Genomic DNA, 72,089 nt, shown 5'->3' with positions numbered 1-72,089 from the left:
ATGTTCTCCAACCGACCTGGAAGGACGATGTTAGCGGTCCACGAGGTGGACACCGGGAATCATGCCCCACTACGGTGAATGCCGTATCAGATCTCCGACGAGGTGCAGCAGGTTATGGGCCAGGAAATCGATGAGATGTTACAGCTGGGGGTAATTCAACGGTCAAAGAGCGCATGGGCCTCGCCTGTAGTTCTCGTGCAAAAGAAGGATCGGACCACCCGGTTATACGTGGACTACAGGAGGCTAAACGCCATCACAGCCTCTGATGCTCACCCAATACCGCGCATCAAGGAGATGCTTGAGCGGTTAGCTGGCGCAAAATATCTGACCATAATGGATCTGAGTTGAGGATACTGGCAGATTTCCCTGAGCCCCGAGGCGCAGGAGTAGTCCACCTTTATCACACCCTTCGGAGCAGTGGTTCTGTCCTCAACCAGGGCAGATTAGGTGGCAGATGCACTGTTGGCTATCTTTTCACGTGTAGGAATTCCCAGGGAAATGCTTACTGATCAAGGGACCCAATTCATGTCTCGCCTAATGGAGGCTTCTGTAAGAGAATGCAGGTGAAGCGTCTGGTATCGAGTGCTTATCACCCACAGACCAATGGCTTGTGTGAATGCTTCAATGGTACCCTCAAACAGATGCTACGCATGCTAGTTGAGACCCAAGGACGCGACTGGGAGCGGTACCTCCCACACCTGCTATTCGATTACCGAGAGGTTCCGCAGGCCTCGACGGGATTCTCCCTCTTCGAACTCCTGTATGGCAGGCAAGTCCGGGGGCCCATTGGGTTGGTAAGGGAATCCTGGGAAGAGGAGCCGAACCCTTCTTAAGTGTCCATAGTGGAGTATATCATGCGCTTCCATAACAAGATGCAGACCTTGATGCAGTTGGTGCATGACAACATGAAGTAGGCTCAGGCTGATCAGAAGCACTGGTATGACCAGAACGCCCAGGAGCGGACCTACCACATGGGTCAAAAGATGTGGGTGCTGGTCCACGTACCAAAGGATAAGCTTCAGGCAGCCTGGGAAAGCCTATACATTGTCTACCAACAGCTCAACCCGGTCACCTACATGGTCACGCTTGACCCCACTCGGGGTCGGCGAAAGGCCTATCACATCAACATGATGAAGGGTCATCACAAACGTGAACCTTTATGTCCTACCGCTCTGCAGCCTGCTCGAAGGCGGGGAGGAAGACCCCCTCCTGGACATGCTGGCCCAAACCAAGGCCGGTGGGTCCATTGAGGATGTGGAGGTAAGCGCCTCGCTAACCGAACCCCAGCGGTGGCAGTTGTGGACTAAGCTGGAACCTTTCCGGCCGTGTTCTCCAACCGATCTGGAAGGACTGAGCTAGCGGTCCACGAGGTGGACATCGGGAATCATGCCCCACTATGGCGAACTCCCTATCGGGTCTCCGACGAGGTGCAGGTTATGCACCAGAAGATCGATGAGATGTTACAGCTGGGGGTGATTCAACGGTCAAAGGGCGCGTTGGCCTCACCTCTAGTTCTCGTGCCCAAGAAGGATTGGACCACCCGGTTCTGAGTGGACTACAGGGGGCTCAATGCCATCACAGCCTCTGACGCGCACCCAATGCCGTGCATCGAAGAGCTGCTTGAGAATTAATACCTGACCATAATGGATCTGAGTCGAGGATACTGGCAGATTCCCCTGAAACCCGATGTGCCTTTATCACACCCTTCGGACTGTACGAGTCCAGAGTCATGCCCTCCGACATGAAGAATGCCCCTGCCACTTTCCAGCTGATGGTCAACCACCTGCTTCAGGGACTGGAGAAGTACGCGGTGGCGTACCTGGATGACATTGCCATCTTCAGTTCCTCCTGGGAGGAACACCTGCAGCATCTCCAGGAGGTGCTCAGGCGAATTCCCCATTCACCATTCTGACCATTAAGCCGGGAAAGTGCCAGATGGGCATGAGAGAGGTCTTCTACCTGGGGCATCGGGTAGGTGGGAAGTCCATAAAGCCAGAACCTGGGAAAGTTGACGCGTCCTGGCCCACCCCCAAGACCAAGAAACAGGTGACGTCCTTCCTGGGCACTGCAGGGTACTATAGGCGCTTCGTACAGAACTACAGTAGCCTGGCAAAACTCTTGACAGACCTCACCAGGAAGAAGCTACCCCACATAATTGACTGGACTGATGGCTGTGAGGGGGCCTTCCAGGATTCAAAGACATCCCTGTGCAACGCTCCTGTGTTGAAAGCAGTCGACAGCAGTCGACCGTTCTTGGTGCAGACCGACGCCAGCGAGTTTGGCGTTGGGGCTGTGCTCAGCTAGGTCTACGTTTGCAGCCCTACCTGTAGGGGCGCACTTTCACTGTGGTGACGGACCACCACCCTCTGCGCTGGTTACAAGCCATGTGTGGAACCAACGTAAGATTGCTACGCTGGAGCCTTGCCCTCCAGCAGTACGACTTTACCATCAAACCCAAAATGGGCAGAGAGCATGGCAATGCAGATGGGTTGTCCCGCCAGGGTGAACCTGCTGAGGTGTGATTGGAGGATACCGAGAGGTTCTGCCTCCATAGCGCAGTCCAAAAGGGAGAGGTGTCACGATAATGTAAAAATGTCATATTGTGAGTTTATTTTCAGAAGGTTACATGGCTTTCCAGACACAAGCTGCAGATTTGACCCACCTTTCTCCCCCTCTGCATTCACTCATCAAAAGACAAAGCCCTATGGCAGACACTCTGTGCAACTTGATTCCGATGTGTGAGCAGTTTATGGCTTTTAGCTGCAGCAGACAAATTGCCCTAAAACTACTCATTCCCTCCTTCTAACCAATACCAGCCCAAACTGCATGAGATCCTTTGTTCTATTAATGTGATATATACGGGCACCGATCCTGGCTAGAGATATAAGAATTATATATTATGGATGTCCATCGATAGATCTATCACTCACTGAAAGTGCTAGCAGCTAAATGCAACGAGTGCAAAGCATGGATTTCTTCATAAGCGATTCAGGTAATTACATCATGTGTACACTTAAAAAAAATCTCCATGATGTGGGACGCATTCTGATCATCGTGTCTTTGTTATACGAGGTTCATACAGCGAGACATGCGTAAAAATAGTTGTCATATTCTAAGTAAAGGAGAGGTCTCAGCCTCTAAGTGATGTCACCACAGGGGAGTGCCTGGGTTTTGGGCTAGCAATAACTTAGTGAGACAGCATTCTTTCTGTGTCTTTTTCCGGGGTCCAACTGCTCTACAGAAGTGACCTGCATCTTGATGTATCTACTGAGCACATGGGAAAACTGGAGATGGAATGATTTGAACGACCTGTGTTCTTTTCAATTTTAATCCCATTTTATTTGTAATCTGTATTGTACATATGATTTGTCTCCTTTACAATTTCTTTTTACACTTTGTAAACACTGCTACCTTTTTTGGGAGTAAAATATAAAATTACTAGCTTGTTTCTCCATGCTCTAAACAAACTGTTACGTCCTCTGAAGTGAATTACGCTACTGATTTGGGTTGGATCCGGACTCGTTTATCCTGGAAAAATCGGAGCTGGTGGCAGCATACTTTGTTCTGTGTGTTTGGGAGGCTTTGTAGCAACGGCGGCGTTGATAATTATTGTTCCCGCCTGTGTGGGAGTAGTTATATTGCCCTCGCTGCAGCAGTACATAGCAGGCAGCCCTTCGGGTGACTAATTATCCTAGGTGTAGTACCTAGACTGACCTGAGGGTAAGGGGTGGGGCGGCAGAGAGCTGCAAGTTCCAAACCGGAACTGTGAAGTGGGATATAGATAAATCCCCTTCAGAAGGAACCAGGGGCAACCAAAACAACCCCAGTTCGTGACAAATTGATGTGAGTGGTGAGGGTGATAAAGGTATCTTCCCCCTAAACTGTGACATATTGGTGGGATCACTGACATAGCCGGTGGGATTCCTGACATATTGATGGCAGTTAAATCAACGCAGAGAAAAACCAGTATAAAGTGCCAATATCAAAAGCTTTTATTAAATAATTAATAAAGATAAAATTTGTACAAATTTGTGCTAAGAAGCAGGGACATCCACTATAAATGTATACACCAATTAGGATCCAACACAATGCCTGCATAAATATTGTATTATTATATTATACTCAGTGTAGGGGCATAACGCCCTAAAAAAAATTAATGACCCCTGGACGAAGCTTTCCTCAGCGAAACGCGCGTCGGGTGTGGGGGGTCCCTGGCTGGTGGTTTATATTGGGTAAATACGTTCCTTCTATTTGCTATATTCTAATGATGTCATTATATCCTCTGATGCTTCGGCTTACAATGATCCTGTACCCTTATAAATGTTTACTATTTGCTTATATTTATTCATAGCTGGCATTTTGCACATTATTTCTATATAAATTACTATTTTATGATATTTACGCCCTGGCTTTGGGTTCACAATCATTGACAGCTGTGGCATCAGGAGAATCATTAATGTTTCACACATAAGTTTTTGAAGATGTGGTTATTGTTATTATGATGATATTGATCCTGTGATATTGACTGTTACCACTTTTCCAGCCATACCTGGTGGTTTTTTCCTGCATTTTTTTTTTGGTTCCCCTCGGTTTTATGTATGGTATTTACTTATAATTGGCTTTATTGTTGTTATAAATAACATTTATATATTTTATTTTATCGCTTAGTGCTTTTTCTTTGGTGTATTTATTGAGGAGACAGTGACACATTGAGGAGATGGTGTTATATTGAGGAGATGGTGTTATATTGAGGAGACGGTGATATATTGAGGAGATGGTGTTATATTGAGGAGACGGTGATATATTGAGGAGATGGTGTTATATTGAGGAGACGGTGATATATTGAGGAGATGGTGTTATATTGAGACGGTGACACATTGAGGAGATGGTGTTATATTGAGGAGATGGTGTTATATTGAGGAGACGGTGATATATTGAGGAGATGGTGTTATATTGAGGAGACGGTGATATATTGAGGAGATGGTGTTATATTGAGGAGACGGTGATATATTGAGGAGATGGTGTTATATTGAGACGGTGACACATTGAGGAGATGGTGTTATATTGAGGAGATGGTGTTATATTGAGGAGACGGTGATATATTGAGGAGATGGTGTTATATTGAGGAGATGGTGTTATATTGAGGAGACGGTGATATATTGAGGAGATGGTGTTATATTGAGGAGATGGTGTTATATTGAGGAGACGGTGATATATTGAGGAGATGGTGTTATATTGAGGAGACGGTGATATATTGAGGAGATGGTGTTGTATTGAGGAGACGGTGATATATTGAGGAGATGGTGTTATATTGAGGAGACGGTGATATATTGAGGAGACGGTGATATATTGAGGAGATGGTGTTATATTGAGGAGACGGTGATATATTGAGGAGACGGTGATATATTGAGGAGATGGTGTTATATTGAGGAGACGGTGATATATTGAGATGGTGTTATATTGAGGAGACGGTGACACATTGAGGAGATGGTGATATATTGAGGAGATGGTGTTATATTGAGGAGATGGTGATATATTGAGGAGATGGTGTTATATTGAGGAGACGGTGTTATATTGAGGAGACGGTGATATATTGAGGAGACGGTGATATATTGAGGAGACGGTGATATATTGAGGAGACGGTGATATATTGAGGAGATGGTGTTATATTGAGGAGACGGTGACACATTGAGGAGATGGTGATATATTGAGGAGATGGTGTTATATTGAGGAGACGGTGACACATTGAGGAGATGGTGATATATTGAGGAGATGGTGTTATATTGAGGAGATGGTGATATATTGAGGAGATGGTGTTATATTGAGGAGACGGTGTTATATTGAGGAGACGGTGATATATTGAGGAGACGGTGATATATTGAGGAGACGGTGATATATTGAGGAGACGGTGATATATTGAGGAGATGGTGTTATATTGAGGAGACGGTGACACATTGAGGAGATGGTGATATATTGAGGAGACGGTGATATATTGAGGAGATGGTGATATATTGAGGAGATGGTGTTATATTGAGGAGACGGTGATATATTGAGGAGACGGCGATATATTGAGGAGATGGTGTTATATTGAGGAGACGGTGATATATTGAGGAGATGGTGTTATATTGAGGAGACGGTGACACATTGAGGAGATGGTGATATATTGAGGAGATGGTGTTATATTGAGGAGACGGTGATATATTGAGGAGATGGTGTTATATTGAGGAGACGGTGTTATATTGAGGAGACGGTGATATATTGAGGAGATGGTGATATATTGAGGAGATGGTGTTATATTGAGGAGATGGTGTTATATTGAGGAGATGGTGTTATATTGAGGAGATGGTGTTATATTGAGGAGACGGTGATATATTGAGGAGACGGTGATATACTGAGGAGACGGTGATATATTGAGGAGACGGTGATATATTGAGGAGATGGTGTTATATTGAGGAGATGGTGTTATATTGAGGAGATGGTGTTATATTGAGGAGAAGGTGTTATATTGAGGAGACGGTGATATATTGAGGAGCCGGTGATATATTGAGGAGACGGTGATATATTGAGGAGATGGTGTTATATTGAGGAGACGGTGTTATATTGAGGAGATGGTGTTATATTGAGGAGACGGTGATATATTGAGGAGACGGTGATATATTGAGGAGACGGTGATATATTGAGGAGATGGTGATATATTGAGGAGACGGTGTTATATTGAGGAGACGGTGATATATTGAGGAGACGGTGATATATTGAGGAGATGGTGATATATTGAGGAGATGGTGTTATATTGAGGAGACGGTGATATATTGAGGAGACGGTGATATATTGAGGAGACGGTGATATATTGAGGAGACGGTGATATATTGAGGAGATGGTGTTATATTGAGGAGATGGTGTTATATTGAGGAGATGGTGTTATATTGAGGAGATGGTGTTATATTGAGGAGACGGTGATATATTGAGGAGACGGTGATATATTGAGGAGACGGTGATATATTGAGGAGATGGTGTTATATTGAGGAGACGGTGATATATTGAGGAGACGGTGATATATTGAGGAGATGGTGATATATTGAGGAGATGGTGTTATATTGAGGAGATGGTGTTATATTGAGGAGACGGTGATATATTGAGGAGACGGTGATATATTGAGGAGACGGTGATATATTGAGGAGATGGTGTTATATTGAGGAGACGGTGATATATTGAGGAGATGGTGTTATATTGAGGAGATGGTGTTATATTGAGGAGATGGTGTTATATTGAGGAGATGGTGATATATTGAGGAGACGGTGATATATTGAGGAGACGGTGATATTTCGAGGAGATGGTGATATATTGAGGAGATGGTGTTATATTGAGGAGATGGTGTTATATTGAGGAGATGGTGTTATATTGAGGAGACGGTGATATATTGAGGAGATGGTGTTATATTGAGGAGATGGTGTTATATTGAGGAGATGGTGATATATTGAGGAGACGGTGATATATTGAGGAGATGGTGTTATATTGAGGAGATGGTGTTATATTGAGGAGACGGTGATATATTGAGGAGATGGTGATATATTGAGGAGAAGGTGATATATTGAGGAGACGGTGATATATTGAGGAGATGGTGTTATATTGAGGAGACGGTGACACATTGTGGAGATGGTGTTATATTGAGGAGACGGTGATATATTGAGGAGATGGTGATATATTGAGGAGACGGTGATATATTGAGGAGATGGTGATATATTGAGGAGACGGTGATATATTGAGGAGATGGTGATATATTGAGGAGACGGTGATATATTGAGGAGATGGTGATATATTGAGGAGACGGTGATATATTGAGGAGATGGTGTTATATTGAGGAGACAGTGATATATTGAGGAGATGGTGTTATATTGAGGAGACGGTGATATATTGAGGAGATGGTGTTATATTGAGGAGACAGTGATATATTGAGGAGACGGTGTTATATTGAGGAGACGGTGATATATTGAGGAGATGGTGTTATGTTGAGGAGACGGTGATATATTGAGGAGATGGTGTTATATTGAGGAGACGGTGATATATTGAGGAGATGGTGATATATTGAGGAGATGGTGATATATTGAGGAGACGGTGTTATATTGAGGAGACGGTGATATATTGAGGAGACGGTGTTATATTGAGGAGATGGTGATATATTGAGGAGACGGTGATATATTGAGGAGATGGTGATATATTGAGGAGATGGTGATATATTGAGGAGATGGTGTTATATTGAGGAGATGGTGATATATTGAGGAGACGGTGATATATTGAGGAGATGGTGTTATATTGAGGAGATGGTGATATATTGAGGAGACGGTGATATATTGAGGAGATGGTGTTATGTTGAGGAGACGGTGATATATTGAGGAGATGGTGATATATTGAGGAGATGGTGATATATTGAGGAGATGGTGTTATATTGAGGAGACGGTGATATATTGAGGAGACGGTGATATATTGAGGAGATGGTGTTATATTGAGGAGATGGTGTTATGTTGAGGAGACGGTGATATATTGAGGAGATGGTGATATATTGAGGAGATGGTGATATATTGAGGAGATGGTGATATATTGAGGAGATGGTGATATATTGAGGAGATGGTGATATATTGAGGAGATGGTGTTATATTGAGGAGACGGTGATATATTGAGGAGATGGTGATATATTGAGGAGACGGTGATATATTGAGGAGATGGTGATATATTGAGGAGATGGTGTTATATTGAGGAGACGGTGATATATTGAGGAGATGGTGATATATTGAGGAGATGGTGATATATTGAGGAGACGGTGATATATTGAGGAGATGGTGATATATTGAGGAGACGGTGATATATTGAGGAGATGGTGATATATTGAGGAGACGGTGTTATATTGAGGAGACGGTGATATATTGAGGAGATGGTGTTATGTTGAGGAGACGGTGATATATTGAGGAGATGGTGATATATTGAGGAGATGGTGATATATTGAGGAGACGGTGTTATATTGAGGAGACGGTGATATATTGAGGAGACGGTGATATATTGAGGAGATGGTGATATATTGAGGAGATGGTGTTATATTGAGGAGATGGTGTTATATTGAGGAGATGGTGATATATTGAGGAGACGGTGTTATATTGAGGAGACGGTGATATATTGAGGAGACGGTGATATATTGAGGAGATGGTGATATATTGAGGAGATGGTGATATATTGAGGAGATGGTGATATATTGAGGAGATGGTGATATATTGAGGAGACGGTGTTATATTGAGGAGACGGTGATATATTGAGGAGACGGTGATATATTGAGGAGATGGTGATATATTGAGGAGATGGTGATATATTGAGGAGATGGTGATATATTGAGGAGATGGTGATATATTGAGGAGATGGTGATATATTGAGGAGATGGTGTTATATTGAGGAGACGGTGATATATTGAGGAGATGGTGATATATTGAGGAGACGGTGATATATTGAGGAGATGGTGATATATTGAGGAGATGGTGTTATATTGAGGAGACGGTGATATATTGAGGAGATGGTGATATATTGAGGAGATGGTGATATATTGAGGAGACGGTGATATATTGAGGAGATGGTGATATATTGAGGAGACGGTGATATATTGAGGAGATGGTGATATATTGAGGAGACGGTGTTATATTGAGGAGACGGTGATATATTGAGGAGATGGTGTTATGTTGAGGAGACGGTGATATATTGAGGAGATGGTGATATATTGAGGAGATGGTGATATATTGAGGAGACGGTGTTATATTGAGGAGACGGTGATATATTGAGGAGACGGTGATATATTGAGGAGATGGTGTTATATTGAGGAGATGGTGTTATATTGAGGAGATGGTGATATATTGAGGAGACGGTGTTATATTGAGGAGACGGTGATATATTGAGGAGACGGTGATATATTGAGGAGATGGTGATATATTGAGGAGATGGTGATATATTGAGGAGACGGTGTTATATTGAGGAGACGGTGATATATTGAGGAGACGGTGATATATTGAGGAGATGGTGATATATTGAGGAGATGGTGATATATTGAGGAGACGGTGTTATATTGAGGAGACGGTGATATATTGAGGAGACGGTGATATATTGAGGAGACGGTGTTATATTGAGGAGATGGTAATATATATTGAGGAGACGGTGATATATTGAGGAGATGGTGTTATGTTGAGGAGACGGTGATATATTGAGGAGATGGTGATATATTGAGGAGATGGTGATATATTGAGGAGACGGTGTTATATTGAGGAGACGGTGATATATTGAGGAGATGGTGATATATTGAGGAGACGGTGTTATATTGAGGAGATGGTGATATATTGAGGAGACGGTGATATATTGAGGAGATGGTGTTATGTTGAGGAGACGGTGATATATTGAGGAGACGGTGATATATTGAGGAGATGGTGATATATTGAGGAGACGGTGTTATATTGAGGAGATGGTGATATATTGAGGAGACGGTGATATATTGAGGAGATGGTGTTATATTGAGGAGACGGTGATATATTGAGGAGACGGTGATATATTGAGGAGACGGTGATATATTGAGGAGATGGTGATATATTGAGGAGAAGGTGATATATTGAGGAGACGGTGATATATTGAGGAGACGGTGATATATTGAGGAGATGGTGTTATATTGAGGAGATGGTGATATATTGAGGAGACGGTGATATATTGAGGAGATGGTGTTATATTGAGGAGACGGTGATATATTGAGGAGATGGTGATATATTGAGGAGATGGTGTTATATTGAGGAGATGGTGTTATATTGAGGAGATGGTGTTATATTGAGGAGACGGTGACACATTGAGGAGATGGTGTTATATTGAGGAGACGGTGATATATTGAGGAGATGGTGATATATTGAGGAGACGGTGATATATTGAGGAGACGGTGATATATTGAGGAGACGGTGATATATTGAGGAGATGGTGTTATATTGAGGAGACGGTGATATATTGAGATGGTGTTATATTGAGGAGACGGTGATATATTGAGGAGATGGTGTTATATTGAGGTGGCACTGGCTGAGGTCTGTGTTGTGGGGGGCACAAACACTGTGACGTCACTGAATGATGACTATTTCATGATAATACAGGAACATATTGCGCCACCTCCATCTTCCGGCCTGCAGGGGGCAGTGTGCGAAGTTGTTGTGACTTTCAGACGGTCACGTGGCAACCCCCCCTATGTGAGGCCAACTCACCATTTACCGCATGCGCAGTATGCTGTGCGGATGTCATTTCTTGTCCGCCTCTTTCCTTTTGCGCATGCGTACGAACTGCTGGGAGCATTGGCTCTACGTCGGGCCATGATTGTGCATGCGCAGTAGTGATCTGGCCGCGCCCTGCCCCGCAGCCCGCGCATGGGGCCTCTGACCGCAGTCACGCCTCCTTCTCCTGTCTGCGCCTGAGTAGTCCCCGCCCCCGCTGTGACGTCATTGACGACCGGCATCGCGCCATATATAAAGGGGCGGGGCCGGCGGGAGAGGATCCTGCGCGCGCATCAGCCACAGCCGCACGAGGCAGCTACACCCGCCAACACCCGAGACCACCCGAGAGCCGCCCGCGATGTCTTGGCAGGATTACATCACGAACCTCATGGGCCCCGACATGCGGGACGCCGTCATCTGCGGGTACAAGCCCTTCTCCGTGTGGGCCGCGCAGAGCGGGGGAGAGCTGTGCAAGATCACGGTGAGTGACGGGCGCGGCCCGGGCCGAGGACGGGTGTGCGGGCCACGGCGTGACTGTTACACCGGGTGTGGCCGCTGCCCGCCCCCATGTGCGGGGCTGAGACCCCCGGGGCGGCGGTGTCCTCTGGGGTCCTGCTGTATTGTGGGGGTCGGCATCACCCGGTGGGGGCCATGTCCTGTATTGTGGGGGCTCAGGATCACTTATTGGGGGCCATGTCCTGCTGTATTGTGGGGGGCTCAGGATCACTTATTGGGGGCCATGTCCTCCTGTATTGTGGGGGGCTCAGGATCACTTATTGGGGGCCATGTCCTCCTGTATTGTGGGGGGCTCAGGATCACTTATTGGGGGCCATGTCCTGCTGTATTGTGGGGGGCTCAGGATCACTTATTGGGGGCAATGTCCTGCTGTATTGTGGGGGGCTCAGGATCACTTATTGGGGGCCATGTCCTCCTGTATTGTGGGGGCTCAGGATCACTTATTGGGGGCCATGTCCTGCTGTATTGTGGGGGGTTCAGGATCACTTATTGGGGGCAATGTCCTCCTGTATTGTGGGGGCTCAGGATCACTTATTGGGGGCAATGTCCTCCTGTATTGTGGGGGCTCAGGATCACTTATTGGGGGCCATGTCCTGCTGTATTGTGGGGGCTCTGGATCACTTATTGGGGGCCATGTCCTGCTGTATTGTGGGGGGCTCAGGATCACTTATTGGGGGCCCTGTCCTGTATTGTGGGGGCTCAGGATCACTTATTGGGGGCCATGTCCTCCTGTATTGTGGGGGCTCAGGATCACTTATTGGGGGCCCTGTCCTCCTGTATTGTGGGGGCTCAGGATCACTTATTGGGGGCCATGTCCTGCTGTATTGTGGGGGGTTCAGGATCACTTATTGGGGGCAATGTCCTCCTGTATTGTGGGGGCTCAGGATCACTTATTGGGGGCAATGTCCTCCTGTATTGTGGGGGCTCAGGATCACTTATTGGGGGCCATGTCCTGCTGTATTGTGGGGGCTCTGGATCACTTATTGGGGGCCATGTCCTGCTGTATTGTGGGGGGCTCAGGATCACTTATTGGGGGCCCTGTCCTGTATTGTGGGGGCTCAGGATCACTTATTGGGGGCCATGTCCTCCTGTATTGTGGGGGCTCAGGATCACTTATTGGGGGCCCTGTCCTCCTGTATTGTGGGGGCTCAGGATCACTTATTGGGGGCCATGTCCTGCTGTATTGTGGGGGCTCAGGATCACTTATTGGGGGCCATGTCCTCCTGTATTGTGGGGGCTCAGGATCACTTATTGGGGGCCATGTCCTGCTGTACTGTGGGGGCTCAGGATCACTTATTGGGGGCCATGTCCTCCTGTATTGTGGGGGCTCAGGATCACTTATTGGGGGCCATGTCCTCCTGTATTGTGGGGGCTCAGGATCACTTATTGGGGGCCCTGTCCTCCTGTATTGTGGGGGCTCAGGATCACTTATTGGGGGCCATGTCCTGCTGTACTGTGGGGGCTCAGGATCACTTATTGGGGGCCATGTCCTGCTGTATTGTGGGGGGCTCAGGATCACTTATTGGGGGCCATGTCCTGCTGTATTGTGGGGGGCTCAGGATCACTTATTGGGGGCCATGTCCTGCTGTATTGTGGGGGGCTCAGGATCACTTATTGGGGGCCTGTCCTCCTGTATTGTGGGGGCTCAGGATCACTTATTGGGGGCCCTGTCCTGTATTATGGGGGCTCAGGATCACTTATTGGGGGCCCTGTATTGTGGGGGGCTCAGGATCACTTATTGGGGGTCCTGTCGTCCTGTATTGTGGGGGGCTCAGGATCACTTATTGGGGGCCCTGTCCTCCTGTATTATGGGGGGCTCAGGATCACCCGGTGGGGGCCTGTCCTGCTGTATTGTGGGGGCTCGGGATCACCCAATGGGGGCCCTGTCCTGCTGTATTGTGGGGGGCTCAGGATCACCCAATGGGGGCCCTGTCCTGTATTGTGGGGGGCTCAGGATCACCCGGTGGGGGCCTGTCCTCCTGTATTGTGGGGGCTCGGGATCACTTATTGGGGGCCCTGTCCTGCTGTATTGTGGGGGGCTCGGGATCACCTGGTGGGGGCCTTGTCCTCCCGTATTGTGGGGGGCTCGGGATCATTTATTGGGGGCCCTGTCCTCCCGTATTGTGGGGGGCTCGGGATCACCTGGTGGGGGCCTTGTCCTCCTGTATTGTGGGGGGCTCGGGATCACCTGGTGGGGGGGCCTTAGCCTCCCAAACTGCAGCTTCCCCTGGATAATGGGGTCTGCTGTATCGGGTGCTGACTTTGTACTGCTCGGTGCTGCCTCAGCTGCTGCACTTCCCCTTTCCTGTAGCTGTCCTGCATCATGAGCTGGTGCTTGTAGTCTGATATTCTGGGGGTCTTGGTCAGTTTTCTGTCTTCTCTTCCTGTAGTGAAGCCCCCAGGGCCTGTGATTGTATCTGTACAGGGTCTTCCTGTAGTGCTGCTGCCCTGTGACTGGAGGGGGTGATGCTGGCGGTCTGCACACCTGGTAGTGAGGGGCTTCTGTATGGTGGTGGGTGTCGTACTGGTCAGTGATGGTGGCGGCTCTTGCCTGGACCCTGGTATTGGGCTGCCTACGTCAGCTGAGGGCGCTCTCCCTTGGAGCAGCTGATGGTCCTCCTGTGGTACCCTCAATGGTGGAGGGGCTGGGGGTCCTCCTCAGTGGTGGTGGTGTTGGTTCTCCTCCTTCGCTGCAGCCGCTTGTGACTACTTTGCCTATAAAAGGATAAGAGCGCAGTAATGGGAAGATGTGGAGCGCAGTGCGGCCTCTCGCGGTACAGGAAGTCCTCGCCTCACCTAGAAGCAAACACATGGGGGTGCTGCTATTTGGGGGCTCAGTTGTCCTGTAGGAGCATTGACCTCCCTATGGCCTGGCTGATAACAGCGAGCAGTAGACATCTTCCTGGTGCCTGCTGCTCCTGGCACATCTGTCCCTGCACGGACTCGTAGCCTGCTCTCGCCCCCCCTGGTGCCTGCTCTTGCCCCCCCCCCCTCCCGGTGCCTGCTCTCGCCCCTCTGTCTTTATCTCTGCCCTTATCTCAGGGGGATCTTGAGCTGCTGCATCCTGCAGGATCTGGGGGGGGGGGGGGGGGGCACATACTCTGCATTCCTGAGACCTGATGGGACAGGCCCAGTGCTGCAGCGGTCTCTGCTCAGGCCCTCAGGTGGGCTGCACTCTGGGGCTCGGGTGTAGTCGGCCCCTCTACTGTGGCCATGATGCAGCGGTCTCTGCTCGGGCCCTCGGGTGGGCTGCACTCTGGGGCTCGGGTGTAGTCGGCCCCTCTACTGTGGCCATGATGCAGCGGTCTCTGCTCAGGCCCTCAGGTGGGCTTCACTCTGGGGCTCGGGTGTAGTCGTCCCCTCTACTGTGGCCATGATGCAGCGGTCTCTGCTCGGGCCCTCGGGTGGGCTGCACTCTGGGGCTCGGGTGTAGTCATCCCCTCTACTGTGGCCATGATACAGCGGTCTCTGCTCAGGCCCTCAGGTGGGCTGCCCTCTGGGGCTCAGGTGTAGTCGGCCCCTCTATTGTGGCCCCTACTCATGCAGCGGTCTCTGCTCGGGCCCTCGGGTGGGCTGCCCTCTGGGGCTCAGGTGTAGTCGGCCCCTCTATTGTGGCCATGATGCAGCGGTCTCTGCTCGGGCCCTCGGGTGGGCTGCGCTCAGGCGCTCGGGTGTAGTCGGCCCCTCTATTGTGGCCACTACTGATGCAGCGGTCTCTGCTCGGGCCCTCGGGTGGGCTGCCCTCTGGGGCTCGGGTGTAGTCGGCCCCTCTATTGTGGCCACTACTGATGCAGCGGTCTCTGCTCGGGCCCTCGGGTGGGCTGCCCTCTGGGGCTCCGGTGTAGTCGGCCCCTCTATTGTGGCCACTGATGCAGCGGTCTCTGCTCGGGCCCTCGGGTGGGCTGCCCTCTGGGGCTCGGGTGTAGTCGGCCCCTCTATTGTGGCCATGATGCAGCGGTCTCTGCTTGGGCCCTCGGGTGGGCTGCCCTCTGGGGCTCGGGTGTAGTCGGCCCCTCTATTGTGGCCCCTACTCATGCAGCGGTCTCTGCTCGGGCCCTCGGGTGGGCTGCGCTCGGGTGTAGTCGGCCCCTCTATTGTGGCCATGATGCAGCGGTCTCTGCTCGGGCCCTCGGGTGGGCTGCGCTCAGGCGCTCGGGTGTAGTCGGCCCCTCTATTGTGGCCATGATGCAGCGGTCTCTGCTTGGGCCCTCGGGTGGGCTGCACTCTGGGGCTCGGGTGTAGTCGGCCCCTCTATTGTGGCCCCTACTCATGCAGCGGTCTCTGCTCGGGCCCTCGGGTGGGCTGCACTCTGGGGCTCGGGTGTAGTCGGCCCCTCTATTGTGGCCATGATGCAGCGGCGTCGCCTCTCCGGCTTCCTGCACAGGAAGGATGTGGCCACATGTCTGAGGCCGCGATGTAACAGAAGTCTCGGTAACTTCCTCCTGCAGCATGTGAGGTGTAGAACATTCTGGTGTAAGAGGCCGCGTGTGGTGCTCTAGTCACATCCAGAGCTGCACATTAACTGTGACAGCACCCTGCAGTCGCCCTTGAGTTGTGGTTCTCCTCGGTGCTCTGCTCCTGGGGCCGCCATCTTTCCTGCTGACACCTGGGCAGGTGGTCGCTGCGGCTCCTTCTCTGCTGTATTAATTCTTGGCTTTTTATTCCTTTTTGTGGCTCTTCTGTGTCACACCCAAAGCTGCAGCAGACTTGTGTAACATGGTGGCATCTTGTCTTTGCAGGCAGCAGAGGTTAACGCTTTGGTCAGCGAGGATCACTCTTCTTTCTACACCAACGGTCTGACGATCGCAGGTATAAGGTGCAGCCTCCTCAGGGACAACTTCGCTGACTCCTTCACATTGGATGTCAGGACAAAGGCGACAGAAGGGCCAACGTACAACGTGGCCATTGCCAAATCATGTACAGGTAAGGCTGCGTCCTCCGTGTGGTCGTCTGCTCCAGAGCAGATAGGCAGTAAGCCACCTGTGTGTCTGTCCTGCAGCGTGCTGTCCTCCTGTGTGTCTGTCCTGCAGCGTGCTGTCCTCCTGTGTCTGTCCTGCAGCGTGCTGGCCTCCTGTGTGTCTGTCCTGCAGCGTGCTGTCCTCCTGTCTGTCCTGCAGCGTGCTGTCCTCCTGTGACCTGCTTGTCTTTGCTCTTCAGCGTGCTGTTCTAGTCTTGGGTGTGTAACATACTCTTGTTTCTTGCAGCTCTTATAGTCTTGATGGGAAAAGATGGCACCCATGGGGGAGTTCTCAATACTAAAGTACACGCCGTTGCAAAGTATCTGCGAGACCAAAGTATGTAAAGCCTGCCCTCCATTACTACTGATCCAGCTGCCAACATCGGACCAACCCAATAATTTCTTGTCTGCCCCTTCTCCCCTTTTTATCACCTGTTTTTTTGCTTTCCCTGTCATCACAATGAGTTTTTTTTTTTTTTTGGAAGAAAACAAATTTATATCTGATTTAAGAATAAAAAAAACAATATGCCATGTGTTGTGTGCTGTCATGTATGCGCTGCTAGGTGAGGGGATGGTGCGGGCAGCCATTTGTAGGGTCACCCCTGGCCATCTCCAGAGCAGGCAGCCATTTGTAGGGTCACCCCTGGCCATCTCCAGAGCAGGCAGCCATTTGTAGGGTCACCCCTGGCCATCTCCAGAGCAGGCAGCCATTTGTAGGGTCACCCCTGGCCATCTCCAGAGCAGGCAGCCATTTGTAGGGTCACCCCTGGCCATCTCCAGAGCAGGCAGCCATTTGTAGGGTCACCCCTGGCCATCTCCAGAGCAGGCAGCCATTTGTAGGGTCACCCCTGGCCATCTCCAGAGCAGGCAGCCATTTGTAGGGTCACCCCTGGCCATCTCCAGAGCAGGCAGCCATTTGTAGGGTCACCCCTGGCCATCTCCAGAGCAGGCAGCCATTTGTAGGGTCACCCCTGGCCATCTCCAGAGCAGGCAGCCATTTGTAGGGTCACCCCTGGCCATCTCCAGAGCAGGCAGCCATTTGTAGGGTCACCCCTGGCCATCTCCAGAGCAGGCAGCCATTTGTAGGGTCACCCCTGGCCATCTCCAGAGCAGGCAGCCATTTGTAGGGTCACCCCTGGCCATCTCCAGTGCAGGCAGCCATTTGTAGGGTCACCCCTGGCCATCTCCAGAGCAGGCAGCCATTTGTAGGGTCACCCCTGGCCATCTCCAGAGCAGGCAGCCATTTGTAGGGTCACCCCTGGCCATCTCCAGAGCGGGCAGCCATTTGTAGGGTCACCCCTGGCCATCTCCAGAGCGGGCAGCCATTTGTAGGGTCACCCCTGGCCATCTCCAGAGCAGGCAGCCATTTGTAGGGTCAGGGTCACCACTGCTCTTCTCCACAGCTTCTTGCATCAGATGCTTCATGGAGACTGGAATTAGGAGTTCCAGTCTCCAGCCCCACAGACTGTAGAATCTCCAGTCACTAAGTGATGTGACAGCAGATATGGGGCCACTCATGCTCACTTCACACAGGATGTAAAATTGACTACAGAGCTACAATAAGGTGGGTGTTTTTTTTAACTCATTAGGTGCTGTTTGGATGGGGGTCAGCTTTCCCTGGGGCGTGTATTTGTATGTTGCTGACAAATGGAAAGCAGGTGGTAACACCATGGTCAGATCATAACACCTCCATAGCTCAGAGCCAGCTCCTTGTGAGGATTCAGTGCTGTCACACTAGAAACACTCAGTTCTGCTGCACTGACCCTCCCCCACTGCACCCTGTAGGTCCGTGTATCTACATCTCACACTGAATAACCTGTGGTATAAAGGGGTCTTGGGGTAAGTCCACATTCAGGAAACGCTGCGCTGAGTCGCAGCAGCATCAAACATGCGGCGTCCAGATGTTACAGCATAGTGGAGGGGATTTTATGAAATCCCATCTCCACTATGTGTGGTAACACGCTTCCGGCGGCCCTGCAATTCCAGACATGCGGCGCGTCTTTTTAGATCGCAGCATGCCCATTTACCTTGCGGCACCGCTGAAGGTAAAACACAAGGCTCTATCGGTGGGGTGCGATGATTCCAGGTGTGTTCAATGAACACATCTGGCATCGCATCTACGAAGGGGGCGGAGCAAGTTTTCCGCACCGGCCATCCTAAATGTGGACACATACCCTTAGAGTGTCTGCTTATGATTTGGTCACCACCATTCGGGGAGAGTGCCCACCCCCAGTGCTAGGTGGTTACCTGCCCAGTGCATGCTGCCTGTAAACCCTCCCCAGCATACAGGCAGAAAAGTACACACTGGGGGTGCAGGGTGACTGGCCACACCCACCATATAGGGGAGACTACACACCTAGTGCAGGCTGACTAGCCACACCCACCATACAGGGGAGAACTACGCACCCCTAGTGCAGGCTGACTGGCCACACCCACCATACAGGGGAGAACTACACACCCCTAGTGCAGACTGATTGGCCACACCCACCATACAGGGGAGAAGTACACACCCCTAGTGCAGACTGGCCACACCCACCATACAGGGGAGAAGTACACACCCCTAGTGCAGACTGATTGGCCACACCCACCATACAGGGGAGAAGCTCATTAGCTACTGACTACTGTGATTTCCACAAAGGCAGAATGAAACCATTTTCTCCCCTTTGCAGCCGCTATCACCTTCTGCTCAAATAAAAACGTGGTATAAAGGTTCTCAAACCCGGGTTGACTTATTCTTTCTTGCCCTCATGATGACACTAGTAATCCAGAGGGAAGTGGAGCTTGTGTTGGGCAGAACCAGGAAGTGGTGTGAAGTCATTCTGAGCCGACCACTTCTTTTATGAAGGGCCTTTACTGCAGGCCTCAGCGCTACCAGGAAGATCACGCTTCCCTCCTGCCCCTACCTGATCCTGGCAGTCAGACCAGAGACCCGGATTCTGCATCTTCTGCCGACATTACAGTGACCGCTGACATCACAGTGACGTGGCCGCGTCTTCTCCTGTCAGTGATCGCCGCTGACATCACGGTGACGGGGCCGCGTCTCCTGTCAGTGACCACTGACATCACGGTGATGGGGCCGTGCCTTCTGTCGGTGACCGCTGACATCACGGTGACGGGGCTGCGTCTTCTGTCAGTGACCGCTGACATCACGATGACGGGGCCGCGTCTTCTGTCACCGCTGATATCCGTGACGGGGCCGTGTCTTCTCTTGTCAGTGACTGCTGACATCACGGTGACGGGGCCGCATCTTTCCTGTCAGTGACCGCTGACATCACGGTGACGGGGCCGTGCCTTCTGTCAGTGACCACTGACATCACGGTGATGGGGCCGTGTCTTCTCCTGTCAGTGACCGCTGACATCACGGTGACGGGGCCGTGTCTTCTCCTGTCAGTGACCGCTGACATCACGGTGACGGGGCCGTGTCTTCTCCTGTCAGTGACCGCTGACATCACGGTGACGGGGCTGCGTTTTCTGTCAGTGACCGCTGACATCACGGTGACGGGGCCGTGCCTTCTCTTGTCGGTGACCGCTGACATCATGGTGACGGGGCCGCGTCTTCTGTCAGTGACCGCTGACATCACGGTGACGGGGCCGCATCTTGTCGGTGACCGCTGACATCACGGTGAAAGGGGCCGCGTCTTCTCCTGTCGGTGACCACTGACATCACGGTGACGGGGCCGCGTCTTCTGTCAGTGACCGCTGACATCACGGTGACGGGGCCGCGTCTTCTCCTGTCGGTGACCACTGACATCACGGTGACGGGGCTGCGTCTTCTGTCAGTGACCGCTGACATCATGGTGACGGGGCCGCGTCTTCTCCTGTCGGTGACCGCTGACATCACGGTGACGGGGCCGCATCTTGTCGGTGACCGCTGACATCACGGTGAAAGGGGCCGCGTCTTCTCCTGTCAGTGACCACTGACATCACGGTGACGGGGCCGCGTCTTCTGTCAGTGACCGCTGACATCACGGTGACGGGGCCGCGTCTTCTCCTGTCGGTGACCACTGACATCACGGTGACGGGGCTGCGTCTTCTGTCAGTGACCGCTGACATCACGGTGACGGGGCCGCGTCTTCTGTCACCGCTGATATCCGTGACAGGGCCGTGTCTTCTCTGCCGTTGGTGACCGCTCCATGCTGACATCACAGTGACAGGGCCGCGTCTTCTGTCAGTCGGCTGCATCAGGGGTAGGCGCAGTAACCGCTAAAGCTGACGCCACAATGACCAGGCTGGTTCCAAGACACCATATCACTGTTGGGGTATGTGCACACATTACGGATTTTCCGCGGATCCTTTATTTTTTTTTTCAGCACAGAAAAGCTGCAGATCCGCTAGTGATTTACAGTACAATGTAAATCAATTGCAAAAAAAATGCTGTGCTGAAAAATCCACACGGAAAACGCAGATTTAAAAAAAAAAAAAAAAAAAAAGGACCATGTCAATTCTTTTTGCAGATTTGCTGCGTTTCTGCACCCATTCCATAATAGAAATCCGCAGGGGAAAGAAAAAAAAAAGGAAGAAATCCGCACAAAAATCTGCAACGTGTGCACATAGCCTAATACTCTTAATGCCCAAGGTAAATAATTCTGGAGCAGCCCCTTAAGTTTCAGGTTTGTGGACAAGGTCTGATGTGTATTCAGTGCCTTGCGAAAGTATACGGCGCCCTGCAACTTTTCATCCTTTTCCCACATATCAGGCTTCAAACATAAAGATACCAAATGTAAATTTTTGGTGAAGAATCAAAAACAAGTGGAACAAAATTGTGAAGTTGAACGAAATTTATTGGTTATTTTACATTTTTGTGGAAATTCATAAACTGAAAAGTGGGGCGTGCAATATTATTCGGCCCTGTAACTTAATACTTTGTTGCGCCCCTTTTGCTGCAATTACAAGTCTCTTGGGTTCTGTCTCTATCAGTTTTGTACATGGAGAGACTGAAATTCTCGCCCATTCTTCCTTGGCAAACAGCTCGAGCTCAGTGAGGTTTGATGGAGATCGTTTGTGAACAGCAGTTTTCAGCTCTTTCCACAGATTCTCCATTGGATTGAGGTCTGGACTGTGACTTGGCCATTCTAACACCTGGATACGTTTATTTGTGAATCATTCCATTGTAGATTTTGCTTTATGTTTGGGATCATTGTCTTGTTGGAAGACAAATCTCCGTCCCAGTCTCAGGTCTTTTGCAGACTCCAACAGGTTTTCTTCAAGAATGGTCCTGTATTTGGCTCCATCCATCTTCCCATCAATTTTAACCATCTTCCCTGTCCCTGCTGAAGAAAAGCAGGCCCAAACCATGATGCTGCCTCCACCATGTTTGACAGTGGGGATGGTGTGTTCAGGGTGATGAGATGTGTTGCCTTTATGCCAAACATATCGTTTGACATTGTTGCCAAAAAGTTTGATTTTGGTTTCATCTGACCAGAGCACCTTCTTCCACATGTTTGGTGTCTCCCAGGTGGCTTGTTACAAACTTTAAACAACACTTTTTATGGATATCTTTGAGAAATGTCTTTCTTCTTGCCACTCTTCCATAAAAGCCAGATTTGTGCAGTATACGACTGATTGTTGTCCTATAGACAGACTGTCCCACCTCAGCTGTAGATCTCTGCAGATCATCCAGAGGGATCATGGGCCTCTTGGCTGCATCTCTGATCAGTCTTCTCCTTGTTTGAGATGAAAGTTTAGAGGGACGGCCGGGTCTTGGTAGATTTGCAGTGGTATGATACTCCTTCCATTTCAATATGATCGCTTGCACAGTGCTCCTTGGGATGTTTAAAGTTTTGGAAATCATTTTGTATCCAAATCCGGCTTTAAACTTCTCCACAACAGTATCACGGAGCTGCCTGTTGTGTTCCTTGGTCTCCATGATGCTCTCTGTGCTTCACACAGAACCCTGAGACTATCACAGAGCAGGAGCATTTATACGGAGACTTGATTACACACAGGTGGATTATATTTATCATCATTAGGCATTTAGGACAACATTGGATCATTCAGAGATCCACAATGAACTTCTGGAGTGCGTTTGCTGCAGTAAAGGGTTGAGTAATATTACACGCCCCACTTTTCAGTTTATGAATTTCCACAAAAATGTAAAATACCCAATAAATTTCATTCAACTTCACAATTGTGTTCCACTTGTTGTTGATTCTTCACCAAAAATTTACATTTGGTATCTTTAGGTTTGAAGCCTGATATGTGGGAAAAGGTTGGAAAGTTCCAGGGGGCCGAATACTTTCACAAGGCACTGTACAGGCTATCAGAGACCCCACTGCTGTAATGTGAGGGGCTGCACGGACCAGTGTGACTATTATTCTCCATGGTGATGGCAGAGTAACCCTGCTCCACACACTGTGTACAGTGCGCCCCCTGCTGGAGGGATCCAGCCCTGTGGTTATCGGCCAGGTGTTTACTTTCTGGGCCGGTCTGCAGGGAGCGGCGCAAGACTAATCCTGCAGTTCCTCCAACCACAGTCAGTCATCACCATGGAAACATGGCTGACAGGAAACAAATGCACTGGTGAGGGGAAACTGAGCACTGATGAGCCAAATGAATGGTTAGGTGGGCTGTCAGTGCAGGACAGGACGCGAGGACCCCACCGCGCCCCGAGTGCAAGATGTGCGGGAAGAGACGCGAGGACCCCAGCGTACCCCGAGTGCAAGGTGTGCAGGAAGAGACGCGAGGACCCCACCGCGCCCCGAGTGCAAGGTGTGCAGGAAGAGACGCGAGGACCCCACCGCGCCCCGAGTGCAAGATGTATAGGAAGAGAAACGAGGACTCCACCGTGCCCCAAATACAAGATGTGCAGGAAGAGACGCGAGGACCCCACCGTGCCCCGAGTACAAGATGTGCAGGAAGAGAAACGAGGACCCCACCGTGCCCCGAGTACAAGATGTGCAGGAAGAGACGCGAGGACCCCACCGTGCCCTGAGTACAAGATGTGCAGGAAGAGACGCGAGGACCCCACCGTGCCCCGAGTACAAGATGTGCAGGAATAGACGCGAGGACCCCACCATGCCCGGAGTGCAAGATGTGCAGGAAGGGACGCGAGGACCCCACCGTGCCCCAAGTGCAAGATGTGCAGGAAGAGACGCGAGGACCCCACCGCGCCCCGAGTACAAGATGTATAGGAAGAGAAACGAGGACCCCACCGCGCCCCAAGTACAAGATGTGCAGGAAGAGAAACGAGGACCCCACCGCGCCCCAAGTACAAGATGTGCAGGAAGAGACGCGAGGACCCCACCGCGCCCCGAGTAACAGATGTATAGGAAGAGATGCGAGGACCCCACCGTGCCCCGAGTACAAGATGTGCAGGAAGAAAACCGAGGACCCCATTGTGCCCCGAGTACAAGATGTACAGGAAGAGACGCGAGGACCCCACCGTGCCCCGAGTGCAAGATGTGCAGGAAGAGACGCGAGGACCCCACCGCGCCCCGAGTACAAGATGTGCAGGAAGAGACCCAAGGACCCCACCGCGCCCCGAGTACAAGATGTGCAGGAAGAGATCCGAGGACCCCACCGCGCCCCAAGTACAAGATGTGCAGGAAGAGACGCAAGGACCCCACCGTGCCCCGAATACAAGATGTGCAGGAAGAGACGCGAGGACCCCACCGTGCCCCGAGTACAAGATGTGCAGGAAGAGACGCGAGGACCCCACCGCGCCCCGAGTACAAGATGTGCAGGAAGAGACGCGAGGACCCCACCGCGCCCCGAGTGCAGGAAGAGATCCGAGGACCCCACCGCGCCCCGAGTGCAGGAAGAGATCCGAGGACCCCACCGCGCCCCGAGTACAAGATGTGCAGGAAGAGACGCAAGGACCCCACCGTGCCCCGAGTGCAGGAAGAGACGTGAGGACCCCACCGTGCCCCGAGTGCAGGAAGAGACGTGAGGACCCCACCGTGCCCCGAGTGCAGGAAGAGACGCAAGGACCCCACCGTGCCCCGAGTGCAGGAAGAGATCCGAGGACCCCACCGCGCCCCGAGTACAAGATGTGCAGGAAGAGACCCAAGGACCCCACCGCGCCCCGAGTACAAGATGTGCAGGAAGAGATCCGAGGACCCCACCGCGCCCCAAGTACAAGATGTGCAGGAAGAGACGCAAGGACCCCACCGTGCCCCGAATACAAGATGTGCAGGAAGAGACGCGAGGACCCCACCGTACCCCGAGCGCAAGATGTGCAGGACAAGATGCGATGACCTCGCTGTGCCCGAGGATGACACTTAAGTATGCCGCAGTAGAACAGTGAGCAGAGGGCGGCAGAGCTGGTTGCAGCTCTGGCTGGGACTAGAGTAGGATAATTATTATAATTACTATTATCTGTGATTACAGTGAGCTGTAAGGAGCGTTATCCGGGGCGGCACCGGCCTGTACATTATGGTGGTGACTCAGTCCTGGCGCTGCACTCGATGTTACTCAAGCACACAGGTTACCACGGAGCCACCATCATCCCAAGCGGCGTATACTAAGCAGACATATTGTAGCGCGGACACACGATGTGTTGAACTCTGGAGCCGTAGGCCAGTGGTGGCCATAATGTACCGCAGCCACAGGTGTCATACACGTCAGTTGTAGGCCAGTGGCGGCCATATTGTACCGCGGCCACAAGTGTAATACGCAGGAGCCGTAGGCCAGTGGTGGCCATATTGTACCACAGCCACAGGTGTCATACACGTCAGTTGTAGGCCAGTGGCGGCCATATTGTGCCACAGGTGTCATACACGGGAGTCGTAGGCCAGTGGCGGCCATATTGTACCGCGGCCACAGGTGTCATACACGGGAGTCGTAGGCCAGTGGTGGCCATATTGTACCGCAGCCACAGGTGTCATACACGGGAGTCGTAGGCCAGTGGCAGCCATATTGTACCGCGGCCACAGGTGTCATACACGGGAGTCGTAGGCCAGTGGCAGCCATATTGTACCGCGGCCACAGGTGTCATACACGGGAGTCGTAGGCCAGTGGCAGCCATATTGTACCGCGGCCACAGGTGTCATACACGGGAGTCGTAGGCCAGTGGTGGCCATATTGTGGCGCAGTCACAGGTGTCATATGGAGGAGGCGTAGGCCAGTGGCGGCCATATTGTGGCGCAGTCACAGGTGTCATATGGAGGAGGCGTAGGCCAGTGGCGGCCATATTGTACCGCGGCCACAGGTGTCATACACGGGAGTCGTAGGCCAGTGGTGGCCATATTGTACCGCGGCCACAGGTGTCATACACGGGAGTCGTAGGCCAGTGGCGGCCATATTGTACCGCGGCCACAGGTGTCATACACGGGAGTCGTAGGCCAGTGGTGGCCATATTGTGGCGCAGTCACAGGTGTCATATGGAGGAGGCGTAGGCCAGTGGCGGCCATATTGTGGCGCAGTCACATGACATTGGGCTTGTTAGGAAATCTCATTTATATAAAACCTGTACAGGAAAATTAGATAAAGATTAAATCCAGGAGTGTAACACACCGAGCGGGGGAGGGGACTACTACCACCCCCAGCATCCCTCAGGATTAACACCCGTGTCCCTTCATTATCCTTAAGATGGCGGAGAGCAAAGGCTCATGGGAAATCACACTGTAAGAATGAGGGGGACAACCACCACCACCATCATCATCATCCACCATCATCATCATAACTCAGGAGATTATTGGGAGAGGGGCAGGGTCACATGTCAGTCACAGAGCAGTGGATTATGGGTACAGCACTGAGGGGGCGCTCACACAACGACGGCGGCGGTGGTCGCCCCCTGCTCCAGCCCTTGTGTCATCGGGGAAGGAGACTCCTCCAGGCTCCCAAAAGTTGGAGAAGGTCTGAGGAGGGGCGTCCGCTCGTTGTCACTCTCCTCGCCGCCGCCGCGCTCGCCGTCTGCTGCCTCTCGTCCACCATCATCAGAGTCCGAATCATCTTCTGAGCGCAGGACGCGGCACTTACAGATGGGGCAGCTCCGCTTGGTCTTTGTCAGCCAGGGGTCGATACAAGCGCAGTGATACGCTGCAACGAGAGGGGAAAGAGCGGGAGCCCCCAGTGAGCCAGCGCCAGACAGCCCCCCCCCCCCCCCAGTGAGCCGGCGCCAGACAGCCCCCCCCCCCCCCCAGTGAGCCGGCGCCAGACAGCCCCCCCCCCCCAGTGAGCCGGCGCCAGACAGCCCCCCCCCCCCCCCCCCAGTGAGCCAGCGCCAGACAGCCCCCCCCCCCCCAGTGAGCCGGCGCCAGACAGCCCCCCCCCCCCCCCAGTGAGCCGGCGCCAGACAGCCCCCCCCCCCCCCCAGTGAGCCGGCGCCAGACAGCCCCCCCCCTCCAGTGAGCCGGCGCCAGACAGCCCCCCCCCCCCAGTGAGCCGGCGCCAGACAGCCCCCCCCCTCCAGTGAGCCGGCGCCAGACAGCTCCCCCCAGACAGCCAGCACCCAGACAGACAGCCCCCCCCCAGTGAGCCGGCGCCAGACAGCCCCCCCCCCCCCCCCAGTGAGCCGGCGCCAGACAGCTCCCCCCAGACAGCCAGCACCAGACAACCCCCCCAGACAGCCAGCACCCAGACAGCCCCCCCCCAGTGAGCCAGCGCCAGACAACCCCCCCAGACAGCCAGCGCCCAGACAGCCCACCCCCCCAGTGAGCAGGCGCCAGACAGCCCCCCCCCCAGTGAGCCGGCGCCAGACAGCTCCCCCCAGACAGCCAGCACCCAGACAGCCCCCCCCCCAGTGAGCCAGCGCCAGACAACCCCCCCAGACAGCCAGCACCCAGACAGCCCCCCCCAGTGAGCCAGCGCCAGACAACTCCCCCAGACAGCCAGCACCCAGACAGCCCCCCCCCAGTGAGCCGGCGCCAGACAGCTCCCCCCAGACAGCCAGCACCCAGACAGCCCCCCCCAGTGAGCCAGCACCAGACAGCCCCCCACAGTCAGCCAGTGCCCAGACACCCTGCTACGATGCATTCTGGGAGGTGTAGAGTTACCAACAAGCGCTGCAGCAAGCACTACAACTCCCAGGATGCGGCACAGCAGCTCCCGGCACAAGCACTACAACTCCCAGGATGCGGCACAGCAGCTCCCAGCACAAGCACTACAACTCCCAGGATGCGGCACAAGCACTACAACTCCCAGGATGCGGCACAAGCACTACAACTCCCAGGATGCGGCACAGCAGCTCCCGGCACAAGCACTACAACTCCCAGGATGCGGCACAAGCACTACAACTCCCAGGATGCGGCACAAGCACTACAACTCCCAGGATGCGGCACAGCAGCTCCCGGCACAAGCACTACAACTCCCAGGATGCGGCACAGCAGCTCCCGGCACAAGCACTACAACTCCCAGGATGCGGTACAGCAGCTCCCAGCACAAGCACTACAACTCCCAGGATGCGGCACAGCAGCTCCCGACACAAGCACTACAACTCCCAGGATGCGGCACAAGCACTACAACTCCCAGGATGCGGCACAGCAGCTCCCGACACAAGCACTACAACTCCCAGGATGCGGCACAAGCACTACAACTCCCAGGATGCGGCACAGCAGCTTCCAGCACAAGCACTACAACTCCCAGGATGCGGTACAGCAGCTCCCAGCACAAGCACTACAACTCCCAGGATGCGGCACAAGCACTACAACTCCCAGGATGCGGTACAGCAGCTCCCAGCACAAGCACTACAACTCCCAGGATGCGGCACAAGCACTACAACTCCCAGGATGCGGCACAGCAGCTCCCGACACAAGCACTACAACTCCCAGGATGCGGCACAAGCACTACAACTCCCAGGATGCGGCACAAGCACTACAACTCCCAGGATGCGGCACAAGCACTACAACTCCCAGGATGCGGCACAGCAGCTCCCAGCACAAGCACTACAACTCCCAGGATGCGGCACAGCAGCTCCCGGCACAAGCACTACAACTCCCAGGATGCGGCACAGCAGCTCCCGGCACAAGCACTACAACTCCCAGGATGCGGCACAGCAGCTCCCAGCACAAGCACTACAACTCCCAGGATGCGGCACAGCAGCTCCCAGCACAAGCACTACAACTCCCAGGATGCGGCACAAGCACTACAACTCCCAGGATGCGGCACAAGCACTACAACTCCCAGGATGCGGCACAGCAGCTCCCGGCACAAGCACTACAACTCCCAGGATGCGGCACAGCAGCTCCCGGCACAAGCACTACAACTCCCAGGATGCGGCACAGCAGCTCCCAGCACAAGCACTACAACTCCCAGGATGCGGCACAGCAGCTCCCGGCACAAGCACTACAACTCCCAGGATGCGGCACAGCAGCTCCCGGCACAAGCACTACAACTCCCAGGATGCGGTACAGCAGCTCCCGGCACAAGCACTACAACTCCCAGGATGCGGCACAAGCACTACAACTCCCAGGATGCGGCACAAGCACTACAACTCCCAGGATGCGGCACAGCAGCTCCCGGCACAAGCACTACAACTCCCAGGATGCGGCACAGCAGCTCCCGGCACAAGCACTACAACTCCCAGGATGCGGCACAAGCACTACAACTCCCAGGATGCGGCACAGCAGCTCCCGGCACAAGCACTACAACTCCCAGGATGCGGCACAGCAGCTCCCAGCACAAGCACTACAACTCCCAGGATGCGGCACAGCAGCTCCCAGCACAAGCACTACAACTCCCAGGATGCGGCACAGCAGCTCCCAGCACAAGCACTACAACTCCCAGGATGCGGCACAGCAGCTCCCGGCACAAGCACTACAACTCCCAGGATGCGGCACAGCAGTTTATCACTCACCATGAGAGCAGGGCAGGACCCGCAGCTTGTCGCCCTCCTCGTACTCCTCCAGACAGATGGCGCACACGTCGTACTCGTCTCCTGGGATATAAAGGCAGACTGGTGTTATAAACGCTCTGGACATTATAACGGTATCACCCAGGTCACATGACCGCAGCCACACTCCAGGATTTGCCTGGGGCGCCATCTAGTGGTCAGCACTGGTAACTGCGCCTAAACGCGAGGCTTAGTAATAAACTTGGCGGTCACAGTGCAAAGAGCAGCGCTCATCTCCGATAAGGAGGACGCAGACCGTTCACCTCCCGCCACCGCCCCACACCCAGGATATAGCGGGTGAGCAGATCAGGTGACTGCGCCCCTCCCCCGTGTATAACCCCAGCACTCACCCTTCTTGAACTTGTGGATTGGGATTTTCTTCAGCTGATCCTTAGTCAGTCGGTTCTTCCTCAGCTTCCTCCGATGCTGCACGCAGCGCACAATCTGCAGCAAAAGGGGAGGAGCAACAAACAGCCAATCACAAAAAAGAGCCTTCGGCAGAACCACAAGTCCCAGTCTTGCTCCCAGCACTCACCATGACGGTGCACATGACGAGGATGATGATAACGATGACGACGATGAACGGGATGAAGTAATAACCCAGATTGAAGGGATAATCAGGGAGCAGGAAGACGTGAGCACTGCGGAGAGAGGGGCGTTAGCCGAGCGCGGGAGAGGCCCCCGCCAAGGGGCCCGAAAGGACCCCGCAACTCCAAGGGGCCCAAAAGGACCCCACATTCCTAGGACAAGACTTACTAGTTGTAATAAGTGAACTTCTCTGACAGGTTCTTCCCGGCTGTCGCTCCCGTAAACACTGCGGGAATGGTGATCTCATCGCGAATGTGCTCTGTGAGAACGAAGACAGAAGAGGCGGCATGAGGAGCGGCGACGGGGGCGCGAGGAGCTGTGAGAGTGAAGGAGAGAGCGGCGACGGGGGCGCGAGGAGCTGTGACAGTAAAGGAGAGAGCGGCGACGGGGGCACGAGGAGCTGTGACAGTGAAGGAGAGCGCGGCGACGGGGGCACGAGGAGCTGTGACAGTGAAGGAGAGAGCGGAGACGGGGGGCGAGGAGCTGTGACAGTGAAGGAGAGCGCGGCGACGGGGGCACGAGGAGCTGTGACAGTGAAGGAGAGAGCGGAGACGGGGGGCGAGGAGCTGTGACAGTGAAGGAGAGCGCGGCGACGGGGGCACGAGGAGCTGTGACAGTGAAGGAGAGAGCGGAGACGGGGGGCGAGGAGCTGTGACAGTGAAGGAGAGCGCGGCGACGGGGGCACGAGGAGCTGTGACAGTGAAGGAGAGAGCGGAGACGGGGGGCGAGGAGCTGTGACAGTGAAGGAGAGCGCGGCAACGGGGGCACGAGGAGCTGTGACAGTGAAGGAGAGAGCGGCGACGGGGGCACGAGGAGCTGTGACAGTGAAGGAGAGAGCGGAGACGGGGGGCGAGGAGCTGTGACAGTGAAGGAGAGCGCGGCGACGGGGGCACGAGGAGCTGTGACAGTGAAGGAGAGAGCGGCGACGGGGGCACGGGGAGCTGTGACAGTGAAGGAGAGAGCGGAGACGGGGGGCGAGGAGCTGTGACAGTGAAGGAGAGCGCGGAGACGGGGGCGCGAGGAGCTGTGACAGTGAAGGAGAGAGCGGAGACGGGGGCGCGAGGAGCTGTGACAGTGAAGGAGAGAGCGGAGACGGGGGCGCGAGGAGCTGTGACAGTGAAGGAGAGCGCGGCGACGGGGGCGCGAGGAGCTGTGACAGTAAAGGAGAGAGCGGCGACGGGGGCGCGAGGAGCTGTGACAGTGAAGGAGAGAGCGGTGACAGGGGCACGAGGAGCTGTGACAGTGAAGGAGAGAGCGGAGACGGGGGGCGAGGAGCTGTGACAGTGAAGGAGAGCGCGGCGACGGGGGCACGAGGAGCTGTGACAGTGAAGGAGAGAGCGGCGACGGGGGCACGGGGAGCTGTGACAGTGAAGGAGAGAGCGGAGACGGGGGGCGAGGAGCTGTGACAGTGAAGGAGAGCGCGGCGACGGGGGCGCGAGGTGCTGTGACAGTGAAGGAGAGAGCGGCGACGGGGGCACGAGGAGCTGTGACAGTGAAGGAGAGAGCGGCGACGGGGGCACGAGGAGCTGTGAGTGAAGGAGAGAGCGGTGACGGGGGCACGAGGAGCTGTGACAGTGAAGGAGAGGGCGGTGACGGGGGCGCGAGGGGCTGTGACAGTGAAGGAGAGAGCGGTGACGGGGGCGTGAGGAGCTGTGACAGTGAAGGAGAGAGCGGTGACGGGGGCGCAAGGAGCTGTGACAGTGAAGGAGAGAGCGGCGACGGGGGCGCGAGGAGCTGTGACAGTGAAGGAGAGAGGTGACAGTGAAGGAGAGAGCGGTGACGGGGGCACGAGGAGCTGTGACAGTGAAGGAGAGAGCGGCGACGGGGGCGTGAGGAGCTGTGACAGTGAAGGAGAGAGCGGCGACGGGGGCGCGAGGAGCTGTGACAGTGAAGGAGAGAGCGGTGACGGGGGTGCGAGGAGCTGTGACAGTAAAGGAGAGCGGTGACGGGGGCACGAGGAGCTGTGAGAGTGAAGGAGAGCACCTCAGGGGCGAGAGGAGCAGCACTGGGAGGAGTGGGCGAGAGGAGCAGCACTGGTAGGAGTGGGCGAGGGGAGCAGCACTAGGAGGAGTGGGCGCGAGGAACAGCACTGGGAGCAGCGGGCGAGGGGAGCAGCAGGCGAGGGGAGCAGCACTGGGAGGAGTGGGCGCGAGGAGCAGCACTGGGAGCAGCGGGTGAGGGGAGCAGCACTGGGAGGAGTGGGCGCGAGGAGCAGCACTGGGAGCAGCGGGCGAGGGGAGCAGCACTGGGAGCAGCGGGCGAGGGGAGCAGCACTGGGAGCAGCGGGCGAGGGGAGCAGCACTGGGAGGAGTGGGCGAGGGGAGCACAGACTTGCAGGAACTATAGAGAATGGTGGGCCACTCACCGTCATTCCAGGCCATATTCAGCAAGGCGTCCGAATCTACATTATAAACTATAGCAGCATCATAACCCGACCGCTGAGCGTGCAGGACCTGGGCGAGAATACACAAGGTGTCACCCTACAGGAGGCGGGGTCACAGCTCCCTCACTATCACCCTGCAGGGGGTGGGGCTTATTTATTTTGAATACCTTAACATCAAAGTTGCATTCGAACCTCCGTATGAGGGCGATGAATATGGTGCGGTTGTCCCTCAGCGGCGGGGGGGTGATGGGGGTGCAGGCGTTCTCTGGGACGGCGTGGATGATATAACCCTGTTACATGGAGAAACTTATTATACCCACAGTCCTGGGATTATGTTCCTATCTGGGGTCCCCGGCCTTCTACGTATCCCCCCGGTCCCCACTCACCCTCAGTCCATCGAGAGGCAGCGGAAATCCGAACTGTGCAGGGAGGTCCGGAAACTCCTCCAGCTCCGTCCTGTTCTTATCCGAGTACTGGAAGGAGAAGCAGCTGTAATAACAGTATAATGTACCGGCCAGAGCTGTAATAACAGTATAATGTACCGGCCCCCCATGTACACCGGCCAGAGCTGTAATAACAGTATAATGTACCGGCCAGAGCTGTAATAACAGTATAATGTACCGGCCAGAGCTGTAATAATAGTATAATGTACCGGCCGCACGGACCCTCAGTACTAATGCTCATGATGGCCGTGCACAGTGCAGGTCTCCTCTCCCGGATTCTGCCCCATATAATATACGGTATATACCTGTCTTACCGCATAGATATTGCCCTCGGACGCTCCGGCGCAGCAGAGCAGGAACAGGAGGGATCCGAGGAGACGCAGCGGCCGCTTCTCCATAGTCTCCTGTAATAGAGGATGAGGAAAGGGACAAAAGTAAGGGGGGGGTGAAGCGGAGACCCGTCGTGACAGAGGTTGTGGTGCGGAGACCCGTCGCGACAGAGGTTGTGGTGCGGAGACCCGTCGCGACAGAGGTTGTGGTGCGGAGACCCGTCGCGACAGAGGTTGTGGTGCGGAGACCCGTCGCGACAGAGGTTGTGGTGCGGAGACCCGTCGCGACAGAGGTTGTGGTGCGGAGACCCGTCGCGACAGAGGTTGTGGTGCGGAGACCCGTCGCGACAGAGGTTGTGGTGCGGAGACCCGTCGCGACAGAGGTTGTGGTGCGGAGACCCGTCGCGACAGAGGTTGTGGTGCGGAGACCCGTCGCGACAGAGGTTGTGGTGCGGAGACCCGTCGCGACAGAGGTTGTGGTGCGGAGACCCGTCGTGACAGAGGGGCAAGACCCCTTTGGAGACAGAGACCTATCAATCCCACCAGCGCTGTGACGATTCACCGGCTTCGGAGTGATGCACGCGATCTACATCCTCTGGGTCAGAAGCCGACTAGTGACCGCTCGCTGCCTCGATCCATACAGGGTGCGATATAAAGAGGGTGATAATACAGGGTGCGATATAAAGAGGGTGATAATACAGGGTGCGATATAAAGAGGGTGATAATACAGGGTGCGATATAAAGAGGGTGATAATACAGGGTGCGATATAAAGAGGGTGATAATACAGGGTGCGATATAAAGAGGGTGATAATACAGGGTGCGATATAAAGAGGGTGATAATACAGGGTGCGATATAAAGAGGGTGATAATACAGGGTGCGATATAAAGAGGGTGATAATACAGGGTGCGATATAAAGAGGGTGATAATACAGGGTGCGATATAAAGAGGGTGATAATACAGGGTGCGATATAAAGAGGGTGATAATACAGGGTCTAATAACAGGAGAGTAATAAGACGGGGTGTGATTAGCAGGGTAATAATAAGACAGGGTGCGATATCTGGAGGGTAATAATATTATTATTATTTATTTATATAGCACCATTAACCCCTTCACCCCACAGCCAGTTTTCACCTTCCTGACCACGGTCCCTTTATGAGGTTATAGTTTTTTTGTGAAAAAACAGAAATTTGGTGAAAATTTCACAATTTTCAAACTTTTACTTTTTATGCCCCTAAATCAGAGTCATATCACACAAAATAGTTACCGGTAATAAGTAACATTTCCCACATGTCTACTTTACATCAGCACAATTTTGGAAACATTTTTTTGTTAGGGAGTTATAAGGGTTAAAAGTTGACCAGCGATTTCTCATTTTCACACCATTTTTTTTTTTTAGGCACCACCTCACATTTGAAGTCATTTTGAGGGGTCTATATGATAGAAAATACCCAAGTGTGACACCATTCTAAAAACTACACCCCTCAAGGTGCTCAAAACCACATTCAAGAAGTTTATTAACCCTTCAGGTGCTTCACAGGAATTTTTGAAATGTTTAAAAAAAAAATGGAACATTTAACTTTTTTTCACAAAAATTTTTAGTTCAGATCCAATTTGTTTTATTTTCCTAAGGGTAACAGAATAAATTGGACCCCAAAAGTTGTTGTTCAATTTGTCCTGAGTACGCTGATACCCCGTATGTGGGAGAAAACTACTGTTTGGGCGCATGGCAGAGCTCAGAAAGGAAGGAGCGCCGTTTGGAATGCAGACTTAGATGGATTGGTCTGCAGGCGTCACGTTGCGTTTGCAGAGCCCCGAATGCACCTAAACAGTGGAAACCCCCCACAACTGACCCCATTTTGGAAACTAGACCCCCCCAAGGAACTTATCTAGATGTGTTGTGAGAACTTTAAACCCCCAAGTGTTTCACTACAGATTATAACGCAGAGCCGTGAAAATAAAAAATATTTTTTTTCCCACAAAAATGATTTTTTAGCCCCCCAAATGTTTATTTTCCCAAGGGTAACAGGAGAAATTGGACCCCAAAAGTTGTTGTCCAATTTGTCCTGAGTACACTGATAGCCCATATGTTGGAGTAAACCCCTGTTTGGGCGCATGGGAGAGCTCGGATGGGAAGGAGCGCTGTTTTATTTTTTCAATGCAGGAATTGAGATCGGACGCCATGTCGCGTTTGGAGAGCCCCTGATGTGCCTAAACAGTGGAAACCCCCCAATTATAACTGAAACTCTAATCCAAACACACCCCTAACCCTAATCCCAAAGGTAACCCTAACCACACCTCTAACCCTGACACACCCCTAATCCTAATCCCAACCCTATTCCCAACCGCAAATGTAATCCAAACCCTAACCCTAACTTTAGCCCCAACCCCAACCCTAACTTTAGCCCCAACCCTAACTGTAGCCTTAACCCTAGCCCCAACCCTAGCCCTAACTTTAGCCCCAACCCTAACCCTAGCCCTAACCCTAACTGTAGCCTTAACCCTAACTGTAGCCCCAACCCTAACTGTAGCCTTAACCCTAACTGTAGCCTTAACCCTAGCCACAACCCTAGCCCTAACCCCAACCCTAACTTTAGCCCCAACCCTAACTGTAGCCTTAACCCTAACTGTAGCCTTAACCCTAACTGTAGCCTTAACCCTAACTGTAGCCTTAACCCTAACTGTAGCCTTAACCCTAACTGTAGCCTTAACCCTAACTGTAGCCTTAACCCTAACTGTAGCCTTAACCCTAACTGTAGCCTTAACCCTAACTGTAGCCTTAACCCTAACTGTAGCCTTAACCCTAACTGTAGCCTTAACCCTAACTGTAGCCTTAACCCTAACTGTAGCCTTAACCCTAACTGTAGCCTTAACCCTAACTGTAGCCTTAACCCTAACTGTAGCCTTAACCCTAACTGTAGCCTTAACCCTAGATACAACCCTAGCCCTAATCCCAACCCTAACCGCAAACATAACCCAAACCCTAACTTTAGGGTCAGTACGATTACAGCGACACCTCATTTATATCATTTTTTTATGTTTTGGCGCTTTTAGGGTATGTCCACACGTTGCAGATTTGCCTGCGGATTTTTCTGCACTAAATCCGCAGGTCTTGGCAGAAAACGCAGGTGCGTTTTTGATGCGGTTTTTGCACGGTTTTGACGTGTTTTTTGCGCGGTTTTTGATGCTGTTTTTTGTGCAGTTTTGTATGTGTTTTTGAAAGCTAAATAAAGAAGCCCACATGATGCGTTTTTTGCCCATAGACTTGTATGGCCATACGTCGCGTCCGTCGTGCACTGCATGCGTCGTGTTTTGGCGGACCGTCGTCACAAAAAAAGCTCAGGGAAACGTTTTTGCGTCCGCCATTTCCTACAGCGCATGCGCGGATGGAACTCTGCCTCATCCTCCCCAGACTTCAGAATGGGCAGCTGATGGGTTGAAATACTGCATCCGCTGCCCACGTCGTGCATAATTTTCACGTGTGTCAGTACGTAGCGCCGATGCATAGCGACGGACCCGTACCGACGCAAGTGTGAAAGTGGCCTTAGCGACCGGATTGCGCCAGATGGCCACATGTTTCATCCGTTTTTTGCAGGATCCGCAAAAAAATAAAAAAAACTGTTTCCGCCGGACGGAGATAACATACAGAGGAAAGTTTTTTTTCTGTCCGGTGAAAAAACGTGTAGCGACGGATCCGGCAAAAAAATGTATGAAACAGATGTGAAATGATGAACCCGGACTCCAAATCCGGTTTCTCATGAATTTTTTCCATTGAAATGAGCACATTTTCCGTTCTCTCTTTCTAAAAAACGGATCAGTTGCATCAGTTTTTCACTATTTGCAATGGATCCGTTTTTCTACAAATTCACCGGATCCTGCCTGACGGAAACAAACTGATGTGTGAAAGTAGCCTCACTATCCATATATCTATCTACATCTATCCATCAGGCAGGATCTGGTGAATTTTTGAAAAAACGGATCCATTGCAAATAGTGAAAAACTAATGCAACTGATCCGATTTTATTTTTTTTGAGAGAGAGAGAGAATGAAAGATGTGCATGATTTCAATGGAAACGTGCACGAAAAAAAGGATTCGGAGGCCGGATTCTTCATTTCACATCTCAGTTTCATACATTTTTTGCCGACTCCGTCGCTGTGCGTTTTTACGCCGGACAGAAAAACCGTTCTTCTGTACGTTTTTTCCGTCCGCCGGAAACAACTTTTCTGAAGGATCCGGCAAAAAACGGATGAAACGTGTGGCCATTAGGCGTAATCTGGCGCTAATACAACTCTATGAGAAAAAAAATGGATCTGGCGGAAAAAAACAGATGTGTGAAAGCTGCCAGATATATGGATAGATACATCTATGTATCTATAGATCTATCTATAATATATCTATAGATCGATATAGCCATAGATATATAATAGAAAGGCCGATGTTTCTTAATGAGTGTTTAAGGGAAAAAACGGCGTGGGCTCCCGCACTTAGCCCCTCTCTTCCCACTCCCGTGTAGCGGTGGGATATGGGGTAATAAGGGGTTAATGTCACCTTGCTATTGTAAGGCGACATTAAGACGGGTTAATAACGGAGAGGCGTCAATAAGACGCCTATCCATTATTAATCCAATAGTAAGAAAGGGTTAATAAAACACGCATACATTAGGAAAAAAGTATTTTAATATTTTTCATTTAACCATCCTTCAGCGCCTGCAGAAAATGTAAAATAATAAACCGTATACTACCTGTCCGCCGTAGTCCAATTAATAACGAGTGTCCCACGACGATCTCCCCTATAGAACAGTGACATCGGGTGATGTCACTGCTCTATAGGACCCTCAGTGACACAATGACAGGAGACAATGGTTCCTGCAGTGCATCACTGAGGTTACCTTAGGACAAAGTCTCACTTTATGGCAAAAGCTGCGTGGGAAAATTTCTCACACAGCAATGCCAAAAGTGAGACTAGGGACTATTTTTTACAGTGGCGGAGGAATACAGTTCGGAAGGATACCTTCATCCCGTCATTGTGTTCCTGGAGCCCCTGGAGAGCGGTTGCATCAGCTGATGCTGCCGTTCTCCACGGGAGATCGTCGTGGGACACGCGTGGATTTCTGCGGACAGGGAGTATATTGGTTGTTTGTTATTTTAATATTTTTTACAGATGACACTGGTTTCGGGAAACAAAGTGACAAGTAATGGTGAGTATGTACTCTATGTTGTATGTACTGCATGCATGTAGTATGCATGCATGTAGTAGGCATGTTTTTTTTTGTTTTACATTCAACACATTAGCCGGATGATGGGACTACTGTCCCATCATTGGCTAAAGTGTCAATCACTGTCATTGTAGCAGGCATCGTCCGATGGGACTTGTAGTCCCATCGGACGATGCCTGCACACAAACACCCCCGAAAGGCCCACACAGACCCCCGTCAGGCCCACACAGACCCCCAGCAGGCCCGCACAGACCCCCGAGAGGCCCACACAGACCCCCGAGAGGCCCATACAGACCCCCGGCAGGCCCACGCACAGACTCCGCCCACACTCTTCCCCCTCCCGATCTGCAGCATTTCCCCCGCAGCTAAACAGAAGATCTTTTTTTACATCTGCGGTTTTGCTGCGGAATTGCCCGACTTAATGCAAATCAATGGGTGCAGAAACGCTGCAGATCCGCACAAAGAATTGACATGCTGCGGAAAAATACAACGCTGAGTTTCCGCGCGTTTTTTTCCGCAGCATGTGCACAGCGGATTTTGTTTTCCATAGGTTTACATGGTACTGTAGACCGCATGGAAAACTGCTGCAGATCCGCAGCGTCAAAAACGCTGCGGATCCACGGTAAAAACCGCAACGTGTGCACAGGGCCTTATACAATAAAAACTATTTTATACAAATAAATAATTATTTTTGCATCGCTTTATTCTGAGGACTATAACTTTTTTATTTTTTCACTGATGATGCTGTATGGCGGCTCAAGATGACGTTTTCCGCGGTACCATGGTTATTTATATCCGTCTTTTTGATCACGTTTTATTGCACTTTTTGTTCGGAAGTATGATGATAAAGCGTTGTTTTTTGCCTTTTTTTTACGGTGTTCACTGAAGGGGTTAACTAGTGGGACAGTTTTATAGAGCGGGTCGTTACGGACGCGGCGATACCAAATATGTGAACTTTTATAGGTTTTTTTTATTTATATAAATAAATGGATTTATTGGAAAATATTTTTTTTTTTTCTTTATTTGGGGATTTTTTAAAATTTTTTATTATACATTCTATTTTTTTTTTACTTTATAGAGATGGATTAGCCGGGCAGCAGAGTTGAGGACAGACTGGAGCGGTACAAGAGAGTTAGCAGGAAGGCCACAGAGGAGGGTGTTGCAGTAGTCGAGGCGGGAGATGATGAGGGCATGCACAAGAGCTTTAGTAGATTGTGGGCTGAGGAAGGGACGGATTCTGGCAATATTTGTGAGTTGGAGGCGACAGGAGGTGGCAAGAGTTTGGACGTGCGGTTTGAAGGACAGGGCAGAGTCGATAGTTCCCTGGAGGCAGCGGATTTCAGGTGCGGGAGAGACTGCGATGCCGTTTACCATAATAGATAGATCGGGTAGGGGGGATACGTGGGATGGAGGAAAGATGATGAGTTCGGTTTTGTCTACATTGAGTTTTACGAAGTGAGAGGTGAAGAAGGAGGACATGGCTGATAGATACTCCGGGATTCTGGACAACAGGGAGGTGACATCTGGGCCAGAGAGGTAGATCTGAGTGTCGTCTGTCATGATATGTACTTTTGCCCTGTCCTGTATTTGAATAATATGCCATTTGATGTATGTAACTGTTCTCTGGTTTCTATTAGCTGTAATTTATGTATTTTCTTGTGCTGGGAGTTCACCTGTAACAATATGTCTCCTTCCCCCAATACTTGCAGCCCTGAGCTCTAATGTAATTAAGCTTTGTCAACATCACTAGTGGAGGAATAGCCATTCTTCCTCACAGCAGGTGGCTAGTCAAATGTACATACTACATAGACTACGTGGAGCCCACCAGTCTAGAATCTTCTGGTGGACCCAACCATTGAATAGAAGGTGTGACCCCTACCCCCCTTCATGGGCGGATCCCAGGAGCTCAGACAATCCATTCTTATTTTGAGATCAGATGTGAGTTGATCCTTGAAGGAGAAGGAGTGGGGATTCTTAGCTGAGGCAAGACCCCACGCCCATCTGGGACTGCGGAAGCGAACGGGGCGAGACTTGAGCTGAGGACATATCTCGTTGTTCGTGAGATTGTTTTGGGATCCCTTGGACTCGTGTGGACTATTGCTTTGTTAGCTGGCACAAGGATTATCGGGAGGTGCCCCGAACCTGTTCCGTTGGACTAATTGTGGACTCTGTAGATCTACCTGCATGTGTTGTTCCAGCGTTCTTGATAATAAATCTGTGGAATCATCCCTTGGCCTGTTGTCCCTTCTTGCTCTGCCGTACACCCCGTCACAAACTGGTTGGCAGCAGAGGGACCAGAGCAGAAGGAATGGAGGACAAAGGCCCATCAACATCGGGAACCAACACCGCAGAGTACAAGAACTGGACTTTGGGGAGCCTACAATCAAAGGCCCGTGAAGTAGGAGTCCGTTTTAAGGGACTCTCCAAGGAGCAGCTTATTGAGGCTTTGGAAAGGAGTTCGCCTGCAAGATGACGCTGAGGAAGGATCCTCACAGCAAATGGAGGAAAGACTGCAGCCGGAGGTAAATACCCAAAAAAGTCAGTGGGTTATGTGGTACGAGGAGGAGTTGGCATTGCTGGGAGAAGAGGCCACCATAGACTATAAGAAAGAGGCCATTCACCGAGCTCAAGAGAGGGACAGGGAGGCCATTCACAGAGCTGAGGAGAGGGAAAGGGAGGCCATTCACAGAGCTGAGGAGAGGGAGAGGGAGGCCATTCACAGAGCTGAGGAGAGGGAGAGGGAGGCCATTCACAGAGCTGAGGAGAGGGAGAGGGAGGCCATTCACAGAGCTGAGGAGAGGGAGAGGGAGGCCATTCACAGAGCTGAGAAGAGGGAGAGGGAGGCCATTCACAGAGCCGAGGAGAGGGAGGCCATTCACAGAGCCGAGGAGAGGGAGGCCATTCACAGAGCCGAGGAGAGGGAGGCCATTCACAGAGCCGAGGACAGGGCTCAGGAGATGGCATTGCTGGAGAGGCAGATCGCTTTGGAAGCAGCTAGAAGCTCCAGACAGACTAACCCCAGCACCCACCATGAGGGAACTCCCCAGAGTGTCTCGCAAAGACTTCAAGCCCTTTAATGAGGCTGCAGGCGACATTGAGGGCTTCTTCCAGGACTTTGAGCATCAGTGTCGATTAATGGAAGTCCCGGAAAGGGACCGAGTCCGACATCTGGTGGGGCTCTTAGAGGGTGGAGCTGCCGCAGCCTATAGAGCTATGGACCCTCATGGGAACTGTGAGTATGCGGAGATTAAATGGACTATTCTAGAACATTATGCTGTTACCCCAGACACTTACAGGACTTAGTTCCGTACTTTAGCCTGTGATGAGGAAGTGTCTTCCAAGATGTATGCCCACAGACTCAAACAAATATGTCATCGCTGGCTGGAGGCAGAGGCCTTAACCTGGGAGACCTTCCTCCAGGTTATCCTACAAGAGCAGTTTTACTTCAAGTGCCCTGCTGAGATCCGGGAATGGGTGCGTGAGAGGAGACCGGCCACTGTGGAGGAAGCTGCAGCTCTAGCTGATGAGGCTCTCACCATCAAGCCTCAGTGGAGGGTTCTGTTGGAGGATGGAGAGAGGCCTACCAGCTCCACAACACCGGTGGCCCCCTGTTCTTCTGTCCCTATTGTTCCCCGTTCCTCTAAGCCACCACCTCATGCTGATACCCATGTAAATGTGCCTCCAGTTGCTTCTACTGCGTTTTCTGGAATACGACGAGGAGAGGAAGTAGCAGAGCGCAGGTGTTATGGTTGTGGGCATCCGGGGCATCTGCAGGCCTCATGCCCAGCCAGCCCATGGAGGAGTCGTCCTCAAAACCCTACAGCACCTTCAGGTGGGGGCCGGCCTCCAGGTTCCCTTACCCCTCGCCCAAGAGGACACCTTGGATGGAGTGAGACCCAGCACAGATGCTATCGATGTGGACAGCCAGGGCATCTGCAAGCCTCCTGCCCAGCTGTTCAAATGAGGATTAATCCTGTACCCAGTCGTATTATTAATTATGTACAGCCAAGTGCCATGGAGGACGACGTGTCACCACTACGTGAGGACTGGCCTAGTGCTTCACCCACCCATGTTGCACCACTAGGAGTTTATGGTGTGCGACCTGCAGCTATGACGACTTCTGCTCATCGAGGTAAGCACTTGCAGGAGGTCGTGCTGGATGGACAGAGACTTATTGGATTTTGTGACTCAGGGGCTTTCCTCACACTGGCTGATCCCCGAGTGGTTCAGCCTGAGGCAATCCATCGAGGACCTGGGATTGTCATTGAACTGGCTGGTGGACAATGGAGGACTATTCCCACAGCCACTGTGGATCTGAACTTTGGTTTTGGGGTCAGGCGATGTGTGGTTGGGGTGATGGGTGGTCTGCCTGCAGATGTTCTCCTGGGCAATGATGTGGGAGAGCTACGATGCCAATTCGTGGCAGCATGAAGCCACATGTAAGTTACGCTCTGCCTATGTGTACTTAACCAGCGACCTGTAGAGGTCCCTGGTACGTACACAAATTGGGAGGGGAAGGGATTGTCATGATATGTACTTTTGCCCTGTCCTGTATTTGAATAATATGCCATTTGATGTATGTAACTGTTCTCTGGTTTCTATTAGCTGTAATTTATGTATTTTCTTGTGCTGGGAGTTCACCTGTAACAATATGTCTCCTTCCCCCAATACTTGCAGCCCTGAGCTATAATGTAATTAAGCTTTGTCAACATCACTAGTGGAGGAATAGCCATTCTTCCTCACAGCGGGTGGCTAGTCAAATGTACATACTACATAGACTACATGGAGCCCACCAGTCTAGAATCTTCTGGTGGACCCAACCATTGAATAGAAGGTGTGACCCCTCCTACCCCCCTTCATGGGCGGATCCCAGGAGCTCAGACAATCCATTCTTATTTTGAGATCAGATGTGAGTTTATCTTTGAAGGAGAAGAGTGGGGATTCTTAGCTGAGGCAAGACCCCAAGCCCATCTGTGACTGCAGAAGCAAACGGGGCGAGACTTGAGCTGAGGACAGATCTCGTTGTTCGTGAGATTGTTTTGGGATCCCTTGGACTCGTGTGGACTATTGCTTTGTTACCGGGAGGTGCCCCCGAACCTGTTCCGTTGGACTAATTGTGGACTCTGTAGATCTACGTGCATGTGTTGTTCCAGCGTTCTTGATAATAAATCTGTGGAATCATCCCTTGGCCTGTTGTCCCTTCTTGCTCTGCCGTACACCCCGTCACATCGTCCGCATACAGGTGGTACTGGAAGCCATGAGACTTTATGTGATGTCCTAGGCCAAGGGTATAGATGGAAAAAAGTAGGGGCCCCAGGACAGAGCCTTGAGGGACACAAACAGAGAGGGAGGGATGAGGAGGTGATGTGGGAGTGGGAAACGCTAAATGTGCGGTCGGAGAGGTATGAGGCAATCCAGGACAGGGCGAGGTCTTTGATGCCAAGGGAAGAAAGAATCTGTAGCAGTAGGCAGTGGTCGACTGTGTGGAAGGCAGAAGACAGGTTGAGAAGGAAGCGGATGGAGAACTGTGTTAGCTTTGGCTGTGAGTCATTAGTAATTTTTGTCAGGGCAGTTTCGGTGGAGTGGTGGGGGCGGAAGCCAGATTGGAGGTTGTCAAGGAGAGAGTTAAGGTTCCTTCACACTGAACAACGATAACGATAGCGATCTGTGACGTTGCAGCGTCCTGGCTAGCGATATCGTTGTGTTTGACAGGCAGCAGCGATCTGAATCCTGCTGTGACATCGTTGGTCGGAGAAGAAAGGCCAGAACTTTATTTCGTCGCTGGATCTCCCGCAGACATCGCTGAATCGGCGTGTGTGACGCCGATTCAGCAATGTCTTCACTGGTAACCAGGGTAAACATCGGGTTACTAAGCGCAGGGCCACGCTTAGTAACCCGATGTTTACCCTGGTTACCAGCGTAAACGTAAAAAAAACCAAACACTTCATACTTACATTCCGGTGTCTGTCCCCCGGCGCTGTGCTTCTCTGCACTGTGTAAGCGCCACCCGGAAAGCACAGCGGTGACGTCACCGCTCTGCTTTCCGGCTGGCGCTCACAGTCAGTGCAGAGAAGCACAGCGCCGGGGAACAGACACCAGAATGTAAGTATGAAGTGTTTTTTTTTTTTTTTTACGTTTACGCTGGTAACCAGGGTAAACATCGGGTTACTAAGCGCGGCCCTGCACTTAGTAACCCGATGTTTACCCTGGTTACCCGGGGACTTCGGCATCGTTGCTCGCTGGAGAGCTGTCTGTGTGACAGCTCCCCAGCGACCACACAAGGACTTTCCAACGATCACGGCCAGGTCGTATCGCTGGTCGTGATCGTTGGAAAGTTGCTGAGTGTGACGGTACCTTTAGATGAGAGGTGGGAGGAAGGTTGACCATGGACATGCTGCTCAAGGAGTTTTGAAGCAAACGGGAGCAGTGATATGGGGCGGTAGCTGGGCATAGCAGTTGGGTAAAGGTTAGCCTTTTTGAGGATGGGTGTGATGGTGGCATGTTTGAAGGCCGAGGGGAAGGTACCAGAAGACAGCGATAGGTTGAAGAGATGGGTTAGGGCTGGAATGAGCATATTAGTGAGGTTGAGGAGCAGGTGGGAAGGGATGGGGTCAAGTGCACAGGTGGTGAGGTGCGATTTGGAAAGGAGGTGAGTAAGTTCTCCTTCAGTGATGATGGAGAGTGAGGTTATTAGGGAAGCGCAGAGGTCTGGTATATGGAGTGGTTGGGGTGGTGGAACAGTTAGGGTTTGCCTTGTTTGGTCGATCTTGTTTGTTAGGAGGGCAATAATAACACGGGGTGCGATATCTGGAGGGCAATAAGATGAGGTGTGTTATGTGGAGGGTAATAAGATGAAGTGTGATATCTGGAGGGTAATAACACGAGGTGCGATATCTGGAGGGTAATAATAAGACGGGGTGCGATATCTGGAGGGTAATAATAAGACGGGGTGCGATATCTGGAGGGTAATAATAAGACGGGGTGCGATATCTGGAGGGTAATAATAAGCCGGGGTGCGATATCTGGAGGGTAATAATAAGTCGGGGTGCGATATCTGGAGGGTAATGATATGCCGGGGTGTGATATCTGGAGGGTAATAATTAGCCGGGGTGTGATATCTGGAGGGTAATAGTAAGACGGGGTGCGATATCTGGAGGGTAATAGTAAGACGGGGCGTGATATCTGGAGGGTAATAATTAGACGGGGTGCGATATCTGGAGGGTAATAAGACGGGGTGCGATATCTGGAGGGTAATAATAAGCCGGGGTGCAATATCTGGAGGGTAATAATAAGTCGGGGTGCGATATCTGGAGGGTAATAATAAGTCGGGGTGCGATATCTGGAGGGTAATAATAAGCCGGGGTGTGATATCTGGAGGGTAATAATTAGCCGGGGTGTGATATCTGGAGGGTAATAGTAAGACGGGGTGTGATATCTGGAGGGTAATAATAAGACGGGGTGCGATATCTGGAGGGTAATAGTAAGACGGGGTGCGATATCTGGAGGGTAATAATAAGACGCAGTGTAATATCTGGAGGGTAATAGTAAGCCGGGGTGCGATATCTGGAGGGTAATAATCTTTATTTTTATATAGCGCTAACATATTATGCAGCGCTTTACAGTTTGCACACATTATCATCGCTGTCCCCGTTGGGGCTCACAATCTAGGTTCCCTATCAGTATGTCTTTGGAATGTGGGAGGAAACCGGAGTACCCGGAGGAAACCCACGCAAACACGGAGAGAACATACAAACTGTTTGCAGATGTTGTCCTTAGTGGGGCTTGAACCCAGGACTCCAGCGCTGCAAGGCTGCTGTGCTAACCACTGCGCCACCGTGCTGCCTAGGGTAATAGTAAGACGGGGTGCGATATCTGGAGGGTAATAATAAGACGGGGTGCGATATCTGGAGGGTAATAATAAGACGGGGTGCGATGTCTGGAGGGTAATAATAAGACGGGGTGCGATGTCTGGAGGGTAATAATAAGACGGGGTGCGATGTCTGGAGGGTAATAATAAGACGGGGTGCGATATCTGGAGGGTAATAATAAGACGGGGTGCGATATCTGGAGGGTAATAATAAGACGGGGTGCGATATCTGGAGGGTAATAATAAGACGGGGTGCGATGTCTGGAGGGTAATAATAAGACGGGGTGCGATGTCTGGAGGGTAATAATAAGATGGGGTGTGATGTCTGGAGGGTAATAATAACAAGGGGTGTGATGTCTGGAGGGTAATAATAACAAGGGGTGTGATATCTGGAGGGTAATAATAACAAGGGGTGTGATATCTGGAGGGTAATAATAACAAGGGGTGTGATATCTGGAGGGTAATAATAACAAGGGGTGTGATATCTGGAGGGTAATAATAACAAGGGGTGCGATATCTGGAGGGTAATAATAAGCCGGGGTGCGATATCTGGAGGGTAATAATAAGACGGGGTGCGATATCTGGAGGGTAATAATAAGACGGGGTGCGATGTCTGGAGGGTAATAATAAGACGGGGTGCGATGTCTGGAGGGTAATAATAAGATGGGGTGTGATGTCTGGAGGGTAATAATAACAAGGGGTGTGATATCTGGAGGGTAATAATAACAAGGGGTGTGATATCTGGAGGGTAATAATAACAAGGGGTGTGATATCTGGAGGGTAATAATAACAAGGGGTGTGATATCTGGAGGGTAATAATAACAAGGGGTGCGATATCTGGAGGGTAATAATAAGCCGGGGTGCGATATCTGGAGGGTAGCACACACACACGGTCCAGGCTGACGGTACACTGTATCTACACCTCTCCTACCTCCAGGATTGGATACCTGGCTGCGCTCCGGATCTCACCGTTGTGTCGCAGCCCCCGGTGCGGGTGTTACATTCTCCTCTCCGGCCCAGGACGCGGTATATCCGGCAGAGGACACCGGGCTCCGGTATATACTGTGCACGGTCCGGTATATACTGTGCACGGTCCGGGACTGAGCGGCGTCTCCTCCTCGGATTCTGTTTTCCTGTTCAGTCTCCTCCTGCTTCCTTCACTTCACATCCGGTAACTTCACATCCGCAAGAACACACAGTATATACCCCCTATACACAGTATATACACCCTATACACAGTATATACCCCCCTATACACAGTATATACCCCCTATACACAGTATATACCCCCCTATACACAGTATATACCCCCTATACACAGTATATACCCCCCTATACACAGTATATACCCCCTATACACAGTATATACCCCCCTATACACAGTATATACCCCCTATACACAGTATATACCCCCCTATACACAGTATATACCCCCCTATACACACAGTATATACCCCCTATACACAGCATTTAGCACTGCTGATCACACTGTTCATAAAGAATTATTATAAACAAAAAAATATGGCCACAGTGCTACATACTGTATAATGGCCGCACATGATCCTCCATACTGTATAATGACCGCACATGATGCTCAATACTGTATAATGGCCCCACATGATGCTCCATACTGTATAATGGCCCCACATGATGCTCTATACTGTATAATGGCCACACATGATGCTCCATACTGTATAATGACCGCACATGATGCTCTATACTGTATAATGGCCCCACATGATGCTCCATACTATATAATGGCCCCACATGATGCTCTATACTGTATAATGGCCACACATGATGCTCCATACTGTATAATGACCGCACATGATGCTCTATACTGTATAATGACCGCACATAATTCTCCATACTGTATAATGGCCACACATGATGCTCCATACTGTATAATGGCCACACATGATGCTCCATACTGTATAATGGCCACACATGATGCTCCATACTGTATAATGATCGCACATGATGCTCTATACTGTATAATGGCCACACATGATGCTCCATAATGGCCACACATGATGCTCCATACTGTATAATGACCGCACATGATGCTCTATACTGTATAATGACCGCACATAATTCTCCATACTGTATAATGGCCACACATGATGCTCCATACTGTATAATGGCCACACATGATGCTCCATACTGTATAATGATCGCATATGATGCTCCATACTGTATAATGGCCACACATGATGCTCCATACTATATAATGGCCCCACATGATGCTCCATACTGTATAATGATCGCACATGATGCTCTATACTGTATAATGGCCACACATGATGCTCCATACTGTATAATGGCCACACATGATGCTCCATACTGTATAATGATCGCATATGATGCTCCATACTGTATAATGGCCACACATGATGCTCCATACTGTATAATGGCCACACATGATGCTCCATACTGTATAATGATCGCACATGATGCTCTATACTGTATAATGGCCACACATGATGCTCCATACTGTATAATGGCCACACATGATGCTCCATACTGTATAATGACCGCACATAATTCTCCATACTGTATAATGGCCACACATGATGCTCCATACTGTATAATGGCCACACATGATGCTCCATACTGTATAATGATCGCATATGATGCTCCATACTGTATAATGGCCACACATGATGCTCCATACTGTATAATGGCCACACATGATGCTCCATACTGTATAATGATCGCACATGATGCTCTATACTGTATAATGGCCACACATGATGCTCCATACTGTATAATGGCCACACATGATGCTCCATACTGTATAATGGCCACACATGATGCTCCATACTGTATAATGATCGCACATGATGCTCTATACTGTATAATGGCCACACATGATGCTCCATAATGGCCACACATGATGCTCCATACTGTATAATGACCGCACATGATGCTCTATACTGTATAATGACCGCACATAATTCTCCATACTGTATAATGGCCACACATGATGCTCCATACTGTATAATGGCCACACATGATGCTCCATACTGTATAATGATCGCACATGATGCTCCATACTGTATATTGGCCGCACATGATACTTCGTACCGTATAATGGCCACACATAGCTACTCCTACACACGCGACTGCGCTCCGTACACTTTGCATACACGGCTCCGCTCCATACACACGGCTCCACTCCATACATCTCAAACACACACGGCTCCGTTCCGTTCACCTCATACACATTCAGCTCCGCTCCATACACCTCATACACACACCGCTCCGCTCCATACACATTGCAGAAGCTGCTCCGCTCCGTATACCTTGCACACACACGGCTCCGCTGCGTACACCTCATACACATACGGCTCCTCTCCGTACACCTCGTACACACACGGCTCCGCTCTATACACATTGCACACTCTGCTCCGCTCCGTATACCTTGCACACACATGGCTCTGCTCCGCACACCTCGTACACACGTGGCTCCACTCCATACACCTTTCACACTCTGCTCTCATCCGAACACCTCTTACACACGACTCCGCTCCGTACACCTCGTACACACGACTCCGCTCCGTACACCTTTCACATGCTGCTCCGCTCCGTACACCTTGTACACACGCGGCTGTGCTCCGTACACCTCGTACACACGGCTCCGTACACCTCGTACACACGGCTCCGTACGCCTCGTACACACGCGGCTGTGCTCCGTACACATGCGGCTGTGCTCCGTACACCTCGTACACACGCGGCTGTGCTCCGTACACCTCGTACACACGCGGCTGTGCTCCATACACCTCTTACACACACAGCTCCGCTCCGTACACCTTGTACACACGCCGCTGTGCTCTGTACACATCTTACACACACGGCTCCGGCTCCGCTCCGTACACCTTTCACATGCTGCTCTGCTCCGTACACACGCGGCTGCGCTCCGTACACCTCATGCAGATGGCTCCGTACACCTCGTACACATGGCTCCGCTCCATACACCTCTTACACACACGGCTCCGCTCCGTACACCTCGTACACACGCGGCTGCGCTCCGTACACCTCATGCACACGGCTCAGTACACCTCGTACACACGGCTCCGTACACCTCGTACACAGGCGGCTGTGCTCCATACACCTCTTACACACACGGCTCCGCTCCGTACACCTCGTACACACGGCTCCGTACACCTCGTACACACGCCGCTGTGCTCCGTACACCCCTTACACACACGGCTCTGCTCCGTACACCTTTCACATGCTGCTCTGCTCCGTACACCTCGTACACACACGGCTGCGCTCCGTACACCTCATGCACACGGCTCCGTACACCTCGTACACAGGCGGCTGTGCTCCATACACCTCTTACACACACGGCTCCGCTCCGTACACCTTACACACGCGGCTGTGCTCTGTACACCCCTTACACACGGCTCCGCTCCGTACACCTTTCACATGCTGCTCTGCTCCGTACACCTCGTACACACGCGGCTGCGCTCTGTACACCTCATGCACACGGCTCCGTACACCTCGTACACACGGCTCTGTACACCTCGTACACACGCGGCTGCGCTCCGTACGCCTCATGCACACGGCTCCGTACACCTCGTACACACGCGGCTGCGCTCTGTACACCTCATGCACACGGCTCCGTACACCTCGTACACACGCGGCTGCGCTCCGTACACCTCATGCACACGGCTCCGTACACCTCGTACACACGCGGCTGCGCTCCGTACACCTCATGCACACGGCTCCGTACACCTCGTACACACGGCTCCGTACACCTCGTACACAGGCGGCTGTGCTCCATACACCTCTTACACACACGGCTCCGCTCCGTACACCTCGTACACACGCGGCTGTGCTCTGTACACATCTTACACACGGCTCCGCTCCGTACACCTTTCACATGCTGCTCTGCTCCGTACACCTCGTACACACGCGGCTGCGCTGTGTACACCTCATGCACACGGCTCTGTACACCTCGTACACACGCGGCTGCGCTCCGTACGCCTCATGCACACGGCTCCGTTCACACGCGGCTGCGCTCTGTACACCTCATGCACACGGCTCCGTACACCTCGTACACACGCGGCTGCGCTCTGTACACCTCATGTACACGGCTCCGTACACCTCGTACACACGCGGCTGCGCTCTGTACACCTCATGCACACGGCTCCGTACACCTCGTACACACGCGGCTGCGCTCCGTACACCTCATGCACACGGCTCCGTACACCTCGTACACACGCGGCTGCGCTCCGTACACCTCATGCACACGGCTCCGTACACCTCGTACACACGCGGCTGCGCTCTGTACACCTCATGCACACGGCTCCGTACACCTCGTACACACGCGGCTGCGTTCCGTACACCTCATGCACACGGCTCCGTACACCTCGTACACACGGCTCCGTACACACGCGGCTGTGCTCCGTACACCTCGTACACACGCGGCTGTGCTCCGTACACCTCGTACACACGCGGCTGTGCTCCGTACACCTCGTACACACGCGGCTGTGCTCCGTACACCTCGTACACACGCGGCTGTGCTCCGTACACCTCGTACACACGCGGCTGTGCTCCGTACACCTCGTACACACACAGCTCCGCTCCGTACACCTTGTACACACGCCGCTGTGCTCTGTACACCCCTTACACACACGGCTCCGCTCCGTACACCTTTCACATGCTGCTCTGCTCCGTACACACGCGGCTGCGCTCCGTACACCTCATGCAGACGGCTCCGTACACCTCGTACACACGCGGCTGTGCTCCGTACACCTCGTACACATGGCTCCGCTCCATACACCTCTTACACACACGGCTCCGCTCCGTACACCTCGTACACACGCGGCTGCGCTCCGTACACCTCATGCACACGGCTCCGTACACCTCGTACACAGGCGGCTGTGCTCCATACACCTCTTACACACACGGCTCCGCTCCGTACACCTCGTACACACGGCTCCGTACACCTCGTACACACGCCGCTGTGCTCCGTACACCCCTTACACACACGGCTCTGCTCCGTACACCTTTCACATGCTGCTCTGCTCCGTACACACGCGGCTGCGCTCCGTACACCTCATGCACACGGCTCCGTACACCTCGTACACAGGCGGCTGTGCTCCATACACCTCTTACACACACGGCTCCGCTCCGTACACCTCGTACACACGCGGCTGTGCTCTGTACACCCCTTACACACGGCTCTGTACACCTCGTACACACGCGGCTGCGCTCTGTACACCTCATGCACACGGCTCCGTACACCTCGTACACACGCGGCTGCGCTCTGTACACCTCATGCACACGGCTCCGTACACCTCGTACACACGCGGCTGCGCTCCGTACACCTCATGCACACGGCTCCGTACACCTCGTACACACGCGGCTGCGCTCCGTACACCTCATGCACACGGCTCCGTACACCTCGTACACAGGCGGCTGTGCTCCATACACCTCTTACACACACGGCTCCGCTCCGTACACCTCGTACACACGCGGCTGTGCTCTGTACACCCCTTACACACGGCTCCGCTCCGTACACCTTTCACATGCTGCTCTGCTCCGTACACCTCATGCACACGGCTCCGTACACCTCGTACACACGCGGCTGCGCTCCGTACACCTCATGCACACGGCTCCGTACACCTCGTACACACGCGGCTGCGCTCTGTACACCTCATGCACACGGCTCCGTACACCTAGTACACACGCGGCTGCGCTCCGTACGCCTCATGCACACGGCTCCGTACACCTCGTACACACGCGGCTGCACTCCGTACACCTCATGCACACGGCTCCGTACACCTCGTACACACGCGGCTGTGCTCCGTACACCTCGTACACATGGCTCCGCTCCATACACCTCTTACACACACGGCTCCGCTCCGTACACCTCGTACACACGCGGCTGCGCTCCGTACACCTCATGCACACGGCTCCGTACACCTCGTACACAGGCGGCTGTGCTCCATACACCTCTTACACACACGGCTCCGCTCCGTACACCTCGTACACCTCGTACACACGCCGCTGTGCTCCGTACACCCCTTACACACACGGCTCTGCTCCGTACACCTTTCACATGCTGCTCTGCTCCGTACACACGCGGCTGCGCTCCGTACACCTCATGCACACGGCTCCGTACACCTCGTACACACGCGGCTGCGCTCCGTACACCTCATGCACACGGCTCCGTACACCTCGTACACAGGCGGCTGTGCTCCATACACCTCTTACACACACGGCTCCGCTCCGTACACCTCGTACACACGCGGCTGTGCTCTGTACACCCCTTACACACGGCTCCGCTCCGTACACCTTTCACATGCTGCTCTGCTCCGTACACCTCGTACACACGCGGCTGCGCTCCGTACACCTCATGCACACGGCTCCGTACACCTCGTACACACGCGGCTGCGCTCCGTACACCTCATGCACACGGCTCCGTACACCTCGTACACACGCGGCTGCGCTCCGTACACCTCATGCACACGGCTCCGTACACCTCGTACACACACGGCTCCGTACACCTCGTACACACGCGGCTGCGCTCCGTACACCTCATGCACACGGCTCCGTACACCCCTTACACACACGGCTCTGCTACATCCACCCTGTAAACACCTCCTGACCTCACACATACGCTGCCTTACCCTCCTCCGGCGCCATGGCAACCAGCAAAGTCTTGTACACGGAGGTCCTCCTCCCGAATCCGATCATGTGACCCCTGACTCCTCCCATCCTGTGACCTCATCACAGGTCCTGTGCACAGAGCAGCCATTATGTGCTGCTGTGCTGGCCCGCTGCAGGGAGCTCTCAGCTGACCGACCGGGTGATTCCCATACCTCCCAACCAGTGCGGGACAATTAATGTCCCGCCCGGGATCGCGGGGCTGACTGTCAAAATCAGGACAGTCCCGCTGGATCCGGGACGGTTGGGAGGTATGCCTATACACACCGTATATACCCCCTATACACACCGTATATACCCCCTATACACAGTATATACCCCCTATACACAGTATATACCCCTATACACAGTATATACCCCTATACACAGTATATACTTTGATTCAGTGTGGCACCCGGGCTTATTCCTGAAACTGCTGGAGAGTGGAATAGGAGGAAAGACCTACGATGTCATCAAAAGCTCCTACACCGAGAACAGCTGCAGCGTGAGTGTGAGTGGCAAAAGAACGGCTTATTTCCAGCAGATCCGCGGAGTCAGACAAGGCTGCAGCCTAAGCCCAACGCTCTTTAACATCTACATCAACGAGCTGGCTACCGCCCTGGAATCCTCCTCAGCACCAGGACTCACCCTCCACGACGCTCAGGTGAAATTCCTGCTGTATGCAGATGACCTGCTGCTGCTGTCACCAACCGAGAAAGGCCTCCAGGACAACCTGAAAATCCTAGAGAAATTCAGCTCCACCTGGGCCCTACCGGTCAACCTAAAGAAAACCAACACCATGGTGTTCCAGAGGAGAAAGAGAAGATCAGACCAACACCCATCATTTATCCTCAACAACTGCGACCTCACAGGAACGGACAAATATACCTACCTGGGCCTAGAGATTCACCGGTCAGGGAACTTCAAACAAGCCATAGAGACCCTGAAAGACAAGGCCTGCAAAACCTTCTATGCCATCCGAAGGACACTCTACCATCTGAAGCCACCAGTGAGGGTCTGGCTAAAAATCTTCGACTCCATCATCGCCCCAATCCTCCTGTATGGCAGCGAAGTCTGGGGTCCTCACACCTACCCAGACTGGTCAAAGTGGGACTCCAGTCCAACAGAAATATTCCACCTGGAATTCTGCAAGCACCTTCTCCAGGTCCATCGGAGCACCTCCAACAGTGCTTGCCGGGCCGAGCTGGGCAGATTCCCTCTACACCTAACAGTTCTAAAGAGGGCGCTGTCATTCCGGGCTCACCTGCATAGGAGCAATCCAAGCTCCCATCACCATAAAGCCCTGATACATGAAGGTGAAACAGAAAAACCAGAACCCCCGGAACAGCCCAGCCAAACCCAACCGGACCAGAACACCAATCACAACAACCTGACAAAAGCCGGAATCAGGAAGATGGCAGATGAAGGCCAGGAGAGGTATGTCAGTGACTGGAAGAATGATATCATCAGCTCACAGAAACTGACCATGTACCGGAGCCTACAGAGAGACTACAGACTGGCCCCGTGTCTGGAGAAACTCCCGGACCCCAGAGACCGCCAGATCCTGAGCCGATATAGACTCAGTGCCCACAGTCTGGCCATCGAATGTGGCCGACACAGGCAGACCTACAAGCCCAGGGAGGAAAGACTGTGCCAACACTGTGACCAGGAGGCCATAGAGGACGAAACCCACTTCCTGCTACACTGCTCCAAATACTCAGCAGTGAGGGACACTCACTTCAGGAGACTCTCACATCTCTACCCAGACTTCATCACCATGAAGGAGGAAGAGAAAACATATATCCTGCTGGGAGAAGAAGAGAGAGCAGTGGAGATAGCAGCGCGGTATGTGAGCGAATGTCATAGACTGCGAAAAAGAGAACTATGATGCCATGGACTATAGCCGGAATCAGGAAGGCAGTGAGAATCTGGAATTGCTTGCCTGAGGAGGTGGTGATGGCGAACTCAGTCGAGGGGTTCAAGAGAGGCCTGGATGTCTTCCTGGAGCAGAACAATATTGTATCATACAATTATTAGGTTCTGTAGAAGGACGTAGATCTGGGGATTTATTATGATGGAATATAGGCTGAACTGGATGGACAAATGTCTTTTTTCGGCCTTACTAACTATGTTACTATGTTACTATGTTATAGCCCCCACAATGGATCTGCCCCATCCACCTCCCCTATGCCATGGACTATAGCCCCCAACCTGGACCTCCCCCATCCACCTCCCCTATGCCATGGACTATAGCCCCCAACCTGGACCTCCCCCATCCACCTCCCCTATGCCATGGACTATAGCCCCCAACCTGGATCTGCCCCATCCACCTCCCCCCACAGCTCCTACCCAACATCCCCTCAGTCCCTATCCCTATTGCCTCTATACACTTGCTTTGGCAAAAACTGATGTGTATTTGGTCCTGCCAATAAAGCTTCTTTGAATCTTGAATCTTGTATATACCCCCTGTACACATTATATACCCCTATACACAGTATATACCCCCTATACACGCTATATACCCCCTCTACACAGTATATACCCCCTATACACAGTATATACCCCCTATACACAGTATATACCCCCTATACACAGTATATACCCCCTATATACAGTATATACCCCCTATACACAGTATATACCCCCTATACACGCTATATACCCCCTGTACACAGTATATACCCCCTATACACGCTATATACCCCCTATACACAGTATATACCCCCTATACACAGTATATACCCCCTATATACAGTATATACCCCCTATACACAGTATATACCCCCTATACACGCTATATACCCCCTGTACACAGTATATACCCCCTGTACACAGTATATACCCCCTATACACAGTATATACACCCTATACACAGTATATACCCCCTATACACAGTATATACCCCCATACACAGTATATACCCCCTATACACAGTATATACCCCCCTATACACAGTATATACCCCCTATACACAGTATATACCCCCTATACACAGTATATACCCCCCTATACACAGTATATACCCCCTATATACAGTATATACCCCTTGTACACAGTATATACCCCCTATACACAGTATATACCCCCTATACACAGTAAATACCCCCTATATACAGTATATACCCCCTGTACACAGTATATACCCCCTATACACACAGTATATACCCCCTATACACAGTATATACCCCCTATACACAGTATATACCCCCCTATACACACAGTATATACCCCTATACACAGTATATACCCCTATACACACAGTATATACCCTCTATACACAGTATACACCCCCCTATACACACAGTATATACCCCTACACACAGTATATACCCCCTATACACAGTATATACCCCACTATACATACAGTATATACCCCTATACACAGTATATACCCCCTATACATACAGTATATACCCCTATACACAGTATATACCCCACTATACACACAGTATATACCCCACTATACACACAGTATATACCCCTATAACATAGTAACATAGTTAGTAAGGCCGAAAAAAGACATTTGTCCATCCAGTTCAGCCTATATTCCATCATAATAAATCCCCAGATCTACGTCCTTCTACAGAACCTAATTGTATGATACAACATTGTTCTGCTCCAGGAAGACATCCAGGCCTCTCTTGAACCCCTCGACTGAGTTCGCCATCACCACCTCCTCAGGCAAGCAATTCCAGATTCTCACTGCCCTAACAGTAAAGAATCCTCTTCTATGTTGGTGGAAAAACCTTCTCTCCTCCAGACGCAAAGAATGCCCCCTTGTGCCCGTCACCTTCCTTGGTATAAACAGATCCTCAGCGAGATATTTGTATTGTCCCCTTATATACTTATAAAAAGTGAATTCCCATACCGGGAGTCGAACCCGGGCCGCCTGGGTGAAAACCAGGAATCCTAACCGCTAGACCATATGGGAATAGATATTACTATATATTACTATATATTACTAGATATTACTATACATACAGTATATACCCCTATACACAGTATATACCCCTATACATACAGTATATACCCCCTATACACACAGTATATACCCCTACACACAGTATATACCCCCTATACACACAGTATATACCCCTACACACAGTATATACCCCCTATACACACAGTATATACCCCAATATACACAGTATATACCCCCTATACACAGTATATACCCCACTATACACAGTATATACCCCCTATATACAGTATATACCCCCATATACACACAGTATATACCCCCTATACACACAGTATATACCCCTATACACAGTATATACCTCCCTATACACACAGTATATACCCCCCTATACACACAGTATATACCCCCTATACACACAGAATATACACCCTATACACAGTATATACCCCAATACACACACTATATCCCCCTATACACACAGTGTATACCCCCTATACACACAGTATATACCCCCTATACATACAGTGTATACCCCCTATACATACAGTGTATACCCCCCTATACACACACACTGTATACCCCCTATGCACACAGTGTATACCCCCTATACAAACAGTATATACTCCCTATACACAGCATATCCCCCTATAGGGCAGGATAGGACACTGATGGGGACAGGATAGGACACTGATGGGGAAAGGATAGGACACTGATGGGGACAGGATAGGACATTGATGGGGATAGGATAGGACACTGATGGGGACAGGATAGGACACTGATGGGGACAGGATAGGACACTGATGGGGCAGGGTGGGTCACTGATGGGGCAGGATAGGTCACTGATGGGGATAGGATAGGACACTGATGGGGACAGGATAGGACACTGATGGGGACATGATAGGACATTGATGGGGACAGGATAGGACACTGATGGGGACAGGATAGGACACTGATGGGGACAGGATAGGACACTGATGGGGACAGAATAAGACACTGATGGGGACAGGATAGGACACTCATGGGGACAGGATAGGACACTCATGGGGACAGGATAGGACACTCATGGGGACAGGATAGGACACTCATCGGGACAGGATAGGACACTGATGGGGACAGGATAGGACACTGATGGGGACAGGATAGGACACTGATGGGGACAGGATAGGACATTGATGGGGACAGGATAGGACACTGATGGGGACAGGATAGGACACTGATGGGGGCAGGATAGGACACTGATGGGGACAGGATAGGACATTGATGGGGACAAGATAGGACATTGATGGGGACAGGATAGGACACTGATGGCAGGATAGGACACTGATGGGGGCAGGATAGGACACTGATGGGGGCAGGATAGGACACTGATGGGGACAGGATAGGACACTGATGGGGACAGGATAGGACACTGATGGGGGTGTCACGATAATGCAAAAACCATAGCTGAGGGATTTTTGCACATCTGACCACGGTCCTGAAAACACATGGCAGCTGTGACCCCCCCCAATCCCTCTCCCCCCCCCCCCTGAATACAACAAACCAGCACTATGGCAGACACTGGGTTACTTGAAGCTAGTGTGTGAGCAGGGTGTGGCTTTAAACTGCAGGTGACCAATCCTGCAAAGCCACCTGTTGTCCCTCCCTTCTCAGTCAGGAATTTCTTTTGTCTCCAGAGTCTAAGAATGTAAATATCTCTGACCTCAGTACATATCATTAACCAGCCCTTTAGTGATGTCACTAGGCTGCGGTTTATAAGTCTGTATACTTAACCCAGCCTTCAGTTTTGCCTGAGGAGCTGTACTATGCACTGGGACATCTGGGCTTTTCCTACCAGCATGGTTTTGCCTGAAATGATCTGAGAACATGTGAGTTTTACCTTTTCTCATTTAATCCCGTTATTTTATAATTGCTTGTACATATTTTCAATTGTTTCTTATTGTAACATCCTTGTAATATTTTTATAAACACTGCCTGTTCTTTTACGGAGTAAAATATTTAAATTACTAGTTTCGTTCTTCCTGCTCTAAAACGTACCCTAAGTCTTCTGAAGAGAATTACACTACTGTTTTCAGTTAGCTTCGGACCCGTTAATCGAAGCTGGTGGCAGTGTACCTTGTTCTGTGCCTTTGGGAGTGGTTGTAGCGACGGCGGCTGTGAGGAAAATGAATATAATAAGTTTTAGTTTCGCTTGCCAGCACATACAGGGTGGTCGTTGACCCCCATTCTCTCTGAGTTTAGCTGAGGGATTTTTGCACTTCTGACCATGGTCCTGAAAACACATGGCAGCTGTTAAACCCCCTCTCTCCCCCCCTCTCTTTGCTTGCTGGAATGTGTGTGAAGCTTTTCTTCTCAATGCTCTGCCCTGCCCCCAAGCCAGGAAGGTTTATTGCGCTTGTAGTGGCACAAATCTCCCCCCAGCTGAAACTGGTCTGATATCCTTCTCAAAGACATGTGGTTCTTTGTTCTGTTATAGTAAGATATTGGGCCACCGATTTGGGCTAGAAAAATAATAAGTATATATTGCTAACCTCCATCGGCAGATCTATCAGCCACTGTAAGCGGGAGCCTCTAATTTCAACAGGTAAAAAATACGGATTTCTCCGGAACCGGGCGTCCCAACGAGCCCGAATTTAGTACCAATAGAAAGCCAATGGTAAAAGGATATGACTGAGGGGTGTGTGTGCTGGGATTCTGACATGTTCTGGAATGGAGATACGAGCATTATCAAACTTTGTGTTAAATTTGGTAAATCTGATGAGAGGAGAGGGTCTGGGTAAACCAACCCCTTTTAGTGATTGTCAGGAATCCCTGACCGCTGCCACCAATTTGTCACGATTCACACCGTGACCGTTGCCCCCAAGTCACGGATCGGGTGACTTTAAGCCAACAGACGGCTATCACATGTGCAGGGGGGCTTATCTTAGTTATCCCTCCACTTCACAATGTGATGAAAAAACACACACAAGGCTATTGACCTCTTAGTTTACAGCAGGGGCTTATTCTAGGTATCCCACTGCTCTTCAATATACCACAAACTGCAGGGATTTATGTATATCCCGCTTACAGTTCCACTTAACACTTGCAGCTCTCTGGCGCCCCCCTTACTCTCAGGTCAGATTAGGTACTGCACCCTGGGTTATTAGTCGCCAGACAGGCTGCCTGCTATGTACTGGCTATTGGGCACGCTGCAGCGACGCGATAAACTACTCCCACTCAGGCAGGAACAATAATTATCAACGCCGCAGTCGCTACAACGCCACCCAACTACCCAGTACAAAACGTATGCTGCCACCAGCTTCGATTAGACTGGTCCGAAGCTAACCCAACACAACAGTAGCGTAATTCCCTTCAGGAGACAGGGTACGTTTTTAGAGCCTGGAGAAAGAACTGGCATGAAATAATATACCCCACAAAATTTAGGCAGTGCTTTATCAAAAATATTTTACAAAGATGTTACAAATGAGAGAATTGCAAATATGTACAAGGTAATTATAAAAAAAAACAAGGATTACATGAGAATAACACTTACATGTGTTCAAAGCATTGCAGGCAACCAGGCTAGTGGAGTTTCCACCTGTCCCAATGCATGAGATACAGCTCTTCAGATCAGACTCACATGTCCTTCCAGCAGCAGACTGACTGCTGGGATCTGGGCAGACAGTTATAGCTCAGCTTGGTGACATCACCAACAGGGCTGGCTATCCCAGACCCTCCTACCTTTTCAGTCTAACTAAATCTTAAACTATTTTCTCTAATTTCTATAACTTCGCTACAAAACATGTCATAGTCATAACAAACCCAGCATTAGTAACATAGTTAGACATCGTTAGACATTTGTCCATCCAGTTCAGCCTATATTCCATCATAATAAATCCCCAGATCTACGTCCTTCTACAGAACCTAATTGTATGATACAATATTGTTCTGCTCCAGGAAGACATCCAGGCCTCTCTTGAACCCCTCGACTGAGTTCGCCATCACCACCTCCTCAGGCAAGCAATTCCAGATTCTCACTGCCCTAACAGTAAAGAATCCTCTTCTATGTTGGTGGAAAAACCTTCTCTCCTCCAGACGCAAAGAATGCAACCTTGTGCCCGTCACCTTCCTTGGTATAAACAGATCCTCAGCGAGATATTTGTATTGTCCCCTTATATACTTATACATGGTTATTAGATCACCCCTCAGTCGTCTTTTTTCTAGACTAAATAATCCTAATTTCGCTAATCTATCTGGGTATTGTAGTTCTCCCATCCCCTTTATTAATTTTGTTGCCCTCCTTTGTACTCTCTCTAGTTCCATTATATCCTTCCTGAGCACCGGTGCCCAAAACTGGACACAGTACTCCATGTGCGGTCTAACTAGGGATTTGTACAGAGGCAGTATAATGCTCTCATCATGTGTATCCAGACCTCTTTTAATGCACCCCATGATCCTGTTTGCCTTGGCAGCTGCTGCCTGGCACTGGTTGCTCCAGGTAAGTTTATCATTAACTAGGATCCCCAAGTCCTTCTCCCTGTCAGATTTACCCAGTGGTTTCCCGTTCAGTGTGTAATGGTGACATTGATTCCTTCTTCCCATGTGTATAACCTTACATTTATAATTGTTAAACCTCATCTGCCACCTTTCAGCCCAAGTTTCCAACTTATCCAGATCCATCTGTAGCAGAATACTATCTTCTCTTGTATTAGCTGCTTTACATAGTTTTGTATCATCTGCAAATATCGATATTTTACTGTGTAAACCTTCTACCAGATCATTAATGAATATGTTGAAGAGAACAGGTCCCAATACTGACCCCTGCGGTACCCCACTGGTCACAGCGACCCAGTTAGAGACTATACCATTTATAACCACCCTCTGCTTTCTATCACTAAGCCAGTTACTAACCCATTTACACACATTTTCCCCCAGACCAAGCATTCTCATTTTGTGTACCAACCTCTTGTGCGGCACGGTATCAAACGCTTTGGAAAAATCGAGATATACCACGTCCAATGACTCACCGTGGTCCAGCCTATAGCTTACCTCTTCATAAAAACTGATTAGATTGGTTTGACAGGAGCGATTTCTCATAAACCCATGCTGATATGGAGTTAAACAGTTATTCTCATTGAGATAATCCAGAATAACATCCCTCAGAAACCCTTCAAATATTTTACCAACAATAGAGGTTAGACTTACTGGCCTATAATTTCCAGGTTCACTTTTAGAGCCCTTTTTGAATATTGGCACCACATTCGCTATGTGCCAATCCTGCGGAACAGACCCTGTCGCTATAGAGTCCCTAAAAATAAGAAATAATGGTTTATCTATTACATTACTTAGTTCCCTTAGTACTCGTGGGTGTATGCCATCCGGACCCGGAGATTTATCTATTTTAATCTTATTTAGCCGGTTTCGCACCTCTTCTTGGGTTAGATTGGTGACCCTTAATATAGGGTTTTCATTGTTTCTTGGGATTTCACCTAGCATTTCATTTTCCACCGTGAATACCGTGGAGAAGAAGGTGTTTAATATGTTAGCTTTTTCCTCGTCATCTACAACCATTCTTTCCTCACTATTTTTTAAGAGGCCTACATTTTCAGTTTTTATTCTTTTACTATTGATATAGTTGAAGAACAGTTTGGGATTAGTTTTACTCTCCTTAGCAATGTGCTTCTCTGTTTCCTTTTTGGCAGCTTTAATTAGTTTTTTAGATAAAGTATTTTTCTCCCTATAGTTTTTTAGAGCTTCAATGGTGCCATCCTGCTTTAGTAGTGCAAATGCTTTCTTTTTACTGTTAATTGCCTGTCTTACTTCTTTGTTTAGCCACATTGGGTTTTTCCTATTTCTAGTCCTTTTATTCCCACAAGGTATAAACCGCTTACACTGCCTATTTAGGATGTTCTTAAACATTTCCCATTTATTATCTGTATTCTTATTTCTGAGGATATTGTCCCAGTCTACCAGATTAAGGGCATCTCTAAGCTGGTCAAACTTTGCCTTCCTAAAGTTCAGTGTTTTTGTGACTCCCTGACAAGTCCCCCTAGTGAAAGACAGGTGAAACTGTACAATATTGTGGTCGCTATTTCCTAGATGCCCGACCACCTGCAGATTTGTTATTCTGTCAGGTCTATTAGATAGTATTAGGTCTAAAAGTGCTGCTCCTCTGGTTGGATTCTGCACCAATTGTGAAAGATAATTTTTCTTGGTTATTAGCAGAAACCTGTTGCCTTTATGGGTTTCACAGGTTTCTGTTTCCCAGTTAATATCCGGGTAGTTAAAGTCCCCCATAACCAGGACCTCATTATGGGTTGCAGCTTCATCTATCTGCTTTAGAAGTAGACTTTCCATGGTTTCTGTTATATTTGGGGGTTTGTAACAAACCCCAATGAGAATTTTGTTACCTTTTTTCCCTCCATGAATTTCAACCCATATGGACTCGACATCCTCATTTCCTTCGCTAATATCCTCCCTTATAGTGGACTTTAGACAAGACTTTACATAGAGACAAACCCCTCCTCCTCTCCGATTTTTACGATCCTTTCTAAACAGACTGTAACCCTGTAAGTTAACTGCCCAGTCATAGCTTTCATCTAACCATGTCTCGGTTATTCCCACTATGTCAAAGTTACCTGTAGATATTTCTGCTTCTAGTTCTTCCATCTTGTTTGTTAGGCTTCTGGCGTTTGCGAGCATGCAGTTTAGAGGATTTTGTTTTGTTCCAATCTCCTTGCTGTGGATTTTTTTAGAAATGTTCTTACCTCCCTTCTGAGTATGTTTTCCTGGATCTTCTTTGGTCGAGTCTAATGTTTTTCTTCCCGTCGCACCTCAGCTGGGCAAAGATGTAAGAACTGGTCTTTGATCATCAGGTCTCCCAGCTGCTCAAATGTGGTCACTAACAGTCCTTGGATCCACTGGTTAAAGTGGGACCTGAGTCCATGCACCACATCACTGTAACTGTCGTGTGGGCCACGTTGGAGGTTCCGGAACTTTCTACAGTAAACCTCAGGGGTAAGATGGTACTTTGTTATCAGGGCCTGCTTGATGGCCTCATAGTCACCATCTTGTTCTTGAGGGAGGGCAGCAAACGCCTCCAGAGCTTTGCCTCTCAGCCCTCGGGTCAGGTATCATGCCCATTCTTCTGTAAGCAGCTGGTACTGCCTGCTGGCTTTCTCAAAGGCCAGCTGAAAAGTGTCCATGTCCCCGTCCTTTTCCATAACAGGAAAGTGGTCGGGCCGGGGCTTCGGTATCTGAGCGCTGCTGGGCTCACGGCTCCGGGCGGTGGAGGGCATCACCCCCTGCCGGAGCATCTCCAGTTCATGTTCTCGCTGGGCTTGGCGCTCGGCTCTCTCAGCCTCTCGCTTGGCTCGCTGTGCTTGGGCCTCTCGCTCTGCTCGGGCCTCCTGCTGGTATTGATGAATCAGCTGTAGACGTCCGTCATGGTCTTCAGTGGGGAGTTCTTCCAAGGCCGCCAGCAGGTGGGGGTCCAATTCGCCCTGGTTGCTAGTAGGTCCAGTATTCAGTGGTTGGACCTCTGCTGCAGCTTGTGCTGGCTTCTGTGGCCACTGGGCTCTGAGAGCGGTCTAGAGCTGCTTCCCATTGCACCAGATCTGCGACCATTTGAGCCTTGGACTTGCCATGGGAGTTCAGGCCATGGTACGTGCATACCCCAACAAGAGTGTCCTTCTGCTGGGCGTACCAGGCTTCTCCTTTCACAGCCATTGTTGCCAAATAAAAGATGGGATAGAAAAACGAAGAGAAGGGAAGGGGATAATTACCAGTACACAATTGTCTCAGGACTAATAAACACTGAGTTCGTTCTCCAATCCACAGCTACACTGTGATGAAAGCACACATAAGGCTATTGACCTCTTAGTTTACAGCAGGGGCTTATTCTAGGTATCCCACTGCTCTACAATATACCACGAACTGCAGGGATTTATGTATATCCCGCTTTACAGTTCCACTTCAAAACTTGCAGCTCTCTGGCGCCCCCCTTACCCTCAGGTCAGATGAGGTACTGCACCTAGAGTAATTAGTCGCCAGAAAGGCTGCCTGCTATGTACTGGCTATTGAGCACGCTGTAGCGAGGCGATATAACTACTCAGGCAGGAACAATAATTATCAACGCCGCTGTCGCTACGACTCCCAAAGGCACAGAAGAAGGTATGCTGCCACCCACTTCGATTAACGGGTCCGAAGCTAACCCAAAACAGTAGCGTAATTCCCTTCCGAAGACTTAGGGTACGTTGTAGAGCAGGAGAATGAAAACTAGTAATTTAAATATTTTACTCCGAAAGATTAAGGCAGTGTTTATAAAAATATTACAAGGATGTTACGATATGAGACAATTGGAAATATGTACAAAGTAATTATAAAATAACGGGATAAATGAGAAATTAACACCTACATGTGTTCAGGTCATTTCAGGCAAAACCAGGCTAGTGGGCGGAGCTCCAAATATCCCAGTTTATCAGGGCTGGCAGTAAGAGCTCCTCAGGTAAGACTCAAGGCTGGGTGAAGAGTAGAGACTTATAAACTGCAGCCTTGTGACATCACTAAAGGGGTTGAGTTAATATCGCCCTCCCCTCTCCTCAGCTGTATTTTTTCTCCAACAATTGTTATAATTCTTGTATTTTCGTTCCCGAACATGTTTAAAATTGGCTTTCCAATGAGACCAAATTTGGGCTCGTCGGGACGCCTGCTTCTGGAGAAATCCGTACTCTGTACCTTTTGGAATTAGAAGCTCGCGGTTACAGTGGCTGACAGATCCGCCGATGGAGATTCGCAACATGGACTTATTATTTTCCTAGCCCAAAAACGGCGGCCCAATATCTTACTATAACAGGACAAAGAACCGCATGTCTTGAGAGAGATATCAGATCAGTTTTAGCTGGTACAATTGTCTATTGCAGCTACAGCGGTTGTAAAAATTCTTTTTGTGGGAGGGAATGAGTAAGTTGCCCAGAAGTAAGTAAGTAAGTTGCTAGAAGCAATAAAACCTCTTCTACACACACATTCCGGGAAGCAGAAACACACAGAGAAGGGGGGTTTTTAGCCCACAGCATGGGTGCTCACAGGAAAAGCTACAAAATCATATTACATTTCATACAATATCGTGACAGATGGGGACAGGATAGGACACTGATGGGGACAGGATAGGTCACTGATTGGGCAGGGTGGGTCACTGATGGGGCAGGGTGGGTCACTGATGGGGCAGGGTGGGTCACTGATGGGGCAGGGTGGGTCACTGATGGGGCAGGGTGGGTCACTGATGGGGACAGGATAGGACACTGATGGGGACAGGATAGGACACTGATGGGGACAGGATAGGACACTGATGGGGACAGGATAGGACACTGATTGGGCAGGGTGGGTCACTGATGGGGCAGGGTGGGTCACTGATGGGGCAGGGTGGGTCACTGATGGGACAGGGTGGGTCACTGATGGGACAGGGTGGGTCACTGATGGGGCAGGGTGGGTCACTGATGGGACAGGGTGGGTCACTGATGGGGCAGGGTGGGTCACTGATGGGGCAGGGTGGGTCACTGATGGGGCAGGGTGGGTCACTGATGGGACAGGGTGGGTCACTGATGGGGCAGGGTGGGTCACTGATGGGGACAGGATAGGACACTGATGGGGACAGGATAGGACACTGATGGGGACAGGATATGACACTGATGGGGACAGGATAGGACACTGATGGGGCAGGGTGGGTCACTGATGGGGCAGAGTGGGTCACTGATGGGGCAGGGTGGGTCACTGATGGGGCAGGGTGGGTCACTGATGGGGCAGGGTGGGTCACTGATGGGGCAGGGTGGGTCACTGATGGGGCAGGGTGGGTCACTGATGGGACAGGGTGGGTCACTGATGGGACAGGGTGGGTCACTGATGGGGCAGGGTGGGTCACTGATGGGACAGGGTGGGTCACTGATGGGACAGGGTGGGTCACTGATGGGGCAGGGTGGGTCACTGATGGGGCAGGGTGGGCCACTGATGGGGCAGGGTGGGTCACTGATGGGGACAGGATAGGACACTGATGGGGACAGGATAGGACACTGATGGGGACAGGATAGGACACTGATGGGACAGGGTGGGTCACTGATGGGGCAGGGTGGGTCACTGATGGGGCAGGGTGGGTCACTGATGGGGCAGGGTGGGTCACTGCTCTCTGATTTGTTCCTACTCCTCATACTAGGATATCAGCAGTTCTTCTACTTGGCACTTTGGTCTCTGTGCCTGGCTCTCCTCTGCCATCTTGTGGTAGTTTCTCAGTACTGCGTTTCCTCGGATATAATTATTCTGCACTCATTCTGGGGGTCGCAGATCTTTACCCCGGTTATGTGCTGCACATCATAAAGCTGACACATGGATATTCCCCTCATGTAAGCTGTCGCGTTTCTCATGATTTATTTTCATGACCCCACACCTGCTAGGATCCAGAATACACTAATATAATTCTCTATAATCAGGGCCGCCATCAGGGCATTACTGCCCTGACTGGTGTATGGGGCCCGGTGGGCAGAGGTGGCCCACATCGGGTCCCGTCTCATCCGCTCACCGGGCCCCTACCCTACCGCCACTGCGGCAGTTTAACGCTATTGACGTGCGGGTGCGGGCCCGCACGTCAATAGTTAACAGCCGCCAGCCAATCGGAGGCTGGCAGCTGATGTGAGCCGCAGCGCGCACTTCGCCGGCGTCTGACGTCATTGTCAGCCGGCGGCGAGTGCGCGCTTCACCTGCATGGAGGGAGTGAGCTTCACCCGCCGCCAGAATGCTGGACACACTGGGGGCAGAATGCTGGACACACTGGGGGCAGAATGCTGGACACACTGGGGGCAATATGCTGGACACACTGGGGGTAGAATGCTGGACACACTGGGGGCAGAATGCTGGACACACTGGGGGCAATATGCTGGACACACTGGGGGCAGAATGCTGGACACACTGGGGGCAGAATGCTGGACACACTGGGGGCAGAATGCTGGACACACTGGGGGCAGAATGCTGGACACACTGGGGGCAATATGCTGGACACACTGGGGGCAGAATGCTGGACACACTGGGGGCAGAATGCTGGACACACTGGGGGCAGAATGCTGGACACACTGGGGGCAATATGCTGGACACACTGGGGGCAGAATGCTGGACACACTGGGGGCAGAATGCTGGACACACTGGGGGCAATATGCTGGACACACTGGGGGCAGAATGCTGGACACACTGGGGGCAGAATGCTGGACACACTGGGGGCAATATGCTGGACACACTGGGGGCAGAATGCTGGACACACTGGGGGCAGAATGCTGGACACACTGGGGGAAGAATGCTGGACACACTGGGGGCAATATGCTGGACACACTGGGGGCAGAATGCTGGACACACTGGGGGCAGAATGCTGGACACACTGGGGGCAGAATGCTGGACACACTGGGGGCAATATGCTGGACACACTGGGGGCAGAATGCTGGACACACTGGGGGCAGAATGCTGGACACACTGGTGGCAGAATGCTGGACACACTGGGGGCAATATGCTGGACACACTGGGGGCAGAATGCTGGACACACTGGGGGCAGAATGCTGGACACACTGGGGGCAATATGCTGGACACACTGGGGGCAGAATGCTGGACACACTGGGGGCAGAATGCTGGACACACTGGGGGCAATATGCTGGACACACTGGGGGCAGAATGCTGGACACACTGGGGGCAGAATGCTGGACACACTGGGGGCAATATGCTGGACACACTGGGGGCAGAATGCTGGACACACTGGGGGCAGAATGCTGGACACACTGGGGGCAATATGCTGGACACACTGGGGGCAGAATGCTGGACACACTGGGGGCAGAATGCTGGACACACTGGGGGCAATATGCTGGACACACTGGGGGCAGAATGCTGGACACACTGGGGGCAGAATGCTGGACACACTGGGGGAAGAATGCTGGACACACTGGAGGCAGGATGCTGGAGACACTGGAGGCAGGATGCTGGACACACTGGGGGCAGAATGCTGGACACACTGGGGGCAGAATGCTGGACACACTGGGGGCAGAATGCTGGACACACTGGGGGCAGAATGCTGGACACACTGGGGGCAATATGCTGGACACACTGGGGGTAATATGCTGGACACACTGGGGGCAGAATGCTGGACACACTGGGGGTAATATGCTGGACACACTGGGGGTAATATGCTGGAGACACTGGGGGCAGAATGCTGGAGACACTGGAGGCAGCTGGAGACACTGGGGGCAATATGCTGGACACACTGGGGGCAGAATGCTGGAGACACTGGGGGCAGAATGCTGGACACACTGGGGGCAGAATGCTGGACACACTGGGGGCAGAATGCTGGACACACTGGGGGCAATATGCTGGACACACTGGGGGCAGAATGCTGGACACACTGGGGGCAGAATGCTGGACACACTGGGGGCAGAATGCTGGACACACTGGGGGCAGAATGCTGGACACACTGGGGGCAGAATGCTGGACACACTGGGGGCAATATGCTGGACACACTGGGGGCAGAATGCTGGACACACTGGGGGCAGAATGCTGGACACACTGGGGGCAGAATGCTGGACACACTGGGGGCAGAATGCTGGACACACTGGGGGCAGAATGCTGGACACACTGGGGGCAGAATGCTGGACACACTGGGGGCAATATGCTGGACACACTGGGGGCAGAATGCTGGACACACTGGGGGCAGAATGCTGGACACACTGGGGGCAGAATGCTGGACACACTGGGGGCAGAATGCTGGACACACTGGGGGCAGAATGCTGGACACACTGGGGGCAATATGCTGGACACACTGGGGGCAGAATGCTGGACACACTGGGGGCAGAATGCTGGACACACTGGGGGCAGAATGCTGGACACACTGGGGGCAGAATGCTGGACACACTGGGGGCAGAATGCTGGACACACTGGGGGCAGAATGCTGGACACACTGGGGGCAATATGCTGGACACACTGGGGGCAGAATGCTGGACTGTCATGATATGTACTTTTGGCCTGTCCTGTATTTGAATAATATGCCATTTGATGTATGTAACTGTTCTCTGGTTTCTATTAGCTGTAATTTATGTATTTTCTTGGCTGGGAGTTCACCTGTAACAATGTCTCCTTCCCCCAATACTTGCAGCCCTAAGCTCTAATGTAATTAAGCTTTGTCAACATCACTAGTGGAGGAATAGCCATTCTTCCTCACAGCAGGTGGCTAGTCAAATGTACATATTACATAGACTGCCTGGAGCCCACCAGTCTAGAATCTTCTGGTGGACCCAACCATTGAATAGAAGGTGTGACCCCTCCTACCCCCCTTCATGGGCGGATCCCAGGAGCTCAGACAATCCATTCTTATTTTGAGATCAGATGTGAGTTGATCCTTGAAGGAGAAGGAGTGGGGATTCTTAGCTGAGGCAAGACCCCACGCCCATCTGGGACTGCGGAAGCGAACGGGGCGAGACTTGAGCTGAGGACATATCTCGTCGTTCGTGAGATTATTTTGGGATCCCTTGGACTAATTGTGGACTCTGTAGATCTACCTGCATGTGTTGTTCCAGCGTTCTTGATAATAAATCTGTTGAATCATCCCTCGGCCTGTTGTCCCTTCTTGCTCTGCCGTACACCCCGTCACATGGACACACTGGGGGCAATATGCTGGACACACTGGGGGCAGAATGCTGGACACACTGGGGGCAGAATGCTGGACACACTGGGGGCAATATGCTGGACACACTGGGGGCAGAATGCTGGACACACTGGGGGCAGAATGCTGGACACACTGGGGGCAATATGCTGGACACACTAGGGGCAGAATGCTGGACACACTGGGGGCAGAATGCTGGACACACTGGGGGCAGAATGCTGGACACACTGGGGGCAATATGCTGGACACACTGGGGGCAATATGCTGGACACACTGGGGGCAATATGCTGGACACACTGGGGGCAGAATGCTGGACACACTGGGGGCAATATGCTGGACACACTAGGGGCAGAATGCTGGACACACTGGGGGCAGAATGCTGGACACACTGGGGGCAGAATGCTGGACACACTGGGGGCAATATGCTGGACACACTGGGGGCAGAATGCTGGACACACTGGGGGCAGAATGCTGGACACACTGGGGGCAATATGCTGGACACACTGGGGGTAATATGCTGGACAC

General features: G+C 51.4%; 2 protein-coding genes and 1 non-coding gene across 8 annotated transcripts; 1 reads left to right on the top strand and 2 right to left on the bottom strand.

The window, feature by feature from the left end:
* Positions 1 to 11,524: 11,524 nt before the first annotated feature.
* On the top strand, positions 11,525 to 17,268 carry LOC138677409 (profilin-1-like). Its single transcript, XM_069767512.1, has 3 exons — positions 11,525 to 11,745; positions 16,520 to 16,703; positions 16,985 to 17,268. Exons 1-3 carry the CDS (start codon positions 11,623 to 11,625, stop codon positions 17,080 to 17,082), a joined length of 405 nt encoding a protein of 134 aa, XP_069623613.1. The 5' UTR covers positions 11,525 to 11,622; the 3' UTR covers positions 17,083 to 17,268.
* An 8,847-nt stretch (positions 17,269 to 26,115) lies between these two features.
* RNF167 (ring finger protein 167) lies at positions 26,116 to 47,469 on the bottom strand. 6 transcript variants are annotated; one of them, XM_069767511.1, is made up of 10 exons: positions 47,302 to 47,469; positions 33,226 to 33,324; positions 32,864 to 32,950; positions 32,645 to 32,767; positions 32,460 to 32,547; positions 30,263 to 30,353; positions 30,042 to 30,147; positions 29,857 to 29,950; positions 29,471 to 29,551; positions 26,116 to 26,715 (listed from the first exon to the last, which is right to left on the bottom strand). In XM_069767511.1, the coding sequence occupies exons 2-10, from the start codon at positions 33,316 to 33,318 to the stop codon at positions 26,441 to 26,443; spliced, it is 1,038 nt and encodes a 345-aa protein (XP_069623612.1). In that variant the 5' UTR covers positions 33,319 to 33,324; positions 47,302 to 47,469; the 3' UTR covers positions 26,116 to 26,440. The 6 variants fall into 6 exon arrangements, with proteins under 6 accessions (XP_069623612.1, XP_069623609.1, XP_069623610.1 ...); XM_069767508.1 differs by having other exon boundaries at positions 33,235 to 33,324; positions 47,302 to 47,465; XM_069767509.1 differs by having other exon boundaries at positions 33,235 to 33,324; positions 47,264 to 47,464.
* A 10,381-nt stretch (positions 47,470 to 57,850) lies between these two features.
* TRNAE-UUC (transfer RNA glutamic acid (anticodon UUC)) lies at positions 57,851 to 57,922 on the bottom strand. Its single transcript has one exon. It is a non-coding gene; the product is annotated as a tRNA-Glu (tRNA).
* Positions 57,923 to 72,089: the final 14,167 nt, after the last annotated feature.

This window comes from Ranitomeya imitator, chromosome 4 (genome assembly GCF_032444005.1).
Source record: "Ranitomeya imitator isolate aRanImi1 chromosome 4, aRanImi1.pri, whole genome shotgun sequence".
NCBI classification, from domain to species: Eukaryota; Metazoa; Chordata; class Amphibia; order Anura; family Dendrobatidae; genus Ranitomeya; species Ranitomeya imitator.
Note: the sequence above shows the minus strand (reverse complement) of the source record. Positions and strands in the feature narration are given on the sequence as shown.

Bases quoted from the DNA above. Each gene is read 5' to 3' on its own strand.
- LOC138677409 (XM_069767512.1), top strand. From the start codon at position 11,623: ATGTCTTGGCAGGATTACATCACGAACCTCATGGGCCCCGACATGCGG. The intron at 11,746-16,519 runs GTGAGTGACGGG...TTGTCTTTGCAG, and splicing joins GAGAGCTGTGCAAGATCACG to GCAGCAGAGGTTAACGCTTT. The intron at 16,704-16,984 runs GTAAGGCTGCGT...TGTTTCTTGCAG, and splicing joins CATTGCCAAATCATGTACAG to CTCTTATAGTCTTGATGGGA.
- RNF167 (XM_069767511.1), bottom strand. From the start codon at position 33,318: ATGGAGAAGCGGCCGCTGCGTCTCCTCGGATCCCTCCTGTTCCTGCTC. The intron at 30,148-30,262 runs GTAAGTCTTGTC...CTCTCTCCGCAG, and splicing joins AAGTTCACTTATTACAACTA to TGCTCACGTCTTCCTGCTCC. The intron at 29,951-30,041 runs GTGAGTGCTGGG...CTTTTGCTGCAG, and splicing joins TCGTCATGTGCACCGTCATG to ATTGTGCGCTGCGTGCAGCA.